The sequence below is a fragment of the Anolis carolinensis genome, unplaced genomic scaffold (assembly GCF_035594765.1).
Source record: "Anolis carolinensis isolate JA03-04 unplaced genomic scaffold, rAnoCar3.1.pri scaffold_9, whole genome shotgun sequence".
Classification (NCBI taxonomy): Eukaryota; Metazoa; Chordata; class Lepidosauria; order Squamata; family Dactyloidae; genus Anolis; species Anolis carolinensis.
This window is the reverse complement of record NW_026943820.1, coordinates 11,092,636-11,164,724: the sequence shown is the minus strand read 5'-3', so window position 1 is coordinate 11,164,724 and position 72,089 is coordinate 11,092,636. Positions and strand designations below refer to the sequence as shown.

The window sequence follows — 72,089 nt, the reverse complement described above, 5'->3', positions numbered from 1 at the left end:
GTTACAAGGTGCATCTTAAAAATGTGGTTACTGTAACACTTCACAGAAACTGTTAACACACAAATTGAGAACACTGTTAAGAAAAAGTTTTAATCCTTTCCCTCCTACTTCCTTGGCAGGAGTGTTGAAATTAGTAACATCCTTAAAAATAAGTGGAATGGCTCAACTTGATTGCTGTGCACACCAAATGAAATTTCCCCACCCTCGTTTCCCTTTTGGCTTTACGTTAATTAAAAACCACTTATTTTAGGAGAGGATAATCTCTTTTCTTATTTCCCCCTCCTTCCAACCAAAGGAATGCTAAAACATTTGCTCAAAAACAGGTTGGACAAGAGTCGAGAGCACATTGGCTCTTTCCCGAAAAGTTGCCTAGGAATGGCTGCCGAAAATTAAGAACAGGATGTCCTGACTTTTATTTTATTAAAAAAGTCTTAAATCAATATGTCTCTTGCTGAGTGATAGGCGCACTGGATATTTTGCCTTGAGAAGCAGGTGTAAAACTCAGAACGCTTACTCATCAGTCGCTTTCACTTCTCCAGGGAGTGGTTTCATTGCCTTTGATAACTGCTTCAGATTTGGAGGGTTTGCCCTTCAGCTTGGAATGGTTCCATGTGTTGGTTATGGCAAGTGAAAAAGACTTTGCACAAGACTCACGAAGAATGTCTCCCCTCATTCACGGATGTTGCTAGCTTAGGCTTTTGTTTGCTAAATCTTGGCAGTAGCAGGAAGAATGAGCAAAGATTAAATCCACAGGCATTTCTTTAGGAAATATTGGGCTGACGCTACTTTGAGCCAATCTCAGGTATTCTAGGACCTGCCCGCTCTTAGAATGGGTCCATGTCCTTCACCAATGGATTTAATTGTCAAGAAAACAGATCCAAGTTGAAAAGTATGAAGAACGTCCGCTCTACTGTTGAAAAGCCCTTATTGTCAGGAGGTTCCTACTAGTTTTTAACTATGAAAACTTGAAACCATGTAGATCAGAGGCGGTCCAACAATGAGGTGAATTCAGCAGTCGCCTGTGGCGCAAAACATACGGGGGCGTAGTCGAGACTGTTTTTTCTGTTGATTTGTTGTAAAACATGATGTTTTGGTGATTAGTTTGTAAAATCTCAATGTAATTTGATGTTTAATAGGCTTTCCCTTAATCCCTCCTTATTATCCAACATTTTCGCTTATCCAATGCTTTTATTTTTCAGTGATTGGTTGGGGGGCACCAAAATTCTGTTCGCCTACACTTGAAAATTACCTAGGGCCGGCTCTGATGTAGATGTATCTTGTACAATGAACTGGGAGATGGGATGGGAGAATTCAAAATGACTTCATTTTCTGATGGGTCTATGGACCGTAATAAATGTTGTTGTTGTAGTAGTTTTTTTGGTATAATATATTTTATTTTATAGTGAAAAGTAATACATTGAAAGTGGTGGAACAATATATCGATAGGAAAGTGGGGAAGTGTCGGAAGAGAGATAAATCATAGAAATAGATATGGGCAAAAAACAGGAAAAAGAGGAGAGAATAAATAAAATAAATAAAAAGGTGTAATTTGACTTCCCATCTTGGCTTTGGAGTTCTTCCTTTCGTTGACTATGTATTTGTGTTTTCCCTTTGTTTATTTTCATTTGGTCCATTTTATATGATAGACAGGTCTATCGTGAAGTCCATTCTTCTTTTTATCAGAAATTTTGTCAAATTTGTCCAATCTGTTTTATTTTTTCCCTCTCTTATTTTTTGTGTTAGTTTGTCCATTTGTACTATGTCCAATATCCTTATTATCAATTCCTTGGGAGTTGGAAGTCTTTTCCCTTTCTAGATCTTTTCTATTGCCACTGTGCTTATGTAGAAAAATATTCTATCTTCATTTTTAAAAAAAATTTGAGTTCATAAAACTTAATAAGTACATTTCCGGTTCTAATTTAAAATTGATTCCTACAATTTCCTGTGTCATTTGATGTACAATCTTCCAAAATTCTTTAATTTTCTCACAGGTCCACCACTGATGAAAAAAATGTCCCATTTCCCCCCCTCCCCCCACATTTCCAGCACATGTTAGATTTCTTTTTATTAAATGTTGATATTTTTTCTGGTGTATAATACCATCTGTATTGCATCTTGTAACAGTTTTCTCTAATATCAGTTGCAGCCATGTATTTTAATTTTTCTTTCCAAATTTTTCCCTCTGTTCCATTGTTGTTTTTTCCCATTGTTGTTGTAGTTTTTAACTTGGATCTCTTTTCTTGGCAATTCAATCCATTGGTTCATGACCTAGTCTCTGGGACACCAAAAAAGCAAACTTTTCCAGTCTTCTACATGGCATTATTTCAGATATTTAAAGATGGAGAGCCAATGTGGTGTCGTGGTGCAAGCATTGAACTATGACTCTGGAGACAAGGGATTGAGTTGTCTCCAGAGTCATAGTTCTCTCTCAGCCTCAGAGGCAGGCAAAGCAACCTCTCTCTGAACAATTTTTTACCAAGAAAGCCCCATGAAAAGATTGCTGTAGGGTTCATCTAAGTTGGAAATGTCCTGAAGGCACACAACAACAAACCTGTGGCTACGGGCCCTTCCACACAGTCATATAACCCAGAATATCAAGGTAGGTAATCCACAATATCTGCTTTGAACTGGATTATCTGAGTCCACACTGCCATATAACTCAGTTCAATGTGGATTTTATGCAGCTATGTGGAAGGGGCCTACATCTTCTAATCCAGGCTACCTCTTCTGAGAAAATGGTTACAGTCAGAATTGCTATGTGGATTCTTTGTAATTGTTATTTTTGTTGCAGGAAGCTGGTCTTGAAGTAATAATAATAATAATAATAATAATAATAATAATAATAATAATAATAATAAACTTTATTTATATACCGCCCTATCTCCTGAAGGCACTCAGGGCAGTTTCCAATACAACAGAGAACATATGACAAGTTAAAACCATACAGCAATTAGGACATACAGTAGAGTCTCACTTATCCAACATAAACGGGCTGGCAGAACGTTGGATAAGTGAATATGTTGGATAACAAGGAGAGATTAAGAAGAAGCCTATTAAACATCAAATTAGGTTATGATTTTACAAATTAAGTACCAAAACATTATGTTATATAACAAATTTGAAAAAGTAGTTCAATACACAATAATGCTATGTAGTAATTACTGTATTTACGAATTCAGCACCAAAATATCACAATGTATCACAATGTGAGTCTTGGATAAGTGAGATTCTACTGTAATACCACATGAACATAAATGTAAAAGGTAAAAGGTAAAGGTTTCCCCTGACGTTAAGTCCAGTCATGTCTGACTCTGGGGGTTGGTGCTCATCTCCATTTCTAAGCCGAAGAGCCGGCGTTGTCCGTAGACACCTCCAAGGTCATGTGGCCGGCATGACTTCATGGAGCGCCGTTACCTTCCCAACAGAGCGGTACCTATTGATCTACTCACATTGGCATGTTTTCGAACTGCTAGGTTGGCAGAAGCTGGAGCTAATAGCAGGCGCTCACTCCGCTTCCAGGATTTGAACCTGGGACCTTTCAGTCTGCAAATTCAGCAGCTCAGTGCTTTAACACACTTCGCCACCGGGGCTCCTATTATAAATGTATAAGACATATAATCAATTAACAAAGAATTAACCCTTAATAACAAAACTCAATCAGTAAACCCAGATACAATGTCCAGGATTCAACGTTGGAGGATTCAAGTAATTTATAGTTTCCAAATCACAACTTCCCTGAACCGCTGCAAGTTGGATAGCAAGTGTCCCAGAAGCAAGCAAGTCTTTTCACAGCAAAAACATGCTTTATCTTGTATATGAGCAGAGTCCAACTGCCAGCATCTGACCCTATCTCTACACTTTGTTTAGTAAACTCAAGGATTCAGGTTTTCACCCAAAATATCCGGAGGCTTTAATCTTCACATTTGCAATATATGTACAAACAGGACAAGCAGATCCACTTTCCTTGTACGTGCAAACAATCAGAGTAATCAGATAGTCACATACAACATAGGCAGATATTCACACTGAGTCGCACAGGAGAGAGAAAGATGGATTCTTTCATCCTCCTTATATAGCCACCTGCTGATAGGTCATCAGAAAGGGACACTGGCTGATGCAACCTTTGCAATAACCCTCACATGATTATTACTCAGACATTACCACACCCCTTTAGGTATTGCATAATGACATTCACAGCCATACCCAGGTGCTATCAATATACCACATGTACATCAAACAGTATTGTTTCAATGACTTGAAATGCTGTACCATTTCTATCTAACAACTTTGTATTAACAGGGGAAGCGATCTTGAATTACTTCTCTGCAAGACCAGTCATTTACACATTTTTGATCAATTCAACGAAAGGCTGGTCAAATCCAACATTCTGTTCACACAACAAGCAACCATATGCCCACACAGAGGACGAGAGTTCAATAGCAGCCTCCTGCATATGTTCTGGTTGATTAAGGAACATTCCATCTGGAAACTTTTTTTTCATGCACACATGCAAATTCCTTTTCAGGCACGGTTGTATTTCACTCACCATTGTCCAATAGACATATGCAGTTTATGCCTGCATAGGCAAGAGTCAATGTGGGCAGTGATTTGAGTGTTGGACTAGGACACTGAGAAACCAGGCTTTGAATGCCTGCTCAGCCATGGAAACCTACTGGATGAATTTTGGCAAGTTACATTATTTCACTCTCAGAGGAAGACAAGAACAACCCACCTCCGAACAAAGTCTACCAAGAAAATCTCATGATTGGTTCATTTTAGGATCACTATGACACTTGAGAAAACATAACAACATATAGGTAGTCTACAAATGTCATTATTTCACTTGGCCCTAAATCCTAATTTGATTCCAGTTATGGTAGACCCATTAAATCAATTGGATGCATTGGTTCATGGTTCAATAACACAATGAATGGGTCTACTCTAGTTGGGATTAACCAACAGGATCTCATCCATGCAGTTACATACTTTTGGATAGTGAATAACTATTTCTTTGAGCCTTGAACATATTGCTTTATTTACTCAGCTTGCGAAAGCAAATACTATGTAGCTTCCATTGCACAATGGTACAATAAAAGTAGGGGTATTGGCAGATACTTAACCAGTTACACAATGTCTGTATTAAGCAGAAAGGTGGTGGAACACAACTACCATGTAACAACATGAGTGTAGGTATACACTATGCAAGGTAAGTTCTTCGCCATTGGCTTTTATGCTGGGATTAATATAGTTAGTCCTCTACATCTGTACATTTGATTAATATGGTTCTTTCTAGGACTGTCTAGGTCCTCAGGAGTGATTCTGTGGTCAACCTCTCTTGAACGTTCATAGCTTTCAACAGAAGTTGACCATAGAATCATTCTGGAGGATCTAAATCAGAACTTCCCAACCTTTGGTCCTCCAGGTGTTTTGGATTTTAGCACCCACAATTCCTAACAGCTGGTAAATTGGCTGGGATTTCTGGGAGTTGAAGTCCAAAACACCTGGAGGACCAAAGGTTGGGAACCACTGATTTAGATATTTCTAGATAGGTGTTATTTTAGGTAAAAAGAAAAATATGTTTTTATTTGCCATTTCCTCACTTTTCTGGGGGTTCTGCACACCTAGTCTGCACAAAAGTGGAGGGCCTACTGTATACAGTCACCAAGACTGGTAGTTATTGACAGTGCTATCTTGAATGAACGTGTCTCCATTTATCTATTGTAACCATTTGCCTTGGGATGAGATACTCTGTTTCTAGCATGACTAAGGACGATATCAGATTAGAGTTCTAATGCGCAGGTCTACATTTCCCTAATAACCTGGTTTGCTCCTGCAGAATTCTGGGAAATGCAGTTAAGGGCAGAGCCTTTGGAATTATTACCCAGAGAGGTCATTGGCTTTCCTGAACTACATTTCCTAGAATTGTAGAAGGAGCAAATCAAACACCTGGAGAACAACGGAATGGAGAAGGGTAGCCCCACATAGAAACATAGGAAGCCGTCTTGTCCTGAGATAGATTATTGGTCCTTTTAACGTAGTGTTGTCAGCATTGACTGGCCATGGCTTTTTAGAGCCAGGAAGCATGCTTTCCTAACCCTATGTCTCCAAATGGAAAGGACGGGACCTATAGATTTTAGCTGATATGCAACATTATGCAGAACTGTGCAATGGCACCCCCAGGACTTACCATATCACTTTTCATACCACAGAAGTTTAGTGGCTGGTGGAGAGTAGATATGCATTGAAGAAATATCTGGCCATGTCCTCTCCACCAGATGCAAAATGGCAACATCATTTGTTGAGATCCACCAATATCATCTTGGGGGGGAGGAGAGTTGTGAATGATGTAATGATGTATGTCTAGCTATAGTGAGATAGCTAAATGTTTCTCCAGTATATCCCTCTATAGCCAGATGTTGGCCATGGAGGGCTCTCTCAATGAAACAAAGAGTCCTGGGAGGCATTGACCATTGTTTGTTGTTTATTCATTCAGTTGATTCGTCATCCCCAGCTCCTTCAAGGTCAAGCCAGGGGGACTCGGGGTGGCTTACAAGTACAAAACGAACATACAATAATGATACCATCCATCCATCTTGCCCTTGGTTGGCCCCTCTTCCTTTTTCCTTCCATTTCCCCCAGCATCATTGTCTTCTCCAAGGTCTTATCTCTTCTCATGATGTGGCCAATGTACTTCATTTTGGCCATTACAGATGAAAAAAGAATACCAATGTCCCCAAGAACCAAAACAAAATCATAGATAGACCTACACTGGATCTAGGCATCTGTACTTCACTAACAGAGTGGTGTTGACCTCCGTGTGCAAAATGTGAACATATACCACAGAGATCTGACCCTTGACCATGGTGTTCATGGATCACTAGCACTTTATCTTCCAGATTGCAATGCCTGCCCAAAGGCCAACAACTTTCCCACGCAAGCACTCCCACGTCTGAGAAATGCACGGTGTGTCATGGCCAATGGCATGGAGCAGCTCGGCATTTTCCCTCCATTGTTTAATGGCAACTTGTTTATTAGGCTGCATATTTTCGACAGCCAGCCGTAAAGAATGAAAAGCTGCTTTTGCTACAAGCTAGAAGGGGAGGGGAGAAGAGCGCCCCTCTCCCTTTGCCTGCCTTTGAAGAGCTCATTTTCACATTACTCAGGCTTCATTATGCTGAATCAATATTCGTTTAGTCACTGAGGTTATTGACATATTTTAAAATAAAAGTATACCCTTCAGCTACTGCAGTCATTACAGGTAATTTGTCTTGTCAGAGACCCAGGGAATATTATCCCCCGTCTTTCAGAAGCCGACAGCCCATGGAAATATATCCCCATGGTTACAACTGTAAATAATTTTAAGGTAAAAATATTGAAAAATCAATGGCTGTTTCCTACAATCTGTCACAAACAAATCAATCATCATTCCCACAGCCGCCAACGGAAGGATTTCGAAGGAGATGGGAAAGCAGGTGCATTTCTTGAAGGGAATCTCTCATTTCAAAACTTACTCCACATAATGGTGTCATCATTTAAACACTTAGCCACGGCCATCGTTCATCGCTCACGATTGGGTAAAAAGAAAAGGAAAGGAACAGAAGAAAAAGGCCACCACTCCCATGTAAACAATCCTCCTGCCTGAAATGCTTGCGGCATTAAGTAAATTTTCGCCAATCGAAAAAAATCGTCTCTTAAGTCCATCCAGGAGCTTGGAGCAAATCAATGCCTGCCCTTCCTCATAAAGATTCTCTATAAATTCACCTCCGAAGATGGATTATGCTCTAAAATGTAATCAAGCTTGCAATTTAGATATAGATACAGATACGCACACAAACTCTTCCATTTGTGTTGGGCCAATCTGAACTCTCAAGCATTTCACCTTCAGTTTGCTACACAGTTCCAGCTCCCAAAGGAAACCGGACAGCAAACAGACTCAAAACATTTAGAGAAAAGTCAGACAGAATAGAGGAAACAAGCAAGATGCATTAAAGCGGTTCTTCCATTGGGTCTTAGATTTTAGTATGATTTTATACCAGTTTTCCAATATCTGACATTAGCAAGGCTAGCTGTTGTAGGGCCCAGGTGGAGAGGAAACCTTGCCACATACAAAAAATTAAGGATGCAGACAAAACTAATAATAATAATAATAATAATAATAATAATAATAATAATAATAATAAAAACTTTATTTTTATACCCGGGGCGGCTTACATGTGGCCAAGCCCAGATAAATTACAATCATTGAAACAATAAAAACAGATCCAAAAATGCAATTAAACACATTACACATTAAAAACAGTAACATCAACTGGACTTAATCTAAAAACCAAAGCAAGAATTGTAGAAATGAACTGGGCCAAAGTGTTCAGAGTGTATAATGTAAACAAGAAAATGAAATGGGAAGCCAAAGTGCTGCAAGTTGGTAGGAGACTTGGGACGAAAATATTTGGAAAATCATTGAAAAACATATTTTTCTAGTGCTGAGATGAAATGACATGAATTTTCATACTTGTTCTGTGCAAAATGGATCATATTTTTGCATACGAAACAGAATTTCCTGTGCATTCCATAGCATTTTATGTAAAGAAAATAATATGTGTGTGTAGAAAATGGATGTACAATTCTGCTTTCTGTACACAAAACAGCATTTTCTGTGCGTTCGATGGCATTTTATGTAAAGAAAATCATATGTGATTGTAGAAAACGAATGTTTTCTGTACACAAAACAGCATTTTCTGTGCATTTGATGACATTTTATGTAAAGCAAATAATATGTATGTGTAGAAAATGGATGTACAATGCTGCTTTCTGTACACAAAACAGCATTTGTGGTGCATTAGATGACATTTTATGTAAAGAAAATAATATGTGTGTGTAGAAAATGGATGTACAATGCTGTTTTCTGTACACAAAACAGCATTTGTGGTGCATTTGATGACATTTTATGTAAAGAAAATAATATGTGTGTGTAGAAAATGGATGTACAATGCTGTTTTCTGTACACAAAACAGCATTTTCTGTGCATTCGATGACATTTTATGTAAAGAAAATAATATGTGTGTGTAGAAAATGGATGTACAATGCTGTTTTCTGTACACAAAACAGCATTTTCTGTGCATTCGATGACATTTTATGTAAAGAAAATAATATGTGAGTTTATAAAATGGATGTACAATGCTGTTTTCTGTACACAAAACAGCATTTTCTGTGTATTTGATGACATTTTATGTAAAGAAAATAATATGTGTGTGTAGAAAATGGATGTACAATGCTGTTTTCTGTACACACGCGAATGCTTGGAAATTTTGTACAGAATACATCTTGAACTGTGAATAGCCCTCCAAAACCACACAAGTTTTAAACACTTTTTGTAGTGTGAAAAATCATTTGTCTGTAAAATTAACAAAGAATTACATTCCTACAAAAAATCACTTTCTTTGTTAATTCTTACAATTTTCATGTAAAAGACCTGCCTGTATTTCTGCGTAGAATGATTTCCCGAAACACTTTGGGATGGGCAAATATCATGGGAGAATTGCCCAAAAGTACTTGTTTTCTTTGCAGCAGGGAGAAAATAGTTGTTTTATCCGGTTTTGGGAATGAAATAGTTGAAATATTAACATCGACAATGCTTATTAAACATTGATTTGTATACAATAATTTGTCAGCTTCTCATTTTCTGGCGTCTTTTCCTTTTTGACACCTAGCTTTGGTATTATTAGTATTTATTTGTTTTCAAAAGGTAAGTGATTGCCCTCCAGTTCTTCAAGGTAAATTATGACATAGTTTTTTCTTCTCACATCCGCTTTAATAGTATAAGACGGCTCTGTTCATTCATCCTCTCTCACTGTCCTGTCTGCTTAACTGAATTCTTTCTATTTTTCTCATGGAGGAAAGGCTGTGTTTCCCAGCTAGACCGACGTCCTTGGGCTGACGGCAACAGCTGGAGCGGCAGACCCCGTTCATAATTCAACAACAGTGGGAGCATTCCCCTCCTCTTCCTTTATTTACGGTGTGCACACATTTCATTTCCAGTGTGATTCAGTTTGCCTTCATTTGATCTTATCGCCACGTTGACCTGTCATATTTTATCTCGGTGTCCTTTTGGAAGGACCATATGCCACGTCCCTTCGTTACCTTGCTTGAAGGAAAACAGGAAGTAAATTATTCTTACAGTGGAAAAAATACACCTAAACAGACTGTTCCTCATCTTGGATGTTTGGAGTTCCAAAGGGATTGATGCCAGATATTACTTCACCTGATCTTTGGGGATCATATCTTGGTTTCCCCCCATATGATCTATCATTAGTCCAAGACATTAGTCCAAGAATGGTACAATGGGTTAAATCCTTGTGCTGGCTGGACTGCTGACCTGAAGGCTGGGTTGCTGATCTAAAGGTTGCCAATTTGAATCCGTGAAATGGGGTGAGCTCCGGTCTGTCAGCTTTAGCTTGTGGGGACATGAGAGAAATCTCCCAACAGGATGGTAACACATCTGAATGTTCCCTGGGCAACATCTCTGTAGACTCCCAATTCTCTCACACCAGAAGCGACTTGCAGTATGTTCTCAAGTCACTTCTGACATGATAAAAAAGTCCAAGAGTGCAAAGAATAAACACACACACACACACATATGATGGGTTTATATCCAAAACATTCTACACCAGCTATTTAATTCAATAACTTCTCCTAGGAAAACCTCTCAAATTTGACAGTAATATCATTACATTTTCTAATTTCCAGGAGCCTCCGGTGGCTCAGTGTGTTAAAGCTGAGCTGCTGAACTTGCAGACCGAAAGGTTCCAGGTTCAAATCTGGGAAGCAGAGTGAGCACTCGCTGTTTGCTCCAGCTTCTGCCAACCTAGCAGTTCGAAAACATGCCAATGTGAGTAGATCAATAGGTACCGCTCAGGTGGGAAGGTAACGGCGGTCCATGCAGTCATGCCAGCCACATGACCTTGGAGATGTCTACAGACAACGCCGGTTCTTCGGCTTAGAAATGGAGATGAGCACCAACCCCCAGAGTCAGACACGACTGGACTTAATGTCAGGGGAAACCTTTACCTTTACCTAATTTCCAACAGAATGGACCCCTTACTCCACATGTATCTGATGCATCTAAAGTAGGCTAGGAGTAAGGATTGTGGCAATAGCATCACAATTGTGATTGAGTAGTGATACTGAAAATTGAACAGGTAAAGTTTGGTAAATCTAGGTAACTGTTTGGTTGTATGTTGGAATACCAACAATTTCCTGGTTCCATACTTGCAGTGTATGGCATGGATCATTGGATCTTAATAAATCATTGATGATTATTACTTTTTTGTGGTGAGCTGAGTTGGTTTGTCCATGGACCAGCTAGTATCTCCAGCTGTTCTACCCTCTTAAGGAATTTCTGTATACTCTACCACAACCTTATGTTCAACTTTTGCTGCTGGGGGATTTACAAATGCCCAGGGAAGTGTTTTCTAGGACCGACACATATCTAGAGAAGTGTTTTGTAAAGGGATCTCTACATTCTCCAGTGCAACTTTATGCGCAACTTCTGGAGGATGAGGAGGAAAAGAAGATGACACAAGTATAATAAACTTTGCTGTCAGATTCAGAGTTTTTGTTGCCAATGGGTCTATTGGGGCCCCTGGTGGCACAGTGTGTTAAAGCGCTGAGCTGCTGAACTTTTGGACCAAAAAGGTCCCAGGTTCAAATCCTGGCAGCAGAATGAGCACCCGCTGTTAGCCCCAGCTCCTGCCAACCTAGCAGTTCAAAAACATGTAAATGTGAGTAGATCAATAGGTACTGCTCCAGCGGGAAGGTAACGGCGCTCCATGCAGTCATGCCGGCCACATGGCCTGGAGATGTCTATGAATAATGCCGGCTCTTCGGCTTAGAAATGGAGATGAGGACCAACCCCCAGAGTCAGTCACAACTGGACTTAGCGTCAGGTGAAACCTTTACCTTTACCTTTATGGGTCTATTAATAGGTAAAGGTAAAGGTTTTCCCCTGACATCTTCATTCCTAAGCTGAAAAGCTGGCATTGTCTGTTGACTAGTCACCTCCAAAGTCATGTGGCTGGCATGACTGCATGGAATGCCGTTATCTTTTTGCCGGAGCGGTACCTATTGATCTACTCACATTGGCATGTTTTTGAACTGCTAGGTTGGAAGAAGCTGGGGCTAACAACAGGAGCTCACATGCCCCCCGGATTCGAACCTATTGGTCAGCAAGTTCAGCAGCTCAGTGGATAGTTAACAATATTTCACTTTCTACCATGCAACTAGTTGTGGTTTAGATTTCATCCACGAAGAGCTAAAAGTTGGACATTCTTGTCCTTTGGGTCCACGAATCACTCAACCTGAATCTAGTGATTTGGTGATTTAATAGAAAAAGAATAGGTAGACATGACTGAGAACAACCTATGGTTCATGTCTGATTGTCTCCTTCCAGTGACGTGAAAGGAAGGTATTTGCTGAAGTTTGAGTCTTCCATTGCTACACACATGCTGTCTATTTTTAATCCCTGTCTTTCCAGAAAACAAGCTTTGAAATAGGTCTGCTCCTGCTGCTTAATCTTTGTGTGTTTCGAGGAAAGTACCATGTAGTTATCCTTAATTAAACCAGCACAACACTAGTCTTATGTGTTTCATATATATAGCATAAGGAAGGACTGCATTAGGTCAGCAACTCCAGCCGTCCCTCTGAGTGCACATAATGACCAGGCATTAAGAGTTTAAGGATTGAAGTGCTGTTTATTTAGCACTCAAGATAGAAAACAAATGTAATCTTGGAATAGACAGAATCCACGTTTTTATATACATATAAATACTCCAAATAATAGGTTGGTTTCAACCAGACTTCCTGACTCTACAATGATTGCTGTATTCTGTGTGAATATTTCGAGGTCCCAAGCATTTTCTACTTAGTTGTGTTTCTATGTGTCTATTTTCTCCACACACACACACACAAACTTACCAGAAATGTTTGGACAGAACCCACAATTTACCTTTTTAACCAAGACTATAAATTCCTTTTCGTCTCTGTTCTAATTTGGGCTGTTCTAATTTATACACTTAAGAATAGAGACAATTCTATATTATCTCTCTTCATTTTAAGCCAGTTTTCCCCATCCTGGTGGCCTCCAGATGTGTTGGAACCCAACTCCCATCATCCCCACCAGGCATGCTGGTATTTATGTCACAAGGACTGTCTTGTTGGAACAGATCAAAGCTTCTTCTAGCCTTGTGTGATTTCCTCCAGCAGGCAGCCACCTGGCTTTAGGATCTCAAACATTATGGCACAATGGTTGAAGTCCTCTACTGTTTATCCCCAACACTTGTTGTATAAAAGCATCTTGTTTTTATACTTTAAGATTTCATGTAGATTCTACCTACACATATTTTAATGTGCTCAGGCTTTAGGATCATCTTTAAAGGCCCTGGTTAAAAGCATATCATTAAGATCAACCAGGTTGGCAAGCTCTAGATCAAGGGTGCGGAACATGTGCTCCTCCAGATGCTGTTGGACTGCAACACTTTTCAATCCAAGTTAGCAAATCTAATGGTTCAGGCTTATTTATTTATTGGATTTCTACCCTATCTTTCTCCAAGAATGACATTTGCAAAGAAAATTAAGACTTATTTACACAAGTTTTAAAAAACAAACAAACCTGTACTCACTCTGAATTTGGCACTGGTAGTCTTCACAATGCATGGTGAAATCTGGTAATTGTCCAGAATATTTTGTACTAAGAAAAGTCAGAGAACACTCTAGAATTTGAAGGAAACTCAAATTCTATCTGTGGGATTTGCAACCATTGTGTTCACCGCCATCATCTCTCTTTCCATTTGCTAATCAGAGCAAGGAAGGGAATGGTCATCTGCATATCAATGCTTTTTTTTTCGTGTCAGGAGCAACTTGAGTCACTTCTGGAGTGAGAGAATTGGCCGTCAGCAAGGACGTTGCCCAGGGGATGCCTGGATGTTTTTACCATCCTTGTGGGAGGCTTCTCTCATGTCCCCGCATGGAGCTGGAGCTGATAGAGGGAGCTCATCCGCGCTCTCCCCGGATGGGATTCGAACCTAGAAGCCTTCAGGTCAGCAACCCAACCTTCAGGTCACGAGGCTTTAATCCACTACACCACCGAGAGCTCCTATATCAATGCTACCTCTCCTGCCATTCTTGGAGCTTTCAGCAAGCTCCTGGTCATTGTAGTTGTGTCTGCTGAGACACAATGGTATGCCCCATGAGCAAGAAGGAGCATTGGTGGCAACATGTGGACAAGAGCCCAATGTGGTCTCAGTCCAGCTTTACCTTCTGGGTACCAACATGGCACTGATTTGGTTCAATGCAAGTGGTTACCACCATGCTCAATCTGAAGTCAGTCCAGAGTTGGTTCCAGGATTGGATTTATAGAGACTCAAGTCCCAATTCATATAATATTAATATGGTGCCTCAAATAAAATAGTAAAACCAATATTTACTCTATCATCTATCTAACTATCATCTATCTATCTATCTATCTATCTATCTATCTATCTATCTATCATCTATCTATCTATCATCTATCTATCTATGAATCATGATGGGTTGAAACAGTGGATACAGAATACATGGTCCCAAAGGGCCAACAGTACAGTTGATAAAGAAGTTTCAGACAATTCCCATTTGTCTTCCATTTGTGTCTTGTTGTTGAATGTGCCTATCATAACTAGATTCTGGAGTTGTGTGATCTAATATTTTCTCTTCCCTTAAATTGGTCATACATTGGTACTTGAGGGAAGAAATTTGTTAAATTAGTTCCCAAGTGAAGGAAGTAATTAACAAACTGCACTATATTTCTTGAATCTCACAGACATGAGGATCTTCCATTAAGTCTGTGTATGTGAGCAGAATACTTTGGGGACTGACTGAGCTGTGAAGGACTGAATATGCTAAACATGTTTTTAGAGAACAATGGCTCCTTCTGAATCCTATGCAGTCCTATACAGAAGAATAGCCAGGCATAAATGGACAGACTGTGGAATCAGTATAGCTGAATCAGGGACAAGGTAAATAGTGTGTATGTGTATTCTTTGACATCCAAGAGGACTGGACGCAGCATTCTGCTACGGCTAAGGTAGTGGTTCTCAACCTGTGGGTCCCCAGATGTTTTGGCCTTCAACTCCCAGAAATCCTAACAGCTGGTTAACTGGTTGAGATTTCTGGGAGTTGTGGGCCAAAACATCTGGGAACCCACAGGTTGAGAACCACTGGGCTAAGGGAAGTTGTTTGCTGCTCAGGAAGACTGGAGGCAGCATTCAAATGCCCCTTGAAGAGGCACAGCCCATTATATACATAGTGAGGTCTGACCTTTGGGAATAACCGAAGAAATAGCTATTTAAAGATCATAACAAAATCAGTTCAGAACTGTAAGAACTCTGGTGTATATGAGTGTTGGAGTCAAACTACAACAGGAATGGGGAACCTTTAGCTTTCAAGAAGGACTGGGTATATTAGGAATATCAGTGCCTTTCAAAACCATTGGCTAAGACTTATCCACACTTGCAAAAATCCTTGCACTTATCGCCAATATAAGGTCCCAGGTTTAAGTCCCGGGAGCGGTGGGAGCGACCACTGTTAGCTCCAGCTCCTGCCAATCTAGCAGTTCGAAAACATGCCAATGTGAGTAGATGAATAGGTACCGCTCCAACAGGAAGGTAACGGTGTTCCATGCAGTCATGCCGGCCACATGACCTTGGAGGTGTCTATGGACAACGCCGGCTCTTCAGCTTAGAAATGGAGATGAGCACCAGCCCCCAGAGTCAGACATGACTGGACTTAACATCAGGGGAAAACCTTATCTATTGTTCTATTATTTGGGTGGAGACCACTAGGGGGTGCTAGAGAGAGAAGGGGGTGGAAAGTGGGTTCAAGGAGTGAAACCATTTCCCCCTGTTTTCATGTTATTTCCCCCACTCATGGCCCCGTCATGGAAACAATCCTCGTTTATGATATGGGAAGTGGAGAGTGGGAATAACCAGCTAAAATGGGGAAAATGTGAAGATAACTGATTTTAGTGTTTATGTATATTTATGGTTTATTTTACGCTCCGGCATTGAATATTTGCCGTATATATGTTGTGCTCCACCCTGAGTCCCCTTTGGGGTGAGAAGGGCGGAATATAAATGTTTTAAATAAATAAATAAATAATAAGATGGTTTTCCTCCTTCAGCTCTCTCTCTCTCTCTCCCCCCCCCCCCCCCCGTAAAGTAGACTATCCTTCTCTCTCTCACGCCCCCGAATGACTTCCACCCAGATAATGGAACAGTACTGAAGGCTCTCTTCACTGTTCACAGTTTTGGGACAAATCTTGAAATACTCCAAAGTTTGCAGTTGTACAAAGTTTTACTACTTTGTAGTATCCCACAGCTTTGGAGCAGTCTGGACAGTGGAATCAAGTCCAATTTGGGCTGATCCGCCTGTCCAGATTGCACGACAGCGCCATCACCATCACTCTTTCCCTATGCTCCTATTCATGCTTATCTATGTATGTGTGTTTTCAAGTCTCCTGTCAACTTTATGGCAACCCCACAAGTTTCATAGAGTTTTCTTAGGCAAGGAATTGTGCAATTGATTATGGAATGGCCTTAGACCTTGCCTTTGGATGACGTGTCTCAACATTGGTTTGTATCTTAACTATGTTTTTATGTATGTTCAATTTTGATTTAATCTTATTTCATGTTTCTATGTTTTAGGCACTACCCTGTTTCCCTGAAAATAAGACATCCTTTGAAAATAAGACCTAGTAGAGGTTTTGCTGAATTGCTAAATATAAGACCTCCCCGAAAGTAAGACCTAGCAAAGTTTGTGTTTGGAAGCATGCCCGCCAAACAGAATACCAGAGCATACAGAATTGGTAAATGTATGTACCATAGAGTGTTGGAGATGGAAATAATGGTAGTACAAAGAAATTCTTGATAGGATTCACAGTTTGTCTGGTTATGCTGGTTTGTGATGACAACTACTGTACAATATATAATAAATGTTATACAGATAACCAATGTTGGAAATGCAAGGCAAAAGAAGGATCGTTCTTCCACATGTGGTGGACCTGTGAAAAGACTAAGAATTATTGGAAAAGTATACATAAAGAATGCCAAAAAATTCTTAATAAGGACTTTTCTATGAAACCAGAATATTATTTACTTGGAATTTTGGATACAGAACTCTTTGCTGATTGTAACAAAGAAAAGTTGTTTACTTACTTCACCACAGCAGCAAGAATGGTTTTTGCAAAACGATGTAAAACAGATATAATACCAGAGGTGAAGGATTGGAGAATCAAACTTATGAAAATAGAGGATATGGACTCATTGACTTTTTTACTAAAAGAACATACTGGTAGAGGTTTGAAAAGGACTGATTGGTCAAGTTTTGAAGAGTATTTCAAAAAGATTGAAGAACATGAAAAGGAAATAAATAATTTTATATGGTTTTTTTATTACCATCTTTATTCTCAGAATGTAAAAAGAATGGAACAGAAGGAAGAAGAACAGAAGGTACAAACATTTTTTTCCTTACCTCCCCTTCCCCCTTCCCTTGATTTCCTTCCCTTATCCCATCTTCCCCTCTCCCCCTTTTATTTTTTCTTTAATCTCCTATTTTTCTACTATGTTGTTGTCATATCCTTGTTGTAAGCTGCCCCAAGTCCCCACGGGGAGATGGTGGCGGGGTATAAAGTTGTTGTTGTTGTTGTTGTTGTTGTTGTTCTTGTTATTATTATTATGATTATGATTATTATTATTATTATTATTACATTTCTTTATCCAATTGTTCTCCCACTATTTATGTAGTTAAAATTCTAATTTTTTGTTTTAATAAAAATTACTTAAAAAATAAATGTTCATTTTTTTGGTCAACAATAAATTTGAATTCGTCTTCATGGAAAAATAAGACATCCCCTGAAAATAAGACCTAGTGCATCTTTGGGAGCAAAAATTAATATAAGACACTGTCTTATTTTTGGGGAAACACGGTATGTAGTGCTGTTTATAAGCCGCCTTGGGTTCCTCCAGGGGTAGAGAAAGGGGGGTATAAACATGGTAAATAACTATATAAGGAATGCTCAGACATACTTTTGTCAGTTCTTCCCTCTGAAAGATAGCCTACAGCACCTTCTATTTGTAGATGGTATCCCATCCAAGTACTAATCAGACTACTAACTATCCAAGTACTAATGAGAGCTGACCTTGTTTAGCTTCCAGGATAAGATGGGATCTGGTGCCTTTGGGGTTTTAGGGCTCCATTTTCTGAAACTTAAGCAACACTTCTGAAGCACAGGTGGTAGGCAATGAGTGCTCTGCTGCTCCGGAGCAAAGCCTGGCTTTAATGGAAACCAGCGAACACACAACGTTGTCTTTGAGAGCCTTTTAGCATGTCACCGCAGGCTGACGCTTGCTTTGAGCATGCTCCCCAATTGCCTCTCTTCTCTGCTAATTAGGTTCTCGTAAACATTTGCGGTGTTTGAACACTTGTCCTACTTCTCCGCTTTCCTCCAACATCGCCAAGCGTACTGTGCCTGTAACTATTAGGTTATCGTGTTGATTCGACAGCCCTTTTAATTTAATAGAATAACAGGGAGCAGACTAGCATATCCGTTAATTTTCAAAACATTTTTATTCCACACAAATTAGCGCGGGTCCTGGAGGGCAAAATGACAAGAGGTTACTGGTAGACTATGTATTTAATTAATTGTAAAAAAAAAAGCTCAAATTGCTTTTACAGTTGTTATTAAAAAGTAGAATCAGTGTTGCCTCGGCACGACCATAATTAGCACCCGGGGGAATTAAATATTTAGCATTAGTAATATAACGGCGCGAAGGACACAAATTTCTATTTTTGTAATGAAAGCAACACAGTGTAAGTGCAAATGGTGGAGACGACAGCTGTCACAAGTGAAACGGCCTGGGATATTTCAATAAGACACCTCATTGGACAGCCAGTCTCGCCACATTATTGTTTGGAAAAGATCGGCGAGCTGAAATCCCACTAGAAGCCCATTACCTCGAGTATTTAGACTTCTAATTGCATGCTGTGAGAACAGTTGGGCAAATGTCGCACTGTAATGCGCTTGAAATGGAGAGTTTTCCCAAACGAATCTTTGCAAAAGTTCATACCTATTTCTTTCATAGGCTTTCTTTCTTTCTTTCCTTCCTTCCGGGGTTATGAATATGTGTGAGTGCATGGGCAAATGGAGAAACACACGAAGCAAGAAGGGGAGAGTTTTTGTTTCTTTTAAGTTTAATTACACTTTAAGCATAATTGCTTCTGGTGAAACAACATGAAAAAGTCAGAGCTGGGCCTTTAATGAGCTCTAGTTGGGAGATGGTTAGAAGGACCCTCAGGGATTCATTCACAAAATTAATGGGATAAAAGGTCTTGGTTTCAGCACAGTGTGATGGTCGAGCCAGGCTTAAACTCTAGTCAGAGCTGGGCTTTACTACAGACTTTAAAGTGTTATAACTGTTTAGCTTGTCAAAGACTATTATATTAGCATCTTATAGTGAATTCCAGTTCTTTTGGGAGGTGTAAGTTAAAAAAAAATCCATGCAGTCCTTAAAATCAAAAAGTAGTACTTTAATGAAAACTTTGATTTTGTCATTTTTAGAATGTTTATGGTCAGCTTCTGTCAGATGTTGATCACAGAGTCTCTCCGATTAATAAAACAAGTGGTTGTTTTTTTTAAATTTCAGAGGGGGTCATGAGCCCTATGCTTAAGTGGAGTTCCTCTTGCAGTACTTTCTTTTCTAAAACTCCTCTCTAAAGATTGAATAAACAAGTACATGCACCGAAAAAGATTAGCCTAAAGCAGCATTTCTCAACCTTGGGGTCAGGACGCACGAAGGGGATTCAGAGGGGTTGCCAAAGACCAGTATATTCTGGTCTGTATGGGAAGTTTGGCCCAATTCAATCATTGGTGGGGTTCAAGGGGTTCTTTGGTTGTAGATGAACTATAAATCCCAGCAATTACAACTCCCAAATATCAAGGTCTATTTTCCCCAAAACTCCACCAGTGTTCACATTTCAGCATGTTGCGTATTTGTGCCAAATTTGGCCCAGATCCATCATTGTTTGAGTCCACAGTGCTCTCTGGATGTAGGTGAACTACAACTCCCAAACTCAAGGTCAATGCCCACCAAACCCTTTCAGTATTTCCTGTTGGTCATGGGAGTTCTGTGTGCCAGGTTTGATTCAATTCCATCATTGGTGGAGTTCAGAATGTTCTTTGATTGTAGGTGAACTATAAATCCCAGCAACTACAACTCCCAAATGACAAAATCATTTCCCCCCCAACCCCACCAGTATTCAGATTTGGGCATATTGGGTATTTGTGCCACATTTGATCCAGTGAATGAAAATACAATGTGCATATCAGATATTTACATATTTACGATTCATAACAGTAGCAAAATGACAGTTATGAAGTAGCAACAATAATGAGGAACTTGATTAAGGGGTCACAGCATTAGGAAGGTTGAGAACCACTAGCCTAAAGGATGTAATTCTCCACTAATATTTTATTAAAAGAAAGCAATAAGTAATTTTAGACATTTTCTTCCCATGCATCATTTTTGAAAACTTTCTCACAGTGGAAAGAAAATGGCTAAATTTCTGATTTTGAATCCTATTTGCAAGTTGGGACTTTGATGTAAAATTCACATGGGGCTAATCAGATCTGTGTAGCTTTTGGGTACTATCACTGTTGTTTCATGAAAGCCAGTCTCTTTCGATTGGACTTGTGTCATCGGCTGGTATAAAATGTCAAAAATATTCTTGTGCAATGAGTTCATCGGTGAAATGAAAAATGGCAGGTCACAAATCAAATACACTGTACCTGCTTTATATATTGGGGGAGATGGTAGAAGCGAATAAGGAGGCTATAACTGAAGATACGATGATGCATCTTGTGGGGAAACAAACAGCACAGAAAAATGGGAAAGCAACCCGCGAGGTTGGCATTCATACCTGCACATCCCTCCAACAAAGCCACCAAATTGTTTTGGAGCAAGTGTCAGTTCTGGTTCACATGTGCCCAAGATTGTTTGACAGCCACCTTACAGGTCTGAACAAGGCCAGGAGTGGCTGGGCGAAACAAGTGAGGCGGCTCGTGACTCCACTGGTAATTTCTCAACTTCAGGAGCATAAAAGAGCAAAGGAACATACAATGCCACCTTAATCCTGGCTATCATCTCCGAGCAAAGCCCTTTCCAAGCAACCATCCTTGACGAGGCATACAGAAGCTTAAGCCTCCTTGATTCAAATGCAGGAGTTCGTTGGTCAGCAAAAAGAAAACCATGGTGATCGGAGCTACGGACGGTGTGCAAACATTTGTAGTAGTGTACTGTAGATTCTACCATTTGAAGCTTTCTTAAAAGCAGCTGATATTTGGTTTGACGACTCTCCATAGACTGTAAACAAGTGCTTCTCCTCCATGCTTTCCTTGACTTTTCCAATGCATTTTAATGCACAGAAATATTATTTTCTGCATAGGAAATATCCAGTCCAAACCAGTCCATACTCCAGGAAATAATGTGTGACTGCTCACTGGAGGGAAGAATATTAGAAGTGAAGATGAAGTACTTTGGGCACATAATGAGAAGGCAGGAAAGCTTGAAGAGGACGGTGATGCTGAGGAAAATAGAAGGAAGAAGAGGGTCCGACCAAGGGCAAGATGGATGGACGGTATCTTTGAAGTGACTGGCTTGACCTTGAAGGAACTGGGGGCAGCGACGGCCGACAGGGAGCTCTGGCGTGGACTGGTCCATGAGGTCACGAAGAGTCAGAAGTGACTAAATGAATAAACAACAAATAGGAAATATTGGCTGGAATTCACCACTGCAGTTATGAGTGAGGAATCTGGAGTTACACTTTCATAGCTGATTCATATTCACAATCTTCACTTATTCAATAGTGTGAGAAATATGTTGGAATTGCAAAGGTCCCTCAGCAGCTGCCAATAAGTCTGTTTTCCTATTGATCAGAACACAGCATATGGATATTTTACACCTATTTGTAATGTTCTTTTGTGCCATAGTCAGAAGCAGGATCACTGTCACAATTGCTCTTGACACTGGAGATGGTCCATAGGAAAGGGTTTTGAAACATTAGTTTTCCGGCGTGCTGATCAACTACAGAACCAAATAAAAAAATAACGGTGTCTTGGTTTTTAGGCCTTTTCCTAACGGGGTCATTTGTGACATCAGTTCAGAAAATTGCATTGGGTAAAGGTAAAGGTTTCCCCTGACGTTAAGTCCGGTCATGTCTGACTTTGGGGGTTGGTGCTCATCTCCATTTTTAAGCCGAAGAGCCGGCGTTGTCCATAGACACCTCCAAGGTCATGTGGCTGGCATGACTGTATGGAGTGCTGTTACCTTCCTGCCGGAGCAGTACTTATTGATCTACTCACATTGGCATGTTTTCAAACTGCTAGGTTGGCAGGAGCTGGAGCTTACAGCGGGCTCTCGCGCCACTCCTGGGGTTTGAACCTGGGACCTTTTGGTCTACAAGTTCAGTATTGGGTAGACTGCATCAAATCTAGTTTCTTAGATATGGTTGTCATGATTTTCTATGGGAAAACGGATGAAGACTAGTATATGGCATGTGTTCTGTATCTCAATAACTAGAGCGAAGAGGGGAAATCTGGTGCCATTTTTGGAATCAGCAAGTCAAATATACCCAGAAACAGATCTACCATTTCAGGCACCAAAATGTGTGTTGGCCAGTGCAAAAGAACAGACCCCCATCATGCATAGAAGCAGATGTCCGGTAAGTGAAGATTGGGGCAGGATCACATTATAACTTAGTTAAGTTAAATAAATAAGTAGCATAGACTTAGCTCCACTTTTGCTAGGTTTAGGGAGCACAGAACCTCCAGAAATGTGAAAAAAATACAAATTGAAAAAGCATGTTTCTTTTCACCAGCATGACTTCATAGTTAACATTGGATGGAAATTGACTACAGAGTTGCCCTGGAGGACCTAGACCAGTGGTTCTCAACCTGTGGGTCCCCTGATGTTTTGGCCTTCAATTCCCAGAAATCCTAACAGCTGATAAACTGGCTGAGATTTCTGGGAGTTGTAGGCCAAAACACCTGGGGACCCACAGGTTGAGAACTACTGACCTAGAGAGTCTTAGAGAGAATATTTTAATCAAATCTGTGAATAACTAGAGCCACTAATACCCAACCCACAAATGTGAAGGGTTAACTATATTAAGATCAAGATCAAGATCATCTGGGGAGGCCCTGCTCTTGGTTCTACTTCCCTCGCAGGTGCAATTGGTGTGGATGAGAGACAGGGCCTTCTCAGTGGTGGCCCCTCGGCTATGGAATTCCCTCCCCAGTGATATTAGATCAGCCCCTCCCTCCTATAGAAGAAAGATAAAAACTTGGCTGTGGGATCAGGCTTTTAGTGAACAGGGCAGTGCAATAACAGATCTGGAAATATGGAATTGACTCAGAAAGGCCTGGATTATTATTATGGATGGTGTAATTTTAATGTAATGTTTTTAAATGTTTGATACGTCTGTTTTAATCTAATCTAATTTTAATGTTTGTATTATATGTTTTTAAGGCATTGAATTATTGCCTCCATATAAGCTGCCTTGAGTCCTCTTTCGGGGTGGAGAAAGGTGGGGTAGAAATAAAACAAATAAATATGTAATATTTATTACAATATTATACAAGGAGAATGCTGTTTTCCATGTAGATGCCCCGTATGCATTTTTTTCATGCAGAATGAGTCCCAAATTGCAAAGATTGTCATGCCGCATAGATTCTCCTTGTCAGAATAATTTAACACTGAAAAGATAGATTTCAACCATTTTAAAAGGGCCGGGCTGTGGCGCAGCTGGCTAGTAACCAGCTGCAATAAATCACTACTGACCGAGAGGTCATGAGTTCGAAGCCCAAGTCGGGTTAAGCCCTCGACCATTAAATTCCCCAGCTTGCTGTTTACCTAAGCAGCCTGAAAGACAGTTGCATTTGTCAACTAGGAAATTTAGGTATGCTTTATGCGGGAGGCTAATTTAACTAATTTACAACACCATAAAACTGCCAGCAGCACGTGGAAAGAAATGAGGAAGTACAGCACTCGGTGTCACTAGTAGATAATCAAGCAACAGCTCCCCCTGTGGCCGGAATCGAGCATATCCTCATGAAGCTGGAAATGTTAAATTGCCTCTGTGTGTGTCTACACTGTATGTTGTTTGTCTGTTGGCACTGAATGTTTGCCATCCCCTTTGGGGTGAGAAGTGTGGAATATAAATACTGTAAATAAAATAAATAAATAAATAAATAAATAAATTATTTCTGAATATTCATTCAATCTCTCCCTAGAATAGGTTATGTATCACACAGTTCTTTGTCCTCCGTCAGAGATGTTGGAGAATTCTTGAGAAAAGCTGAAAAGCCTACACTATTGTTTTACCAGGATTTCACTACTGTTTCACTCCATCTATGGCTAAAGTTTCACACTACCTAATGACAGGGCCAACCCTGTTCTAGTGTAGCAAACATCCAATGGTGTTGTTCTCTTCAGTTCAAAGCATTAATATGTTTGCTGATTTTTTAAAAAAAGTTATCCTCTTGCCTCTTAAAAATGAAGAAACTTCAGTGGTTTAAGTGTACATAGCAATTTTCTTTAATGAAAGGCTTTGGACGAGAAAAGAGTATTTTAAGTGCATTTATTGAAGGACTGCTGCAATTTTTCCACGTCTGCAATTACTTAAAGTAATAGTCTTGGCTGTAAATGAGTAATTTTACAAGGAGCTGCTTGATAGTCTGGTATGTCTTTTTTAAAGCAGTGTCTTTATAAGTTCAGTGAGTTCTCAAGATTTTTCAGAGCAGATCTCTCCCAGGTTAAAGAGAGAGCAGAACGAAAAGCGAGATGACCAATCCTCATCTTCTTTTTGCTGGGTTGACTGAATTTATAGGCTAAATTCTTCCAGACAAATGTACCCTTTGGTCTGCTTGTGCTGGACCAAAGATAAGAACAGGATCCATTTGATGACTTGCAATTTTGTGGAGCAGTGAATCTGCTCTGGGGTTTAGTCTACCCTTTAAGGGAGCTCTCCAAGGGGCTGAACTTTTTGCAAAAGTGGAAAAAGCTTGAATAAAAATTCTATTTTTTTAACTGAAGGAAGATAAACTTTTGAGGAAACTCTAAGTCCTCCAGTGCAATTCTATGGCCAACTTTTTCCAGGGAGTAGCACTGGAATACCTAGGGATTCCTAGAGAGGATGGCAGCCCTGGATAGTACTTAGATGAGAGACAACCAATGAATAATAGATGCTGTAGGCTATATTTTAGAGCAGGAGTTCTCAAACTTTTTCAGTCGTGGAGCCCTTTTTGAAGCAACAGTTTCTCGTGGAGCCCCAGTAAATGTGTGTATCTTATCTTATCTTATCTTATCTTATCTTATCTTATCTTATCTTATCTTATCTTATCTTATCTTATCTTATCTTATCTTACCTTACCTTACCTTACCTTACCTTACCTTACCTTACCTTATCTTATCTTAACAGCAGTAACTTCAGGGGCCATCCAGTCCAATCCCCTTCTTCCATGCAAGAAAAGCACAATCAAAGCACCCCAACAAATGACTACCCAGACTTTGTAATAATAATAGTAGTATTGTTGAAGGCTTTCATGGCTGGAATCACTGGGTTGCTACCGTGTTTCCCCGAAAATAAGACAGTGTCTTATATTAATTTTTGCCCCCAAAGATGTGCTAGGTCTTATTTTCAGGGGATGTCTTATTTTTCCTTGAAGAAGAATTCAAATTTATTGTTGAACTAAAAAATGAACATTTATTATATACTGTACAGTAGTTGTCATCACAAACCAGCATAACCAGACAAACTGTGAATCCTATCAAGAATTTCTTGTTATTACCATTATTTCCATCTACAACTGGTATGTACATTTACCAATTCGGAATGCTCTGGAGTTCTGTTTGGCGGGCATGCTTCCAAACAAAACCTTTGCTAGGTCTTACTTTCGGGGGAGGCCTTATATTTAGCAATTCAGCAAAACTTCTACTAGGTCTTATTTTCCGGGGATGTCTTATTTTCGGGGAAACAGGGTATGAGTCTTTCTGAGGATGCCTGCCACAGATGTGGGTGAAATGTCAGAAGAGTTAGCTTCTGGAATATGGCCTTACAGCCTGAAAGACTCACAGCAACCCAATAATAATAATAATAATAATAATAATAATAATAATAATAACCAGTACAGGTGGTCCCAGTGGTGATCAGAACATTGGGTGCCGTGGCAAAAGATCTCAGCCAGCATTTGGAAACAATAGACATTGACAAAATTACGATCTGCCAACTGCAAAAGGCCACCCTACTGGGATCTGCACGCATCATCCAAAAATACATCACACAGTCCTAGACACTTGGAAAGTGTTCGAATTGTGATTTTGTGATATGAAATCCAGCAGATCTATCTTGTTTGCTGTGTCATAATAATAATAATAATAATAATAATAATAATAATAATAATAATAATATCGGAGCCCCTGGTGGTGCAGTGGACTAAACCGCTGAGCTGCTGAACTTGCTGAAAGTCTGTCAGTTCGAATCCAGGGATAAGGGTGAGCTCCTGCTGTTAGCCATAGCTTCTGCCAACCTAGCAGTTAGATAACATGCAAATGTGAGTAGATCAATAGGTACCACTCTGGCAGGAAGGTAACAGCGCTTCATGCAGTCATGCTGGCCACATGACCTTGGAGGCGTCTACGGACAATGTTGGCTCTTTGGCTTAGAAATTGAGATGAGCACCAACCCCCAGAGTCGGACATGACTAGACTTGACATCAAGGGAAACCTTTACCTTTACCTAATAATAATAATAATAATAATAATAATAATAATAAGTGTTCGACTTGTGATTTTGTGATATGAAATCCAGCATGTCTATCTTGTTTGCTGTGTCATAATAATAATAATAATAATAATAATAATAATAATAATAATAATAGCAACCCCAGGGACCATCCAGTCCAACCGATGGCCATCCAGCTTTAATAATAATAATAATAATAATAATAATAATAATAATAATAATAATAATAATAATGCAGCAACCCTAGGGGCCATCCAGCCCAATCCCCTTGTGCCATGCAGAGCACTTCAGTATGCTTTCTGGGGTCTCAAAGGCTCCAAGGAGCACACTTTGAGAACCACTGTTTTAGAGGAACAGATTGCTAAAAAATACCTCTGAGGGTTCCTTGCCTTAGAAAAGCCAATGAAATTCATGGAGTCACCATAAGTCAAGATGTGACTTGAAGGCGCACACATATGTACATACATGAAAACTGATCCTCTACTGAAGTTCAAGACCAATAAACCCATGGTGTGGAATAGTTTACCATGTTGCCTTATCCTGAATAAATATCCTAAGCAGCACACTTTAAAGGCTTGCCTTCTGAAGTTGATACGGGCTTAACCTTGTAGCAAGTTAACCACAATGGGAAATCCATGTTGACTGATCATTTGCAAGCCTGAAATGCTACTTTGCTAAATAACATGTAAGACATTCCCCTTTCTCCTCCCCACCCTCTGTGTCTCCTTCTTTTTCTTCTTCTTCTTCTTTTTGAAGCCTTGTATATGATCGTTAATTAGACAACATTTAATTTGGCTTAACATTTTTGTGTCAGTTTTGTGAAAGGGAGACTATAATTAGGGAATACAGATCAAGTTTCTGTCAGACTTATAACCTCTCACTCTAATTTAATGCGCACTTCCACACTGCAATGTCACATGCCGTGCGAAGAATTCCCCTCCTTCTCCGCACTGTCTTTTACGCATGGCTAGTAACCAAGTTGCCCATATTACACAACTGACAGCAAAATGGAATCGCTCCCATCGATGTGAGGGCAGACGCTTTGCAACAAACGGGCCCATCAGACAGATCTACTTGGAGACAACATGTATGGATCTAGAAGAATAATATAAGGAGGACAACATTTCTTTTGAAAAAAATGTCTGGGTGAAATTTTGGTTAGGCGATCCTTGACAGTTGATAATTAGAGTATTAAAATCATCTTAGTATATATTTAAAACAACAAAGGTCTATTAGAGAGTAATAACTTCATGACAGCATCCATTATACAGCCTCCCCAATACTGGTACAGTAGAGTCTCACTTATCCAAGATTGCTTATCCAAGGTTCTGGATTATCCAATGCATTTTTGTAATCAATGTTTTCAATATACAGTAGAGTCTCACTTATCCAAGACTCGCTTATCCAAGGTTCTGGATTATCCAACGCATATTTGTAGTCAATGTTTTCAATACATCGTGATATTTTGGTGCTAAATTCGTACATACAGTAAATACTACATTACAGTACCCTGTATTGAACTGCTTTTTCTGTCAAATTTGTTGTCAAACATGATGTTTTGGTGCTTAATTTGTAAAATCATAATGTAATTTGATGTTTAATAGGCGTTTCCTTAATCCCTCCTTATTATCCAACATATTCGCTTATCCAACATTCTGCCGGCCCGTTTATGTTGGATAAGTGAGATTCTACTGTATCGTGATATTTTGGTGCTAAATTTGTAAATACAGTAATTACAACATAACATTACTGCGTATTGAACTACTTTTTCTGCCAAATTTGTTGTATAACATGGTTTTGGTGCTTAATTTGTAAAATCATAACCTAATTTGATATTTAGTAGGCTTTTCCATAATCCCTCCTTATTATTCAAGATATTCGCTTATCCAAGGTTCTGCTGGCCTGTTTAGCTTGGATAAGTGAGACTCTACTGTATCTCGATTTTTAGATATGTTCTTGGGATTATTTGGGCACTGATTCAGAAAAGTACATTGGATAGACTGCATCCACTCTAGTTCCTTAGGTATATTTATCATGGTTTTCTATAGATAAGCAAATGAAGACTGGTATATGGCATATGTTCGGTATCTCAAAAACAAGAGCCAATAGGAAAAAAAACTGGTGCCATTTTTGGAATCAGCAGGTCAAATATACCCAGATACCGGTCTATTTTTTGAGGCACCAAAATGTGTGTTGGCTGATTCAGTCACCATCCATCAATGACTGTTGGAAATCAAGGTTCAAATTCCTATTAAGAAACCCTAGATCAGTGGTTCTCAGCCTGTGTTTTGGCCTTCAACTTTTAGAAACCCAAACAGCTGGTAAAACAGCTTTTAGAAACCCAAACAGCTGGGATTTCTGGGAGCAGTAGGCCAAAACATCTGGGGACCCACAAGTTGAGAACCACTGCTCTAGATGATTTAGAGTAAGGCACAATTAGCCTCAGAGAAAAGCAAGAAAACTGTGTGATAGATTCACCATAGGGCGGATTTGAGTTGGAAATGACTTGAAGGCACACAATATCAAGTCATCCCAAGTCTCCTATCAACTTGCAGCACTTTAGCTTCCTATTTCATTCTCTTGTTTACATTATATACTCCGCACACTTTGGCTGTTTGTTTTTTTTTATAATTTTTGCTTTGCTTTTTAGATTATGTCAAGTTGATATTACTGTTTTTAATGTTTAATGCGTATAACTGTATTTTGTGATCTGTTTTTTATTGTTTCAATGATTGTAATTATCTGGGCTTGTCCCCATGTAAGCTGCTCCGAGTCCCCTTGGGGAGATGGAGGTGGGGTATAAAAATAAAGTTGTTGTTGTTGTTGTTGTTGTTGTTGTTGTTGTTGTTATTATTATTATTATTATTATTATTATTATTATTATTATTATTATTAATGATGCTTTGACCCCTTTGGGAGGAGGATTCTTTGAAGTCCACCTGGCATTAGATCGAGTTGATTTATAGCAGAAATTTTCAACCTGTGGGTCCCCAGATGTTTTGGCCTTCAACTCTCAGAAATCCTGAATTGGCTGGCATTTCTGGGAGCAGAGGCGGTTCACCGGCGAGGCCATTTAGGTGGTCGCCTATGGCGCAATCATTCCGGGGCTGCAGTTGAGGACCCCAGGAGGAAGGTGCCACCCCCATCTCCTTCTTCGGACCTTCTTCGGGCCTTGCGGGTCTTCTTTGGGCGCCTGGCTCACTGGAAGGCCCAACGCGTTCTCCGGAAGGCCCAGAGCAGGTTCTGGAAGCCTGTGTCGGGCCTTCCGGTGGGCCGGACGGGTCTTCTGGAGCCCGCGCTGGGCCTTCTGGAGCCCATGCTGGACCTTCCGGAGCCCACGTCGGGCACTCCGGAGCCCGCTGCCATTTGTTGGAAGCAAGGCAAGTGGGTTTTATTTGTCTGTGGAATAATGTCCAGGGTGGGAGAAAGAGGTCTTGTCTGTTGGGAGGCAGATGTGGATGTTGTAATTAATCACCTTGATTAGCATTTAATGGCCCTGTGGCTTCAAGGCCTGGCTTCCTCTTGCCTGGGAGAATCTTTTTTCGGGAGGTGTTAGCTGTCCCTGATTGCTTCCTGTGTGGATTTCCCCTGTTTTCAGAGTGTTGTTCTTTATTTAGGCTTTTCCTTAATCCCTCCTTATCCAACATTTTCACTTAGCCAACTTTTTTATTTTTCAGTGATTGGTTGGGGGGGGGGGTGCCAAAATTTCTGTTCACCTATACTTGAAAATTACCTCGGACCTGCTCTAACTGGGAGTCATAGGCCAAAACCTCTGGGGACCTACAGGTAGAGAACCACTGATTTATAGGGTTGTCATAAGTTGATAGACAACTTGAAGGCACATTCCTTCACAAATACCAACAAAACAGAGGAGGCTTTGATAGTGAGATGGTTTTTTTTCGTTTCAGGAGCAACCGGAGTTGCTTCTGGAGTGAGAGAATTGGCCATCTGCAAGGACATTGCCCAGAGGACACCCGGATATTTTGATGTTTTACCATCCTTGTGGGAGGCTTCTCTCATGTCCCTGCATGGAGCTGGAGCTGAAAGAGGGAGCTCATCCGTGCTCTCCCCGGGTGGGATTTGAACCTGGCAGCTTTCAGGTCAGCAACCCAACCTTCAAGTCATGAGGCTTTTATCCCCTAGGCCACCGAAGGCTCCTAGTGAGATGGTAAAGGCAATGAGTAGGCTATGGCAAGTAAAGTGAGAGCATGATATTGGTCATCCTTAAGGAAGAGGAAATCACCAACAATGGATCTTCTTTACTGATAAATAATGACAACAAAAGACAAGAACCTACAAGTCAGAAGGTAGGAGTTTCTAGATGGTCAAAGAAGTATAATAGAAAGCACTTCTTACTTACTGAGCCAAATCTTTGATGCATAATGTATAATCCACATTACCTGACAGTTTGTGATGCTATAAAAAGTCTTTGTGTCCTATCTGAAGGGAGTCTTTTACAGTGTGTCCTCTTCTTTGTTCATGTAAGAACAAAGTTTGTCATCCCGAGTCTGCGAAGACCTTTGATGAGGTTGAGGTACTTTCTGAAAGAAAAAGGGTGAAAAAATACGGCATGAACAGAACAGGCGAAGCCTTGTCAGCTTTGAGTCATCTTGTCAGCGCTGGCTTTCCAGGATATTGGAATCGTATTGTTAAAACATGCTGGAGTGGAATCCTTCAGTTTCAGCCCATTGATAGAAACATGCTGATGAAGCAGCAGATGAAACAGGGACGGTTACTGTAGTCCGGATACGGTGGACATCACAGCAGTTGAGACAAATAATATTTGCTCTACAATGCTTTTTCTTCTGAAGCAATTTTGTAACCCAGAGTCATGTGTGCTGTGTCATTTTGAATTTGTTCTGTAATTTCTCTTTAGTACGCACATGAAACTGCACCAAACACCATCACGTCTTTCATGTTCCCTCTGCCAGCAGTAAAATCATTACAGTAGACTTGCTTTAATCCCCAGCAATCTTTTAAGTGAAAATCTTATTATATGGTCCTTCTGAAAAGTGTGCATCACCCCCTCCCACTGCTGTATGATGGTGTGCAAATTTCCATAAATTAACTTTAGCCATGGTTATTTTGCCAACCATAATTAATGTGCCTTAAGCATGATCACAAACTAAAATCTTGCGTTTCATTTTTCTAAACAATGGGGGAGGGGAATACTTGGAGGGAGAAAGAAACCCTTACCTCTTGAAAACTCTCTCAAAGAATAAAATAGGCCATTTTCCTTTCAAACATTCTCCTAATTCACCTAAATGCCATATGATCCAACAAGTCAAAGGCAGATCTCAAGTAACTCAGTATTGTGACCTATCATAGCAGGAATTCTTTTGGTATCATTGTTTGTTGTTGTTTATTCATTCAATTGCTTCCGACTCTTCATGATCTCATGGACTAGCCCATGCCAAAGCTCCCTGTCGACTGTCGCCATGCCCAGCTCCTTCAAGGACAAGCCAATCACTTCAAGGATACCATCCATCCATCTTGTCCTTGTTCGGCCCCTCTTCCTTTTTCCTTCCATTTTTCCCAGCATCATTCACTTCTCTAAGCTTTCCTGTCTTCTCATTATAAGGCCAGAGTCCTTCATCTTTGCCTCTAATATCCTTCCCTCCAGTGAGCAGCCGGGCATTATTTCCTGGAGTATGAACTGGTTGGATCTTCTTGCAGTCCAAGGCACTTTCAGAATTTTCCTCCAACAGCGTCTCTTCCTTCGCTCAGCCTTCCTTATGGTCCAGCTCTTGCATCCATAAGTTACTACAGGAATACATTTGCTTTAACTATGCGGTCTCTCGTTGCCAGTGTAATGTCTATTTTATCGGGATTGGTCATTGCTCTCTTCCCAAGAAGTAAATGTCTTCTGATTTCTTGGCTACAGTCTATGTCTGCAAATATAGAGTTCCATGTGTAGCACCATTGTGGAGTGTTGCACATTGTGTTTAGGTACACAAGCATGCGGCAAATGTTTTCAGGTTTGATTGTGAATTGTCACAGCTCACATAATGTCATGAACAAAAATTACATTCAATCTCCACCATATTTGGTTTTGAGCTTTTGCTCAGAGATTTGGCCAGGTGATGATGATGAAATGTGTTTCGGACTTTTCATCGCAGTCCCAAAGTCCTTGGTATTGAAGCTGTAGGACCAGATGAGTAGGAAGATTCTTAAACCAACAGCTGGAAAGCTCTGGAGTCTGAGAGTAGAGGCGGTCAACCCATAGAATATACACTGAACACAAGTTGTTGCCTCTGTGCCTACTCGGGTGGTATGGAATTGGTGTCCTGACTGGTGAGAGAGAACCTGGCTGGAGAATGAATCCCAAGAAGGGCAACCAGTCACTTCAAGGATACCGTCCATTCATCTCGCCCTTGGTTGGCCTCTCTTCCTTTTTCCTTCCATTTTCCCCAGCATCATTCTCTTCTCCAAGATTTCCTGTCTTCTCATGATGTGGCCAAAATACTTCATCTTTGCCTCTAATATCCTTCCCTCCAGTGTGCAGCCAGGCATTATTTCCTGGAGGATGGACTGGTTGGATCTTCTCGCGGTCCAAGGCACTCTCAGGATTTTCCTCCAGCGCCAGAGTTCAAAAGCGTCTATCTTCCTTCACTCAGCCTTCCTTATGGTCCAGCTCTCACATCCATAGGTTACTATGGAGAATACCACTGCTTTGACTATGCAGATATATTCTCTCACTTGAGCTAAATTCCCAGAAAACTGGAGAGTTTGCTCCCTTATTATCTGCCTTTATCTGTCCCACAAAACTACTGTGAGATCTGACAACCCTTCAAAGGAAGAGGTGAAGACATTTGTTGAGCACCGATTGACCAATTTAGGAGGGCAAGAGATGAAGTTGTTCTCTTCCCATGCTATTCTGTATATTTGCATCTTCTGTAGGTAAAATTGCCAATGGAATTCTGTTCAAAATCCATCTAGGAAAGACTGAATTTGTTGGATCTTGAACTTTTTCTGTTGGGTCCACAGTTGCATGGAATAAAAGAACAATCTATCAACATGTACCCAGTGAACAGAATGAAATGGCAGCCGACATCTGTCTAGTTAAACAGGGCAACTCAATAAAGATGTATCCTACCTTGTTTTACTTATCTTGTTGGTTTGGAAACCAATGTGACTTTAAACTTTTATTCGTCTCCATCTGTCACCCTAATGAACCACGAATTTGATTTAATATTTGCTGTTAGATCAAACGGCACTACGGCCAATGAGTTTTGTATGTTACAATAAAGGAGATTCTTATGTACAGACTTCTTTTGAAATGACATATGGGTACCAGAAGTAGATCCAGCTTGGCAGGAAATGATGTTACATTGTACATGTGGCAAAGGAATATAACCTTTTGCTGATTTGGGCAGCTAAATTGTGTTTTACATATGCCTGGATTCTCTATGTATTTTCATTTCTCATGAAGAAACTGAGCCATTGCAATAATAAATTGCCAGGACCTCAACACCACATTTGAACTTCTGGAGTTGCATCTTCTATAATGGCAAACAATTGTCCTTCCCAAATAAGTGTCTGAATGATTCACTGTTGTGTATTGACAAAATAGTAAAGGACAAAGTTTTGGAAAATTTAGAACTAGATTGGAATCTTATTAAAAATAATGGTGAAGCAACATATGCATAATGCTAATTGATGCAATTGCTCTAGTTGGGATTTTCAATGAGTTTTAGGGCAGTGGTTCTGAACCTATGGGTCTCCAGATGTTTTAGCCTTCAACTCCCAGAAATCCTAACAACTGGTAAACTGCCTGGGATTTCTGGGAGTAGGCCAAAACATCTGGGGATCCTCAGGTTGAGAACCACTGTGTTAGGGCTTGGAAGAAAGCAACATTATTTGGTTGATCCAGATACATTCAGCTGATGAGTACAAAATCTACTATCAGGAGAAAGGCAACACACTAAATCAATCAATAGATCCGGAAAAGTGAACTCCACAGTTGAGTCCATACATAAAGTTGAAAGACACCTCATGATCCTGCAGAAAGGGAATTTCTACCCTGTTTTCCCAAAAATAAGACATCTCCTGAAAATAAGACCTTATAGAGGTTTTGCTGAATTGCTAAATATAAGGCCTTCCCTGAAAGTAAGACCTAGCAAAGTTTGTGTTTGGAAGCATGCCTGCCAAACAGAACAACAGAGCATGCTGGATTGGTATCATAGATTGTTGTACATGGAAATAATGACAGTAACAAGAAATTATTGATAGGATTCACAGTTTATCTGGTTATGCTGGTTTGTGATGACAACTACTGTACAGTATATAATTAATATACTTTCATTCTTTCATTCAACAATAAATATGAATTCTTCTTCATGGAAAAATAAGGCACCCCCTGAAAATAAGACCTAGTGCATCTTTGGGAGCAAAAATTAATATAAGACACTGTCCTATTTTCTGGGAAACACGGTAGGAGTAGAATATTCTGTCATGTCTTTTAAGGACTTAGTAGGACTATCACTGGCCCGTTTGGTGACAATCCACACACACAGTCTTGATTGACACACAATAACAAAATCAATCCATATTGCATAGCACTATGTGTATCCTGTTGCTGGTCTGCTTCCTCCTCATGGTCTATTGCCATGATCAGTAATCGTATGACTGTTGTGGAATAGCAGTTCTGTGTGATAAAGTCCTAAGACAGGAAAAAATCTTGGATGGATCCACTTTGAAGGAGATCATTCCCATTGCAGGCCTCTAGTCTAAGCGTTCTCCCACCGAATGATACATAAACCATTGGTCCTCACCATCCCAGTGGGACTCACAAAGGAATCTCAGTCCTTTCAGCTATTCTTCTTTAGCTGCCCTCCCTAGTCATTATATGGAAGACAAACTAACCTCTGGATGAATGTCATCTAGGCAGCTTGCCAGGCTTGGTTAGACAGTCTTATATGGGTAATGGCAGTCTTATATGAAGACCGAAATAGGTGTCATTTTGTCCTTCGGGTAGGGTTGATCCAAGATTATCCTTGGCATTTGTCTTCCTGAGCCAGAACTAGACTGGCAGATGGATATCTTCAACACTAATGACAAAACTGGATTTTCCACTATACCTGAAGGCAGCAGGCTAAGCTTCAAGGGACAGGTGAGTCTTCTGGCAAACATCTTTATTACCTTGCTACCACTTGTCAACATCTGCCACTCAAGGCAGGGAACTCATTGCTTAATAGTAGGACCAGCCCTTCTTCTAAGACTGCCAGGCAATTAGCCTTATTTGTACATTTGTTTTTGAGGGATGCTTGAAGGACAAATACTGGTTTAAGCATTTGCTGTGCAAGCATCCATCCACAGCCACAATTTGCTCCTTATCCCATTCCGCTTGGATGCTGGGCAATTGAGACAGGCTCACTGCTGCTCTCAGCTGTGTCTTTCTCTTATCTAAACCCAGCTTTTAAACAGTTTGATTTCTAAATCCATTGGAGGTCCCCCCTCCCCCTTTTATTTTAAAAAAATCTTTTTGATGTATGTGGTGCGGATTATCCAACAACATTTTAACATGCCCTTAACAACACAATCATCAGATACATGAAACAAGCGAGTTAATAATGTAAATGCCCACTATCTTTCTTCTTTTCTCCCCACTGCTTCTCTCTCTCTCTCTTTTCCCCTCAAAAAGAAAACCAGTCTTAATTTAATCCATATACTAAGTGTGCTTTCCAGTTACAAAAAAATTTATGATATGTATCGGGCAGAAGTGAAATGGTGATACGAAATTGTGACTGATGTAAAACAGACATACAAAATGAGAGGCATTAGGACGCTGGCTTTGAAGTTGGCTAAAGCCAGGAAAGCGATATTCACTTTAAATTAAACCTGCTGTTACAGATACCTACTGGGTGCGGAGAGAGAGTTTTTTTTTTTTTTAAGAAAAAACCTTCATCTTTCTCATTCTTTGTACATTGCTTTGTCGTTTGCTGTAAAGTTTGGGAAACGCGGTCTTGGGGAAGGAGAAGAAATCTGGATTTGAAATGGCTACGAGTCAAGAGAGAAGATGAAGTGCAAGGTTAGGGAGACTTTTTGTCCATTTGAGAAAAAAATTGCCTTTTGTCCATATCTGGGTGGAAAAATGAATGAAATCTTTACCTGCTATTGTTTGGAACAATATCAATTACAAAAGTGAACTTGGCATATGAAAAACAATCCCTTCTTCCTGGATCCTAGAATAAATTCTGGCCTATTACCTGAATGAATTTGATGAAGCAAAGGCATACCTGTGTCAGAATGGTGCATCCTGAAATACAGTTACCTATTATCCCGATCCCATAGCAACATACCCCAAGCAGGGTTCTGTCACTCAAAAATGTAGGTATCAGCACTGCCAACAAACCAGTTGTATCACTTTTCATTTCTACCAGGAATAGGTCATTTGTAAAGCTCGTGGGACTCAATTGCCTGTTCAAGTTCAAGGCACTCCAAAACATTTTGGAAATAATAATTATAGCTCATAATAATGCACCAGTGCTGGGAATATTCAGCTTCACATTACCCATATGAGGTGGTGTCAAGAACCCTTCCAATGAAAGAGTCCTGCTACTGATTCTGATCAGATTTTGGTCCATTATTTCAATGGTTGCAGCTAAGTGGTACTCTTTTACTTGGTTTCTATGCCTCCAACTTATGGAATTCTGTTATTTATAGTTTGTAAAGTACTCAGAGAGCTTCCGGTGGCTCAGTGTGTTAAAGCGCTGAGCTGCTTAACTTGCAGTCTGAAAGGTCCCAGGTTCAAACCCGGGGAGCGTGTTGAGTTCCCACTGTTAGCCCCAGCTTCTGCCAACCTAGCAGTTCGAAAACATGCAAATGTGAGTAGATCAATAGGTACCGCTCCGGCGGGTAGGTAACGGTGTTCCATGCAGTCATGCTGGTCACATGACCTTGGAGGTGTCTACAGACAACACCGGCTCTTCAACTTAGAAATGGAAATGAGCACCAACCCAGAGTCGGACACGACTGGACTTAACGTCAGGGGAAACCTTTACCTTTTACTAAAATACCCAGAATCCCTTGCTACAGAGATCTCTGGTAATGCACTGGGATTCTTTAGTAGGGGGGGTCTAAGGCTGGATTTACGTTGCCATATAATGTAGTTTGGAACTACATTACATGGTCAGTATAGACTCATATAATGCAGTTTATCATTAGACTGCATTATATGAGTCCACACTGACCATATAATGCAGTGTAGATCCAACCTAAGTACCTTACCACAATCTTACTGCAAATCTAGTACTCCATGGGATCTGTAGGATATTGGGACCTACTAAGTATTAGGCTTGGGCCCGTATCAGTTGGACAGAAAATGTTTTGTAATATTTGGTGGTCCATTTTGTGTAATCCCCCGAAAACAGAACGAGTAGGATGGAACCTAAAAGCTGGGCAAAACCGATCAAGAAAGATGGATTTATCAGCTACTGTAGAGGATGGAGTTAAGTTTGCATTATACCTGAGGTAGGGGTCTGCCACAGTGCTCCCGGAGAAGATCTTGCAGCATCTTTTTTCCCTCCCCGGCAGCAGAAAATTTCCCCAGGCTCCGTCTCTAGATAGGGCCTTGCTGGGAACTCACTTTCCCAGGAGCACTTGCACGGGGCAGGCATTAAAAAGTCTCTCTTGGAGCATGATGGGAGTTGAAGATTTTTCTCTCTCTGTTTCTCAGCCAATAAAAGGCCTGCTTGTGTCCATGCTCTGATTGGCTGAGAATGGACACAACTGGCGACAACAATTCCCAGAACCCTCTCTTGCTGTTTGTCTTATTTTTAAAAATGTTATGGTAAAAACTTAAAATAATTCTAAATAATCAGTAGATGGGTGAATTGTTTTGAAACTTGGCAAGCCTGTAGTTGTAAATGGGGTCTAAAACTGAGGTTGGTTTCATGCAGATAGGCCTTAAAATGGCTGAGGATTGAGCCTTTAAAGTTTCCCATTGTAGCTAATGGGCCAAATCTTTGCCAAATTAAATCAGTAACACTCCTCCCAAGTTGAGTAACTTCCCAGTAAACAGAATGAGGGGTCAGCCGAAAATGGACCTCGAAACGGCATGCTTTTTGGCCAAATTGCACAAGTCAAATAAGTATCCAACAAAAATATAAACCCCAGGTTTTCCATAGGATTGCTATGACTGGGAAGGGCAGAGTCTATTCTCTCATCCTTTATAGTTTCAGGGTCCGCCACCACCACCCCAGTTGATTTTTGGCATACACTGCTGAGATACTGATTTCTCACCCACCAATGTTGTTAAACAATGACTAATAATCTGGTTAGTGAAACAATCTTTTTTTTAATGCCTTGTTGGAGACTGACATCTGCAAAATTGTCTGGTTTTAGCAAAACGGGTTTCCTTTATTGGTTTTGTGATTCAATGAACGTCATAAGCTATTCTCTCTCCATAGGCATTTGTGTAGCAAATTGGCATTTTTATCATGAATTCATCAGCAAATAGATGGGGAAGAGAGTCGATCCTCGAGCCCAAGGAGTATTTCCCTAGAAATTTGGCAAAATAGCTATCATTATGGCATATCATTCTCATCTAACTCCACCAGTATTCCTAAGGCATCCATAATTACTGCGACAATCACACAACATTGGATAAGTGGAAGCCGAGTGAGAAAGCAGGAGCGAGCTGGCATGAATACGGCAAAAAAGCCCCCCTGGGCATTTATGCAAACTTAACTGTGGATTTGCTTCAGCTGCTCTTTCCCGTCTGTGAATGTTGGAGAGTTTTATTCAAATAATGGCAATTGTAGATTGAATTTCAGCTCCGACACATTCCCAGGTTCTTACTGTCAGGATGGCACGTTCTTTAGACAGGTCAGACTCAAAATGCCCCAAAAGAGCATTAAAAGCCATTAAAACCAGCACATTGCCAACTAGGACCATATCCATGGCTGCAACGAAGAAACGAAACACCAAAAGTGTGAGTTATAGTCTGCCCTGCCCTGATACACCTTGCTTGTTCGGCCAGAAAGAAGGAAATATGCTAACACTTATCTAACTGCTTGAAAGACAGCTCAAGAGTAAAGGATTACATCCAACTGTCAAGATCATTTCTCAAGGCTTGGCTTAATGTTGACTGGAAAAAGGAAGGCTTCCTTATTCTTTGGGCTGATGAGTTGTCTGTCTTAAAAGGAAATGGTGATGGTATATTAAGGAGATTTTGCAGGAGCCCGTCTTGATTTTAAGGACATTAAACTATAAACATTCGTGTTCTGAGTCATTGACACAGTCAGCCAGAGTCATTTTTCAAGTCTTCTTGGATAAGATATCAGGTTGATGTCAGTGGTGTTAAATATGAATATTCTGCCTGGGGCGATTTGCTTCCGAGGATATCTCTCTCACGCTCTATGTGAGTGTGTGTTTGTGTTTGCATGTGCAAGGTCTAATATTTCAGCTATTCCCAAGCGACAACGTCTCAGGGATCCATGGCATTCTTTATGGTGCTCAACCAACAAATGTTTTGAAGGATTTAATACAATATTATTTGAAATGTTGCTGTTCTATCCATTGGACCAACACTGTTGGTCTGTTTGAAGATTGGAATCACTACTGTGCAAAGTGTTTGTGGGGCTTTGGACTCAAGATATGCACAATGGGATACAACATTTTTTTTTAATTTTACATCATTTTTACCCCGCCCTTTTCACCCGTAGGGACTCAGGGCGGCTTACAACAGTTGGCAAAATTCCATTTCCCCAAAACACGTTCAATAAAACAGTAACAAAATCAATAAAACAATAAACAATACCAAGTCAATTAAAAACTCTATTAAACTCTACTAAAACACAAATTATAAAGTGTTAAAATGCATATGTAGTTAGATTCATCCACTGACACCTTTCGCATATGCCTTGATTCAAGCCATATCTCCATATCATATTTATTCCTCGAACGCTTGAGCATCAGTGCTTTGTGACTTGGGATATGTTGTGTATTAGGATTATAGTGGCCCAGCCATACGATATTATTATTATTTATTTATTTACAGTATTTATATTCCGCCCTTCTCACCCCGAAGGGGACTCAGGATGGATCACATTGTACACATATAAGGCAAACATTCAATGCCATATAAACATAGAACAGAGACAGAAACAGACGCAGAGGCAATTTAAACCTTCTCTAGCTTCCAGCTTCCTGAGGTTATGCTTGATTCCGGCCACAGGGGGAGCAGCTGCTTCATCATCCACTGCGACGGCAACTTCCTCATTCCAACAGCGGCTGGGTGATTTTTATGGTGTCGTAAATTAGCCTCCCCACATATAAGTGGTACCTAAATCTCCTACTTGATAGATGCAACTATCTTTCGGGTTGCTTAGGTCAACAACGAGCAGGGGCTATATTTTTATTTTAATTGTCGGGTGCTCAACCCAACACGGGCTGGCCTCGAACTCATGACCTCTTGCTCAGAGTAATTTATTGCAGCTGGCTGCTAACCAGCCTGCGCCACAGCCCGATATATGTGTTTATGCAATAGCTATGTCTGTGCTTTCTTAGTGAAAATCCCATCTTTGTGCAATGATACCATCCAACTTTATGCAATCTTAAATTAGGTTCCAATGATGCGACTTGATTTCAAGATCTTAGCCTCTCCCATTTTCTCTTGTTCTCTCCCCCCCCCCCCTCTATATGAAATCTATACACATACAGACATCACAGACATATACTGGATTTCAGCTGCATGATTACAAAAAAAACCAAAAAACAAAAAAAAAACCCATAAAGCCAAAGAGGGAGTACATAGGATTTGAATGTGGGCTGGGCTTATACGCTAATGTAAGCTGGCCACATTTCTCCAAACAGATTTTCTTGAAGTTGACAGCTATGAAATTATATGTTCATGAATAGCTAAAGCAGCCTGCTCCTCTGACCTATGAGCAAAAGTGGGAGAAGGTTTATCTCTCTAGCCTTGGAGTACAAGTCTTTTGGCAACTGAAAGAGCACGCCGGATCCAACCACATTGACCGGCTAATTTCATGTCCCAGAAATATAATAAAAAATAATGTGTCTACAAATATCCAAGACATTTCTCAGTGCAAAATTGATATGCTGTAATGCATCCAACAAAATACAGTTTGATCTCCGTATCTGCAGGAGATACGTTTCTGGACTTTGCGTGGATACGTGAAATCATGAATCATGGTGAACACTTTTATTTGCAATGGGTTGAAGAATGAAGGCACCAAAACCCAGGATATAGCTTGAACAAGAGGTCCTAAGTGAGTAACTGAATGTGTGAAATTGTGGATAAGTGAAACTGTATGTTGCTTAACCAATATGGGGGTCATATTGTAATGGTAACTAATGAAGCCTCTACTTTGTATGACACAGGAAACCATTCTGAAGGCCCATCCCGACAGACCCTTAAACCGAGGCCTGCCTGTCTCAGTTTTACCAGAGGGGTCCAAATGACGCCTCCAGTAAAACCAAATTAATTAGGATCTAACCAGGGTTTCATCTTAATTCATGAACATTCTGAAGTCATTTACTATTCAGTGATTCTGCAGAACAAAACTGCAATTCTTCCGTAGTTCTAGAGACTCAATTCCAGATTTTCAAGCTCCTTTAGAAGGACAGCTTCTTTCTGAATCTTCTCTAACTGGTTTTCCTCTAGTTGTTCCCCTGGTTTGATCTGAATTAATTGGATACCCCATTAGAACTGAGCCTTCCTGAAAGGCCTGGGTCTAATGTGGTATTGGGCCATAGAAAGGCTTGTTTTGGAGCCTTCGAAGTGGCTGGGTGCCATCCCGGTAGTTACCAAGATGATATCTAGACACATAAACACCGGGAAAGCTATGATGAGATCCACACCAAAGCAGGTTTTTAAACTCATTTTGGCATAGATTTTGGTACTGTCTGGAAGCGCCCTGAGTATTACATCATCAACAATGGTAAGATTTTGCTGAACCAAACAAAGTATTAAATCTTTCTTAAAAAATACTGAAGCAAGGACATTTTCTGTATGTTGCTAAGTATAGTGTCATCTATACTATAAATTGAATTTTTAACGCTATAAAATCCATTTGGCTGATCAAGAATAATCAAATTTGGTGAGTTACTTAATGGGACCAAGGCTACTATCATAATGAGGTTTTCAACCTGATCTGTTAATTGCTTACTCTTTGGGAGGCTTTTGTTCTCAAATGCATGAAAATCAGTGATTCTAAACTTAACCTAAAACAATATATAAACCTAGTTTGAACAAATTTGATATTTATTATTGGATTGATATCCTGAACATTTTTGTTCATGTTTGGAAGCTGCCAGCAAACTTTCCCTTTTGAGAGGTAGATTGCTGAATTTCACCAATTTAGTATAAAATGAGATGTAAAACAAATTTAAGGGATTATGGGTGCTACCAATCAAACTTTGATTTCATTCAAATCATAAGTGAAATGATTACATCAGCCCAACCAGTGAATTCACCCAGCCCAACTGGGTGAATTTCCTGGTAGAACATAAATCTATCTTGCCTACTCTAAGTAAAAAAGCATTATTTTTGCTCTTACATATTAAATTTTTATATATGCACTGTTCGAAATTCCATTTTTTTTTAAAAAAGGAAGGGAATGGATCATTACTATGCAGATGGCAATCCCTTTCATTTCCATGTAGGCTCCATTATTATTTCATTATCCTTCCCCGCCTCCATTTGTTTTCGCTAAGTCTGCTGTTCATCTAGCTACATTAATGGGACTTGAAATGTGCAAATGTCCAGTAATAAGACTTACAGAGGCCTAACTATGCCGCTTTGGTGGAATAAGGGACAACACAAGCCTCCGAATGGTGTTCAGAGATAACTATAAGTAAGAGGGGGCTTGATTATCTTTTGGTACTTTTTACATAATTAATATCTTGAAAGCAATTCAGAGAGGGGGGGGGGATCAAGCTAATGCAAGTGGACAGCTAGCCTTTATAATATTACTGTTGATGTTGACATCTGATGGAGTTATGAGGACTTCTCAATTCTATGTTATGGCTCAGATCCTATATTATCAGAACCTATAAGATGATGGAGCAATCTAAGTATTTACATGCTGGAATGGTGGGTGAAACCTTAGGCTCTATGGATGTTTTGGAGTTTAATTCCTAGAAATCATAAACAACTTGATCAATGATCAAGGAACTAAAATCCAAAACATATGGAGGGCTAAAGGTTAAGAAGAATTACTTTTGACTGATGATACATCTCATAATCATGTGGACTAAAGGACAATTTATGTCCAGTTCAGCTTATTGTGAGGTGTGGAGAAAATCAACTTTGGTTACTGACTTTTTATATCCAGATGAGGAAAGATTGTCCACAAGCATGCTCGTATGTGTAAACTCATGTTAATGGACTACCCTACCACATACACGATGCATTAGGTTGCATAGTTTTGCATAATTTTGAGCTTACTTTGCTGAATTTTGTATACATTCATCTTATTTACACATTGTGTCTTTGAGAGTGAGTTTCAGACACAGTCAAGGTATTGGAACCAACAGTATGGTGATAACTCTCAGGACCATTCTCCACATCTTATGGAGGGATCTCAGGATGAGAGCACTGCCTTGAAAGATGTGTCCACATACAAATGCATATGTGCATATATTTACTATCATATATAACCAGTGTTGCTTGGATGTCAGAGGGGCTGCCACATGGCTGCTTTCTCCCTTCTCCACCTCACTTCCATGTTTGCCTAGCTCTCTGAAAAGGCCTCCCTCACAATATCTCCACAGCAATGCTCTGGTCCTCCGAGTGAATCCTAGAGAACGTCCCTGGTGATACTCCAGAGCTTTTCTATTTATTACTTTCCCCTCTGAAATAGCCTTTATGCTGCCTTCTTGTGGTTGTTTTCGAACACTGTATAAATCTTTAGTTAGTTTGGGGGGACCTGCTGCCTAAAAGGGCTGATTTTGTAGTTGAAACCCTTCCATTAATTTAAGTTGGGTAATGAAAGGTATGTGGGCCAAGTTTGTGGTCCAGCTCTATCAAGCCATATAGGAGCTTTTGTGGTCCAAACAAACAAAACAACTTTGACTTTTATATTTATAGAAGACTAGCTGTGCCCAGCCACGCGTTGCTGTGGTGTATGGGAATTCTTTGTTGGCCAGGTGGAATAGCAATGAATAGCCTTGCAGTCTCAAAGCCTGACTCTTATGGGAGTCCTTGTTTGGTGAGCTGGAATACAGTGGAATAGGCTTGCTGCTTGGAAGCATGGGTACTTGCATTCTAGGGAAATGGTTTTTTATTTTTGCGGATTTTTCTGGCCTTGTTTTTGTTTTCTTTTTGGATTTTTTTATGGTCTCTCCAACAGGGTCACTTCCTGTGACAAAGAGTAGACCTAGGTTTCAGGCTTTGTTTCAGAAATTTCAAGTCTTGGATAGTCCTGATCTGAATCACAACCACAGTAGAGTCAATAGGTAAAGTGATTAAACTGCTCCAGATATCAGTTTATTGGTCATCATGACAGAAGACCAAATTGATAGCGATTTAACTTGTGATTACTATATATTTAATGCTAGGAAATAGAACAGTCAGAAATTTACAAGCACTGATAATATTGACACTGTATCCTAAAAACGTTGCATGGTCAAGGTATGGGTGCTTGTGTTGGGTTATACTACCTTACAATTTAAATATCCACCTCTCTTTAGGATGCTGGCAGCGTCGTAAGGTGAGATTATTTGTCCAGGGTGAGAGTCAATTGTTATTTTTATTTTATTTTTTGCTTGACCAAAAGCCAATTACACAGGTTGCTTCGAGTCCCTTGTTAGAAGAATGCCTCCACCTCCCCACTTCCTTCGGCATTAATTTTAATGCTTAAATAGCATGTGCATTTTCCTAAGGCTGCATAAAGATATGTTTTAAGTAGAAGGTTAGCCTGGTTGGAAAGATTCAATGCTCAGTGAAGCCTTTCGCATATATAGAATACTGAATATCTAAACCGTTACTTAGCATCAAAATCAGTTATGGTTGTCTGGCTGATGGACAATTTTTGCTTGACCCAGTCTCTTTGTAAGTGACCTATACTGTCTAGACAGTTGCATGTTATTTATACATTCATTTCAGACTCTTATGGACTTCTTTTTAACTAAACTTGAGGATGCAAAGTTTTCTATTGGCTTCATTTTCTGATAAGGTGTGAGCACATACGCCAAATAACGCATGCATGCTTTCCATATACATATTTTGACATGCCGATCCATCCTTGCTGGTTTATCATTTAACCTCAGCGTTGAGGTTGTTCTTTTCTTTAGGGGAGACTATGTTTGATTTTTGTACTGGGTCAACCAACAAGTAAGTTACTTTACAACTTGCTAATTTCAAAGAGGAGCAATCAATTCTTCTTGATCCTTTTGGGACGGCAAGGGAATTCCGGAAGCCGGTTTCTAGCTTCCGAGCATCTCAGTGCTGAAAAATGCCAGAAGGCTTAAAAATGAAAGATCCTGTCCTCTCTCTCCCTCCCTCGGCTGGCAAGCAATTTCCGACAGTGTAAAAAAAAGGAGGTCATGTTGAAACAACCCTGAAACTACTTGGTACGAGAAAAACTTGCACAGAGGTAAGCCGCCATAGACCTTGATAACAGGAGACTTTCTCCCCAGAATCATGATCAAGAAATTCAGGGGAGAGGGCATGAAGGAACAAGGACTCGAGATGTTCAGGGAAGATCTCCTTAATGCCCTGTAGCTGATCAGTTCATAGATTTCTCTCGCTCTTTTTTGTGTGCAAAAGACACGGTTACCGTTATGTGTCAGTTGCTTTAAAGGTTGCGACGAGAGAGAGAAAAAGATAAAATCTACCTAGGGTCTTAGGTATTCACATCTGGCCTTTATTAAGGTGGCTGCTGTTTGCAATTTTTAAAAAAAGAATAGACAGTTGCATTTGATATTTTTTAATGGAAAACATGCCGCTGGTTGATACGAGTAGCTAGGGTTCTGTGACAAAGAAAAAACACAGAGGTCTGTACAGTTCACAGGTACTTTTTTTGAACAGCAATACCCAGAATCGTTCAGTTCTGTTTCCATATCCCTGAATTGAATGGAATTGTTCCACATTGGATAAGAATTTCTAACTACATTTATGAGGAAGCATATACAACAGTTTGGGTATGTGTGTCTTCAAATTATCTGTTTCTTATGGTGACCCCATGAATTTCATAGGATTTTTTAAGAACTGATTTTTGACAGTAACTTCCTTTGAAATATAGCCCACAACACCTGGGATTCATTGATGGTCTCCCATTAAAGTACAGTCAGCACAAATTTGTTTGTTTGGTTGCATACTGCAAATTGCTTCTGGTGTGAGAGAATCAGCCATCTACAAAGACATTGCTCAGGGGATGCCCGAATGTGTTACTATCCTACGGAGAGGCTTCTGTCATGTCCCCTGGTAAAAACCCGGAACCCAAATCTCTGGCTGATACCACATGAAAAAACTCCCCTCTGGGCACACAGAAGACTTGGAAGGCGTTGAACAGACTGTGCTTTGGCACCACGAGATGCACAGCCAATCGTACAAAATGGGGATACAAAGTGGAGTCCACGGCATGCGAGTGTGAAGAGCAAACCCCAGACCACTTACTACAATGCAACCTGTGTTCTTGGACTCCAGTTTCCACCATCTCCTTCCAGTATGACATTGATCAGGGATGTTGATTGGTACTCATGTTATGTTGAAGGATAAAAGTTGCATGTCTTGAAGACATTGGACCAGGCATAGGTAAACTTCAGCCCTCCAGGTGTTTGGGAGTTCATCCAAAACTGCTGGAGGGCTGAAGTTTGCCCATGCCTGCATTAGACTGATTGAACACTGGCTGCCACTTTGTGTTGCAGTTACAGCTTTATAATCTAGAACTCCAGATCCAAAAGTATTCCACATCCATATTATGGCACTTTATTTCCACAATTTTAAATGCTTAGCCTGAAACCTACATCCGTATCCAGCAACCACTCTGAACTCTGGTCTGTTCTCTTAGAGATTGGAAGTTTCCAGCCCCCTACTTCCAATGGTTCCTCGTGCAATGAAGAGTTGCAATATGGCTCATGAAATATGGTGGAAGAGGCTTGGAAATGTCATCCTGCTGCACTCTGACTGCTAGTAGAACTGACTTCCATTGCTCAAGGTGGCTGCTGTCTCTTTGGGGAGGTTTGGGCTGGTTGGGTCTAGGAATGCATTTGTAATAAGCAGAAGATGAATGCATCTCCACCGAAGAATGAATGCAGTTTGAGCCCACTTTAGCTGCCATGGCTTGATATGATGGAAATCTGGAATTTGTAGATGGGTGAGGCACCAGCACTCTTTGTCAGAGAAGGCTAAAGGTCTTGTAAAACTGCAACTCCCATGAGTCCGAGGCGGTTAAAGTGGTGTCATTCATTCTACAGCATAGATGCACCCAATGCAAAATTTCAACTACAGTAGAGTCTCACTTATCCAACATAAACGGGTCGGTGGAATGTTGGATAAAATGTTGGATAATAAGGAGGGATTAGGGAAAAGCCTATTAAATGTCAAATTACTTTATGATTTTACAAATTAAGTACCAAAGAACATCATGTTTTACAACAAATCGTCAGAAAAGGCAGTTCAATATACGGTAACGTTATATAGTAACTACTGTATTCATGAATTTAACACCAAAACTTTGCAATATATTGAAAACATTGACTACAAAAACATTGGCTACTAACAAATAGACTACAAATAAAGATAGAATAGCATAAAATGAACTTACAGTAGCAACATTGTCGGAAATTAAATCCATAAAAAGTTAAATCCTTGCTGCCTAAAGAAACAGCTGTGGATCGGGGCGGGATAGAAACTGTGTTGGATAATCCAGAATGTTGGATAAATGAATGTTAGATAAGTGAGATTCTATTGTATTATTAAGTTTTTTATGGATATGGTAAGATTTTTTTTTTCAATTTCTAGACTGCAACCCATCACAAAAAACAGAGGCAAAACAATATTTCCCTGGACATATTTTCCAGATCTTGTATGTGGGGAAAAAAAGTCAACATGGGCGCCTGAGAGCTTGTCCCTTCCCATCCGGCGAATCTTTCTATTTTGCTAATATGGCAGAAGATTAATTTCTCACACTGCACACAAGCCCTGACTTTGGGTGCTCATGTTTAGTGATGTGTGCAACCGTCCAATAAGTTTAGTGCTCCTTTTTCCATCCACCGTTGGGAAGTATATTTAAAAGCAATTGCCTTTTATAGATTTAAATTACAAAAGTCCTGATATCATGTAAAAAGCCCCAGCAAGTCATGCAAGCATACAAATGTGGAAATCTTAAGGGGACCCAGAAAGATACTTGGGACTAATATGAATGTAAATAGGATTAGCTGCCTGCATTAGTGTCTGGAATGCAATTTAAAGTGCTTTGCTTTCTGGTTGCTCTTCAGATATAGTTGGAAATATATATATTTTTACCAGCACTCAGATGTACCGCTAATTATTGATTTAAAAACCCACCCCTCCCCATTCCAATTTGTGCTTAAAAAAAGAGAGTCTGCATTACAAAGTTGTTATTATTTATTGACAACTCTGTTACTAAGAGATTTTCCTTCCTCCTTTTATAGTAAGGGAAATTGCCATTGCTTTAAAATTGGCTGTCAAAGGATATTTGAAACCATAGTGGTCGAGCAGAGAACAAAGGCATTGTCAAAGGTATACATACATACACAGAGAGGATGAGATTTAGACATACAGCTCGCCTTGCATTGACACGCTTAGGAAAGACACACTCGGCAACTCCATCTCTGAGCTCAGTGGCAAAAACTGGGGGGATGTGATAAACATATTAAAAAGAAGACCCAGATTTATTTATTTTTCTTAATACAAATACACAGAAGTAAGATCAGTTCTCTCTTGCTGAAAAGAAGGGAGACAATCATTCTTGACAGACTAAGGCTTGGCCTGATATCTGAATGTTGTGAGATTTATAGCCGTAGAGGTGGTTCATAAAAAGTTTGATGGCAGAGGGAAATTAAAATCTGCAATACCGCTTCCTCTTCTTGTTATGTATATAAGCTCTGGAAATGTCCAGCTTGCAGGTCTTCTGGCTAAGTCCTAATGTTTCTGTTTTCAGGGTAAGAGATACCACCAGCTTGAATTGCTATCACAATGGTTCTCAACCTTTGCCATGCCAGATGTTTGAGACTTCAGAGCCCATTATGCTTGACCTTCCTGATAGAGGCTTCTGGGAAAGGATGTATGAAGGAATGAATTCTGTGAAGCATTGTACAAGTGTGTCTTTGTATCCACTACGGCTCCAGGACCTACTGTGGATATGCATAAGGTAAAGGTAAAGGTTTTCCTCTGATGTTAAGTCCAGTCATGTCTGACTCTGGGGGTTGGTGCTCATCTCAATTTCTAAGCCCGGGCTGTGGCACAGGCGGGAGAGCAAGCCAGCTGCAATTAACTGCAATGAATCACTCTGACCAGGAGGTCATGAGTTCGAGGCCCACTCGGAGCCTATGTTTGTCTTGTCTTTGTTCTATGTTAAAAGGCATTGAATGTGTAATGTGATCCGCCCTGAGTCCCCTTCGGGGTGAGAAGGGCGGAATATAAATGCTGTAAATAAAAATAAGCCGAAGAGCCGGCGTTGTCCGTAGACACCTCCAAGGTCATGTGGCCGGCATGACTGCATGGAGCGCCATTACCTTCCCGCTGGAGCGGTACCTATTGATACTCACATTGGCATGTTTTCGAACTGCTAGGTTGGCAGAAGCTGGAGCTAACAGTGGGCGCTCACTCCGCTCCTGGGGTTTGAACCTGGGACCTTTCAGTTTGGTAGTTCAGCAGCTCAGTGCTTTAACACACTTCGCCACTGGGGTGAATCCCATTATATCAATGGTATAGTAAAACAGCAACCCTTATCTATAAAGGAATGCTCAAGGTTTGATTTTTGGAACATTTACAAATATTTTCAAGCTATGGGTGTTTGAACCCATGGATAAAAAAATCCATGGATGCAGAGGATTGATTGTAGAATTTAACAGTTCATGACATCAGCAAGTAGGGTTGTGCACGGATTTCGTTTTCTACATTTCATTTGTTTCCTTCAGTACCTTCAGTACTTTGGGAGCACATAACAGTAAGAGTCCTCCCAGTATGAAAACCTCTTGACACGAAAGCAAGTGGGAACCGATCTCGACTCCTCTCCTATTTGGATTTTTTAAATTTTCCTTTATTTTCCTGATTATTTTTATTTAGTGGGATTCACTGGGAATTGGGGACCTGAGGGACGGTGGATTGGGTGCACACGTCTGCATTTGGGGGCTTGGAGACAGAGAGCCACCCTTTTACCTTCCTTTTCTCCTTCCCTTCCTCTCCTTCAGAAACTACTTCTAAAAGATAATACTTATGATTAACAATAGTAATCCCAGCAAACAAAAAGCAAAGCCTACCTCTCCTCTAGAGTAGATGTAGAAACAGCTTTAAGGAAGCCAAACTGGAAAGCAGAAAGGAGACTGCAGGCACTGAAAACAGGAGATTTTTAAGGAAGTCCAAGGAGGACAGCTCTACTGAGCTACAAGTGATAGCTCTCCCTTCCCCGGGGCCTCCTTAAAATGCCTCTTGGAAAGCTACTTGGTGTGCTGCTGGTGCTGTTGAGAGAAAGCACATGGGTCTGCCTCTCTTGCAGCCAAGTTCCTCTCCTCTAGAGTAGAAAAAACAGCTTTAAACAAGAAGCCTCCTTAAAGTGTATGCCTGCCTGAAGCTGAGCACCTCTCCTCTAGAGTAGAAACAAACAGCTTAAATTTCTAAAATGATGGGAAGGGGAGCCTGGGTATCCTCCCCTTCTATAATGGACCAATAGAAAATGGATCTTTTGGCTCTTCCAGAGTGAAAACAAATATCTTGCCCTCCTGTATTCCGGAGACTCCCAAAAAACAGATTGGGGCCCCCATCGAACGCCAGGACACGAAATGGCTTGTAGTTTACCTGAATTGCACAACTATAGCAGGAAGCTTTTCTCTCTCTCTTTAATCCTGTGAAAGATGTAGTTTTCCCTGGCTAGTGGAACTGGCATGATTCTATTTAGTGTATTGATTGGTTGCACAACAGCTTAATAATTACAAAATTATAGCACTAACCTCCATGGAAGCATCATATGGGATTATTGCCTCAAGAGGTACTAGAGAACCAAATGCCCCTCTCTAGACTTGTGCTCTAGGATTTCATATGATGTTTGCCATAGAAAGTAAGGTGTCCAGAGGACTTTCTTCTCTAGTCCTCAGGGTGCGGAGGAAAAATCTCAACATGAGAGCACTGTTTTGAAATTGTGTGTGCAGTTTTACAATAGCATCCATAGGGTTGTGTTTACTGATACAGTAACTCATAGAGTCACCCCCATGTGTGTCCTCTTGTACATACCACAATATGATAGGTAAAATATCAGAAAAATTGACAAAAACTGGTAACTATTAAATCCAGTGAAAAGAAAAATTTTGTGCTTGTAGCATGTGCAGCCCAAACTGCATGATTCAAAACATCATTATAACTGACTGGACACATTAGAAGGTACAAAAAGTAACTGGCCCATAAAGGGAGTTTTGTTACTAGTTTTATTTTTTATTCTTTGGATTGTATGTTGTGTATTTATGTTTACCATTTGTATTATTTTAAATTGTTGTATGGTTCTGTTTATTATGTGTATTGTATTGTATTATTTTTATCATGTTGGAAACCGCTCTGAGTCCCCTGAGGAGATAGGACGGTATATAAATAAATCATCATCATCATCATCATCATCATTATTATTATTATTATTATTATTATTATTATTATTATTATTATTATTAAAAAGTAAATTAGCATAGAGCTTTAGCCTTGAAGGTATATTGATACTTGGGCTTGCAAAAATATTTTTATTTTTATTTTAAAATAATATATTTCTGCAGAAACACTACAACAAAGTGTTCATGACATGTTGGTGTCACCTCACTATGGTAGCAGTCTGCATCCTCTGCACTCTATTTTTAGATCATCTTTAGCTCAACTAGTTATTTGAATTATATTTGCCGAGCAAATGTGATGGTGCTTAATGTACTACAATACCACAAGGGTTTCTGTACTGTTACCACGGCACATCTCTTGGTCTTTATTATTCATTGTTAGAGCCTAGAATGGTCCTAAAATGTCATCCTTACAAGTAGTAGTGGCAACATTAGGCCATAACATTCATCTTTCACATCATTAAAAGCTTTCTTCCTTCTGTCACCAATATCTACAATGTGTTAGAGAGGCATCAACAAGAAACTAGACATATCTACCCTACCGTACCTTGAAGAATGGTTCACAACTTCTTCAGCCTTTGAAGAAGGGTTAATTGTGCACAAATTAAAAATGAGCACAAATGCAAATACAACTCAGAAGTATTTACAGAAATAAGAATAAATGAGTGTTCATAGGTTTATTTATTTTTTTCCAAAAAAAAAGAAAAGATTTTAAATATTTTTCCCAACTGTTCAGGTTGAATTAATGCAAGCAACATGAATATGTATAGGGAGTGTTAATTCTTTGGGGTTTTGAAAATTCTTACAACCACATAATTAAATGAGTGCCTTTAGAAATACTGATAAAACCCATTGCCATTCAAATATCCATACAAGACAACAGGGGCTGTAAGCTCTAGGCTTCGGAGATTACTTTGGCCACCAGCCAGTATTTATCACATTTCCATCTCGGAAGATAAAATTTAATCATTTTTATTTAAATATAAATCAAAATTAATGCAGCTTCTTAAAAAGAGATGGCATAAACTAATCACAATATCTTTATTTTAAGAGATGCTTTGGTTCCATTGTCTTCATTCAACGCGGAAATGCCAGCCTTTGTTGTCCTTAGTTCTTCTTTTTTTCCTTTCCCCCCTCCTCCATCTTTGGGTTCTTCCCTCCCAATTTTTTTTCAGGGTGCACGAGGAAAGGAGATGTGACCCAAATTCAGCTCTATCTTCTAATTTTGCCAAGATCAAAAGCATTTCTAATGCTTTGACGTGTTGACTTCCTAGCTGGTGACGACACCTAGTAATAATGTACTGAGGATTTCTCTCTTCACTGAGTAGGCATCACCAAATTGTTATCTATTTAGGTAAATTATTATTATTATTATTATTATTATTATTATTATTATTATTATTTATATCCTGCCTTTTTCCCCATTAGGACTCAAGGTAGCTAACATCTATCCACAGTAAACAGTTTAAAAAGAGAAATACAAAAGTTAAAAACAAATAATAACAGTGTGGTAAAAACAAAATTAAAATACAGCAAATGCATTAAAATGGCTTTTAAAACTCATATCCCCCCCAGTCCCATCCACACTCCCCAGAGCCCCCCCTTATCCTTCTCCAAAAGCCTGTTGGCAAGTCTTGAAGATAAGTTATTATTTGAAAACAGGATTGTATCAAAATGTTCACATATTTCTGCTGTCCAAATGTAATTCATTCCCAATATGGAAATAAGTGTGACCACAATACAATTCCTTGGAATGTTACATTGTCAGTGGAGTGTAGTGAGGGTAGAGCTAGGAAAATGTACTGAGTATGAATGAGAAACTACTTGCGTAAGTATGTACTGGATATCTTTTTAATGCAAATTTACAAATAACACAACTGCTAATACAGGTTGATCATCCCTATATTGGAATTCTGAAACTGAAAATAATCCAAAATTTCCCACACAGTGTGTCTCAGGTAGTGATATCGTTGCTTTCTGATGATTCAATGTACACTGATTTTATTTCATGCACGGAAAATGTATCGTATTACCTTGAGGCTATATATATAAAGTAGGGGTGTGTGCCTTGGCAAAAAACTACGCTGTTTTCAGTCCTTTTTTTCTGTTGCCCTCCTGTTCCATTGACCGGGAAGTTCCCAAAATCAGGAGGGGGGTTCTGTTTTCATTCCGGTAAGATTCGGTACATTGACACCAATGGGGAAACTGTAGAGGCTAATTTCTCTGCCATTTTTTTAGGCCTATTAGCATGAAACTTGTCTTACCTGTGGGCCACATTTACAACTGCAAGCCTGCTATGTTTCGGAACCTTTCACTAATCCATTGATTTTTGGGAAAAAATTTTTTTACAATAACTTAAAAAAAAACATGAGTGGGTTCAGGGAACTGAAGTCCAAAGTACACATCACAAGAGGGGAAAAGAATAAACACAGTCAACCAAGCCTCTGATTGGCTGAGAAAGAAAGTGATAAACACAAGAGAGAAAAACCTAAACTCCCATCATGCCTCGAGAGCAGAGCCGGCCCTAGGTATTTTTCAACTGCTGCAAACACACTTTTGGCACCCCCCCCCAAACCAATCACTGAAAAATAAAAGCATTGGATAAGCGAAAATGTTGGATAATAAGGAGAGATTAAGGAAAAGTCTATTAAACATCAAATTACATTAAGATTTTACAAATTAAGCACTAAAACATCATGTTTTACAACAAATCAACAGAAAAAGCAGTCTCGACTGCATCCCTGTATGTTTTGCGCCCAAAGCGACCGCTTAATTTGCCTCATTGTTGGACCGGCTCTGCTCAAGAGGGCGCACAGAGGCTCCTTCAATGTTTGCGTCACAAAAAGTGCTGCTGGGAAAGCGAATTCCCATTTGCCTCAAGTATGCACTCAGGCTTTGGGAAGGGATGAAGGAGGCTGCCGGGGAAGAAAGAAGAGGAGGAGCCACAGATGCCAGATGCCACTTCTGCCTCGGTCCCCTTAAACCCCATTAGCCAAAAATATTTGTTTGCTGTGATCCGTATCAGCTAAGGCTTCAGCTGCCCTCTGCCAGTCCCATTTTCAGCTTTTCGGCAACCAAATCACCCAAATCCTCTGAATCTGATATACTAAAATGATATCATGCACACTCCTAATATAAAGTGTAAATGAAACATATGTCAGGGCCTATCTCAAAGATATCTCAGTATGTAGGTATACACAAGTGCAAATATTCCAAAATCTGACAAAAATCTGACATCCAAAATAATTCTGGTCCAAACATTTTGGATAAGGGATACTCAACCAGCATGGTGTAGTGCTTTGAGTGTTAGGACTATGACTCTGGAGACCAGCGTTCAAATACCCGCTCAGTTATGAAAACCCACTGGGTGAACCTGAGCAAGTCATACTCTCATTATCAGAGGAAAGACAGGCAAAACTCCTCTGAATAATACTAAGAAAACCCATGATAGATTTGCATTAGTGTCACCATAAATTGGAAACAACTTGAAGGGACACAACAACGAAAGCAACAATGAACACTGCCTTGCAAGGAGTTTCTTTAAAAAAAAAAAAGGATTTCTGCATATGATGTGGAGGGGGGAGAAGTGGCTGGTGGTTTTGCTTTGAAAATGTTTTGGAGTTGATGAATGGTAGAGTATGTTATACTTATTTATTCGGTACAGGTTGCCATTTGAATACGGATCTGGACACGTTCCATTGTTTTTAATGTATATTTTCTTATTGTATATTGGATTGTTTGTGTCAAATAATTAATGAACACTAAACACAACTAAAATACAATAATAAGGTTCTCAACTCATTCCATGTTTATAATGTCAACGAAAGGAAAATGTGCCTAATCACATGTTGAAAAACAATGAGGCTACAACCCATGATGTTATGTTGCTAAAAATAACGTTCTTACCCCATCGTCATCTCCCCCAAGTGTCGTGTTACAGTCAACGTCACGACTTGTAACCCGCCACTGCCAAGCTCAGTTCCTGCCAAATCCACTTAGAAAGCTGTCATTGAATGGCATTCTCTGTCAACCACGTTGATCCTTCTAATCTAATTGGACGAAGACTGAAGCTGACGCCTTTACCATGTAGATGGCAAGTAACAATCAAAGTCAGCGCGAGAATCACCTTTGACATGTCCTATATCATCTGCTTGGGGATTCAGATTAGTAAACTGGGTGCTATTTTGATGCTAGTCAAATACACATTAAATTGTATTTGCATATTTCTTCATTATATGCTAGCATTATATATCCTTTCCTTTCTTCCTTTCCTCTTTGCAAAATTATACACCCAACAAAGGCAGTGTCTCGATTTCCCTTTCTTTATTTGTTTGTTTCATTTCCAGCAAGACTACTAACTCGCATACTAACAGGCAATCTCAGAGCTCATGCTTTTTGACCCCAGGCAATGTTGGTATTAGCTGCTCTAACCCTTTAGCTATTCAGAGTAAGTGGGGCAGTTCATTAGTTTCTCTGCTAAAGGCAACCGTAAGAAGAAGAACATTTGTTTAAACGCATAGGTCTTAATGTCCTGGTTTATTCAAGATTCCTATATCATGCAGCTGCCTTCATATTGCCTCTTTAGAAAAAACAAAGTGTTTATTCCAGGTGTTACGCAAAGTAGTGATTAAATTCTAAGCACCGCTTCCTCATGCAATAATCTGATTATATATGGGTGTGTATGTGTAGAAGGAAAAAAGAGGTGGGGGGAAGAGATATTAATTAAGCAGATTAATTTTTCATGGAAGCTCTTTGAACCAAATGATACGAAGAATAACATTTGTTTATCTGATGTCAGCAAATGCTGTCAATATGCTACATTAATGAGGCTATCTATTAGATCTTTTGCAGGAGTGTAAACATGGGGCAAAATGTGGGTGTTGCCCATCCCTAAGTGAGAACTATGTCCCGTCTCAATACATTTTTCTGACTCCCCATTTAGAAATTTGGTAGCTTTTCAACTTTCCGCTAAAGTGGAAACAATTTCAAAATACTATCTTTTTAAAAATCCGAGAAAATACTTTTCTAGAGCTCTCTAGATCTTCCATGGCAACACTATAGATGCCTTCTATAAACTAAGGCTGCATCTACACCAGTGGTTCTCAACCTGTGGTCCGTGGTCCAGCAGTGAACCACGCGAGAACAAAAATCTGGTCCGTGAACTTCCTTCCTTTTTATTGATTTTATTTTATTAATTTTATTTCCACACCTTTCCACAGAGCTGACCATTGGATTGGATAGACCACATCAGCTCTAGGTTATTTTCTGTGAGCGAGCAGACAGCGACTACTGGATGGCATACGATCTGTATCAGAAACTAGAGCCGATGTGGTCTATCCAATACAATTTTCTGAGTCAGCACCCCAAATAACAACACTGAATTGAAAGTTGACCAAAAACTGATTTGTAACCCTTTTTGTACTAATGTTGGAGCGTGGTCCCTGGTCAAAGTGGTTTCTGTTCAAGTGGGCTCTGGTCAAAGTGGGCCCTGGTCAGAAAAACGTTGGGAACCACTGATCTACACTGTTGAATTAATGAGGATTGGCACCACTTTTACTGTCATGGCTCAATGCTATGGAATCTAGGGATTTGTAGTTTGGTGAGGCACCAGCACTCTTTGGCAGAGAAGATAAAACATATTGCAAAATGACAACACCCATGGATTTTAAAATGAGAGCCAACAAAGTGCAATGCTTTGAGCATTGGTTTTCAGATCTGGAGCTTGAATCACTGCTCAGCCATGCAAATCCACTGGATAACCTTGGGCAAGTGACACTCTTTCAACCTCAGAGGAAAGTAAAGGAAAACCCCTTCTGAGCAAGTCTTGCCAAGAAAATTCCACGGTAAGTATCTCCTTAGGGTTGCCATAAGACTAGAAGTGGCATAATAACAATAACTTCTACTAGCATTGTCATTTTTTAAACAAAATCTTCACCGTATTCCTCGCTAGCTTACCATCTACACCTTAGAAGGTCATAAGCCCTGATATCAGGATATCTGTAGAGGTCAACATTAAGAGATTGCCGATTCCCATTTTAGGCTTCTTTGGCTGAGCTGATATCATATACGCTCTTCGGCGCGCAATGCAAATTGCATTCCAACAAGCTAATTATAGGATAAATGCCGTCACTTAACTAGGCAGCAAGCATGTCCTCTCAGCATGGAGCTATCATATTATATACATTTGCTGTCTGCAGTGTAATTAACAGGATGAAAATATTACTGCCAGACACCATAAAAAAATTAACACATTATCTTAATTGTCTTTTCAGCTCAGGTAGCGCCTATTACCATTTCAAAAAAGGGGCCCTGTCTAATACACTAGATCTTTCCCCTTTTTTTCTTTCATTCTTTCTGTCTGTCTTTTTTTCCCCTGCTGAAGATGCTGTTAATCCCCTTTTCACCCTTTGATCAGTTCTTTTGATACTGTTGGACACTGACTTCTCCGTTTTCCCTTTTGAACTCTTCTTAAAAACTGTTACTGAGATCTGTGGACTTGGAACTCAGGTCTGCAGCAAATGTACTTGATGCTACGTTCTGTAATTTCCTTTTATGTGTGTGTGTGAAACATTGAATGATGGTACAATGGTTATGGAACTGATATTGCTTAAACAATAACCAAATAATTTGCATACCTTCTGACATTTTGAAAATTAAGACCAAGGCTCATGGAGCCAAGTAACATGTAATGTGATTAATACTTAAATATCCAGCTGTCCCAATTTGGCAAGGACAGTCCTGATTAAGCATCTGCCATCCCATTTTCAAGGTGATTTAAAAATGTCCCGGTTCCTCTAAACTTCCTCTCACTTTCTTCCTTGGTCCTTAGCTTATATCATTTGCTTCAAACTGAGCTCAAAATCCAAAATAAGTTTGGACTCAAACAATTAAGGGACAGGAGAGAAGATGAGATGGGAGAATCTTGACCTTTCCTATAGACCACACGTGCCAAACTTAAGACCCATCGCGGCATTTTATGTGGCCCACAAGGCTTTCAATACTAGGGCAATATAGTTAAATTTGTACAGTCTTACAATTACAAATGACACTTTGAAGGCAACCATAAGGCTGATTTGGCCCCTGGTGAAAATGGGTTTGACACCCGTGCTATAGACCAGTGGTTCTCAACCTGTGGGTCCCCAAGTGTTTTGACCTACAACTCCCAGAAATCCCAGCCAATTTACCAGTGGTTAGGATTTCTGGGAGTTGAAGGCCAAAACATCTGAGGACCCACAGGTTGAGAACCACTGCTGTAGATGAAGTCAAAAGCAAGTTGCTGTAGCCTTTCCTTGCTTGATTGTTCTTCCTCATGAATAACCGTTGCCACCTTGGCCACTCTCTGATATTGTTTGTCCACATGTGTTCCAGTTTTCTTTTGTGGCATATATGCAAGTCTGTTAGTGGTAGCAGCAAAAGACTTTATCCACCTCCTACCCCCGTTTCCCCGAAAATAAGACATCCCCTGAAAATAAGACCTAGTAGAGATTTTGCTGAATTGCTAAATATAAGGTCTCCCCAGAATGTAAGACCTAGCAAGGTTTTTGTTTGGAAGCATGCCCGCCAAACAGAACTCCAAAGCATGCAGGATCGGTAAATGTACGTAGTACGTACCATAGATTGTTGTACATGAAAATAATGGTAATAGCAAGAAACTCTCGATGGGATTCCAGTTTGTCTGGTTATGCTGGTTTGTGATGGCAACTACTGCATAGTATATAATAAATGTTCATTTTTTGTTCAATAATAAATGTAAATTCTTCTTCATGGAAAAATAAGACATCCCCTGAAAATAAGACCTAGTGTATCTTTGGGAGCAAAAATTAATGTATTTTTGGGGAAACGCGGTATACCCACAAATCTGAAAATCAATTCAAGGAACCTATCGCTCCAGAAACTTTCATGAATGGCATTGAAGTATCAGCATGGACACCAGGTTATTTGTCAACTTTACATTCAAAAGTTTTCAGGATTTTGAAAGATGCCCCAGAAGGCCATCAATGTTCTACCATACCTTCAGAAGGTGACAGTGCTGTGCCGGGATGAAGCAAACATTGAAGATGTCATCATTTCTAGTATGTCTTCATCATCTCTATACTGTGGGAAGAAAATTCAACATAATAACGCATTTTAGATGCCTGGAGCAGTGAAACAGCATTTCTGTTGAAGCCTAGAAACCTGGGATTGTGAACATTTTCATATGAAATCTAGGAGCATGCAGACGTGGAAAGAATGCCATTCCTAATCAATTCTAGACCCAGCATTTTATTTTGTTTTGAAGTTGTTCTACAGGAAGATATAAAATAGAACAATTATTATGTTTGACAAACTTGCATGCCATGATCTCTGAGTTATCATTTTGGTTTTCATGTGTATGTCATATGGACCACTCAATTTACAGTCAACAGAGAAAACTAAGATTGAAAAACAAGAACATGTCTGTCCTAGTTCTTTGGCAGAGAAAGCAGATTTGGGTTATTTACTTAACAGATGACAGTGGGACCAACACACATGGTTAACAGATTTTCCACATGTTTTCCTCTCCGGAAGCCATCTTCCACGCCCATCAGGAGTTTGAAGTCCGATCACAAAGCTTGTTGAGTGATTGCTTTGAGACTAGGAGATGTGGTGAAAACACCAGGATGACAACCGGCATCAATATCCTCAAGCAAGAACTTCTCTCAATTGGATCTGAAATTCAGTTTGGTGGGGCAGCAGATGTTTGTGACAATTTTTAAAAAAATTGAGTCTTCTTCTTTCCCAACCATTCCAGATGGGAAAAAATATTCTGAATTATCTTGTAAATGCAAATTGTGGAAAATTGATACAAGCTAAGCAGTTAGAACAAAATATTGACTCTATCTTGATCTATCTATGAAGGTATCTATCACAGAAGTTTGAGAGCACTTAGGCATAGAAAGAGGAAGGTAAGGTAAAGGTTTCCCCGACGTTAAGTGACCGACTCTGGGGGTTGGCGCTCATCTCCATTTCTATGCTGAAGAGCCGGCGTTGTCCATAGACACCTCCAAGGTCATGTGGCCAGCATGACTGCATTGAGCGCTGTTGCCTTCCCACCGGAGTGGTACCTATTGATCTACTCACATTTGCATGTTTTCGAACTGCTAGGTTGGCAGGAGCTGGGGCTAACAGCGGGTGCTCATTCCGCTCCCGGGATTTGAACCTGGGACCTTTTGGTCTGCAAGTTCAGCAGTTCAGCGCTTTAACACACTGTGCCACCAGGGGCCCCATAGAAAGAGGAAAACATCTATTAAATAAACTGTTTGGATTTTCTTTTCTTTATCAAAGGATATATCCATATCAGCACAAGACCACTTTGTACATCCACTTGAAAATGCAGGTATATACAAGGCCAGCATATCCTATACCTGATGTTTTTCTCCAGCCTCTGGGGAATGACTGTCTCATACTGACAGAGTTATTCAAGAAGTTCCTTAAGGGTTTTTTTTGAGCTGGAATAATATTTCTCTTCTGATTACATTTGAACCTGTTGGAGTAAAATGCTCTGAAACATAACTTGTGACAGGCCTTGGCTTTGAAGATCTATCAGTCACATTGACTGTTCTGTGGGCATGTCAAGCCGTTAGAGAGAGGGAGCCCATCAATCACATTTGAAAGAGTACAGGCCCTTGTTGAAGGAGTGCTTGCCTCCATCTCCCTGTCTGCTTCCATTGCAGCTTGTGTAGAAGACAAATGGAGGGAAGAGTCAACAGGAGTGTTCTCACATGCAATTCTTCCTAATTGCTTTGGGGAAAGGCCATCACTCAGTGGTAGGATACATGCTCCGAGACCTATCCCTGGTACCTCCAGTGAAATGGACATATGGGAAGAAATGGGAATGCTCTTTCAAAAAAGGGCATCAAAAATTATTTGGGTGTTTTTTGCTTTCCTGTACTATTTTCATCCCATAAAAGGCCTTTTCCACAACAGAACAGGATGTGGAAATTGACTTCTGGGTCAGCGATGGTTGGAAAGAACCCAGAATGGATAGGAAAAGGGCTTACCTTATGGTAAAATTGGCTCCATCCCTGATAGGATATCTTGGAAAGTATTTAAAGGCAATAATATATTCATTGTATTTCTGCCTCCATTCTTTGCAAGGTGGATGTAGAAATCAACACATTTCTCATAGATTGTAGGCTTTAGTTTTTCATGAAACAGAGTCTAGATTACACTTGTAACATGATTTTTGTTTCTGAGTTATAAATGTCATTTCCTAATTGGTTCTGTCATAAAACATGGGAAATTTTTTATTAAAATTCAAAAGCTTTGTTTTTGTAGAAGGGACATCTTGCTATAGTTTTTCAATGAATATCTCATAGAGACTCAATATAGTTTATGGTAGCCTCAAAAATGAAGTTTCTGGAGTATAACAGCTACTTTCAGAGTAAGTACCACACAACTAAATAGGAAATTACACTTTCAAATTAGGAACCGAATTTCTTTCAAATGTTGTCACATAATGTTATTTGTATAAAGTATTGCTGTGTCCTGGTGTCCTGAAGCATCAGAGATTAATTTTTGGAAAGGATGATCTTTATCTTTTGGATTCAGCAAAGGCATCTACTTGATGGAGGTTCTAAACAAGGCATGGAGAAATATCACCCTCAGCATAGCTTTCGTTCAGCAAAATTCCTGAGGAACAATGCCACTTGGGGATAGTGGAAAGCTAGACCAGTTGTTCTCTAGCTCAGTGGTTCTCAAGATGTGGGTCCCCAGATGTTTTGGCCTACAACTCCCAGAAATCCTAACAGCTGGTAAACTGGCTGGGATTTCTGGGACTTGTAAGCCAAAACATCTGGGGACCCACATCTTGAGAACCACTGAGCTAGACCTATTGAGAGATGGGGATTATTGATACTGTTTTGAGGAAGAATGTTCAAATACTTGGAGCCCACACTATCCCAAAACATCTGCAATCCATGGTTAACAATAGCCTGCCATGACAAGTGTGCAGAAGTTTAGTGTTAAGTTCTCGTCTTTTGGATATGTGATACTGGAGTCCAATGGAGCATTCTTCTTCAGGATTGAGAGCCTATGATTCTCTCTGAATAGTCTGTTCAAGGATCCAAACTAATCTCTGTGGTTTTTTCAACCCATATCATAGCAGAATAATTGCCCAATTATAAGAGGCTGGCATACGGAGCATCTGTCTTCGGCAGTTTCATTTTTCTGACCATAAATCCATTTTTATTAAAATAAACGTTTCCTCTGTGGACTGCTGAAACACTTGACCTTCTAAGAGGGAAGAAGCAAGGGGTTTGCCCAGGACTCTCGTATCTATAAAAATCTTTATGAATAGAAAGGGATCTTAATCCTAAAAGCTTCCCGACCCTAATATGGTATGGGAAATCAGTGATGGGAAAAAAAATAAGAGGAACTGCTTGTGAGAACTGCGATCATCTCCAGTGATGCATTCTGTGCCAGAGTTTGCCTGGTACTGTCAATAGACAGGGATCTAAAAATGCTGGAGATATGAAGGGAGGCACCTGCTTTTGTAAGGATGAAGGTAGTATGATTCAGAATCTGATCTGGTTTTTAAGGACAGAGTATCAGAATTTCTGCACAGAGACCTGCCTTCAAATTAGGAAAGCCCATCATCCCTTAAGATGGCTTCTTGGGTCCATTTCCTTGGGCCATTTGGAACTACTGCTTCAGTGTGGTTGTGTTTTCTGAAAGATTCTGGCAGTTTAGTTCCAAAAACAACATTTCCTCTCTCAGATACTTGCCTATATGTTTGATTGAAAAGCCAAGCAAAGGTCTCCCTTATTAAGAGTACCACTTATACCATTAGTTGTCCAAACTATTTCAACCATTGGAAGCATTCTCTTTTCTAATACAAGTGGCCATCTTTCTTTAGGTTTTGAAATGGAGAAAAAAAGCATCAAAGATCTAGAACAGAGCCAAGGACTGGAAGAAGGTAGGCAAGCTGGGCCCTGTTTCTGCTGATTCCAAAAATGGCATCAATTTCCCCCTACCAGTTCCAATTGTGGAGATACAGAAAATATGCCATATGACTATCTGCTCACCCATAGAACACTATGATGACCATGTCTAAGAAACTAGAGCTGATGTGATCCATCCAATGCAGTTTTCTGAATCAGTTCCCCAAATATCCTTTGGAATAAGCCTAAAAACAAGACACCAAGATATTTTTGTTTGTTTGTTGGGTTGTGTAGGAGATGATGGAAAAATGTCTCTTTTTCTAAGATCCTGGAAAGCTTCTGAAAACAAGAGGGTGAAATACTAGGCCAAATGGATCAAGGGTCTGAATAAAGTGTTTTATACCTTCCTATATTACATTACATTACATTATATTATGATATTATAATATAGTATAGTATACTATAGTATAATATAATATTAGAGCCCTCGATGGTGCAGCAGGTTAAACCACTGAGCTGCTGAACTTGCTGACCGAAAGGTCGGCGGTTCAAATCCGGGGAGCGTGTTGAGTTCCCACTGTTAGCCCCAGCTTCTGCCAATCTAGCAGTTCAAAAACATGCAAATGTGAGTAGATCAATAGCTACCACTCCAGTGGGAAAGTAACGGCGCTCCAAGCAGTCATGCTGGCCACATGACCTAGGAGGCATCTATGGAAGCTCTACAGCTTAGAAATGGAGATGAGCATCAACCCCCAGAGTCGGACACGACTAGACTTAATATCAAGGGGAAACCTTTACCTTATATTATATATGTTCCACCAGGGATTAGTTTAATCTTTTCCACATAGACCTCTGTACACCAGTCTCTTACATGACAATATTGAAGCACTTGGTTGAGGGAAGGTGCCAGAATAGCTCTCAAGGAAAGTGAGCTACCTTTCCAAGCCACCCCCTTTCACTCACACGGCCACCCAAGGGACATTGGACCTTCAAGGTGCCTCCTGGAGTCACAATGAGCTCCTGTCCTTCATTAAAGCCAGGTAACATCTGCTTGAGCCGGTGGGAATCGGTGACCCAAAGGCCTCGCCTCAGGAACTCAAGTGGAAAGCGAGAGGATCGCTGTGCTGAGTTTTTCAGAAGTGAGGATAAAGGAAGCAGCTTCCTACGAAGGCGGCTTGCTCCTTGGAGAACTCCCCGAGGGTCGCTCTAAATGTATAGCCTCTTTTGTGTGCTTATTTTTTTGCTTTGCGAGCCTTGTTTGAATAAACAGCCTGGAGAACAGGGTGACTTTCATGTAAGGGGCCTTTACTTTGTGTTAGATTTCTAAAATAAATAACCGACCCCCTTCCCTCCCTTTATTTTTTTTGAAAAAAAATAAGGTTTCATTATTTTTCCTTTAGCCTGGAGTCTCCTGTTGTTTGTGCAAAACACTTTGAAACTGGGATAAGCCACAGTTCCAAACACATCAGTGACCCTTCGAATCCATTGAGATTTTGTCTCTCTTCCTTTCTGTTCAAAATATGCACTGTAGACTTTGAGAAGGTTGTTGGTTGGGGTTCTGGGTCATAAGAAGAATGCGGCTCAAGTTATAGTCTTTTGTCAGATGCAGTTTAAAGTTTTTTAAAAATATATAATTATGACAAAACATTTGCAAAAGTACTGTTTTGCAATATTGACTTGACAAATACAAACACTATTATTAAGGGACCAAATCAAAACTTGGTTAGTCATCAAATCCTTGAAGGTCTTCACAGCTAAAAGACTTCTTCATTTTCCATAACTTTTTAATTCTTGTTGCAACTTTTAATGTTGTTTCAGTTTTTGTTGGTGTTTGCAGATGTGATTATTCTCTACTTTCTTTGTCCTCTTTCTTCTTTTTTAAAATCACCAATGCTGCAGTATATGGTACTGTCTTTTTATTATAGTGCTGCATTCTTCATTTGGTTATTTTTATTCCACAAACCACCTAGAAAACCTTTATTTTTCATCTTATTGGTCAGTCCATATGGAACATAAACAAACACCTTTCCATGCATAGCATAAATAACTCCTTTCCTCTCATGCAGGAGTGTATCACATATTTCTCTGGATGATTGGACATTTCGGATTCATATTGGTTGTGGTTTCTGCACAAACACATCTCTTTTGATCCAAGGGAACATTTGAGATTCTGGGGCGTTGTGTTGGATCTGAGGCTGTGCATGCAAGCTGTGTTCCTGTAAATGTTTCCAATTTTGGTGATCAAAGCCCTGCGGCAAACAGGCTCACTTACTTCCAGGGAAGCATCTGGATCAAAGGTTAACATTTTATCTATGGAATATTCATTTCGAGCATCGGTTTAGCACCCTGCACACAATGTATTCGAGAGCAATGGCTCAAAGGTATGTTATCAGATATACATATTTCTGAAAGACGCCTTATTTCCAAATGCATTGTAGAAAGAGCAGAAGATTCTTGACCACGTTCAAGAGGAAAATGGCTGGAGGAACAGAAAACATAATTGAACAATGAAGGTAGGTAATAAAGATGGGCTTTTGGGACTTACCTTGTTCTGTTTCGTGTCCCGGCTTTCGTCGAGGCCCTGATCCATTTTGTTTGACTTCCTGAAATTGGGAGGTCAGACATTTGTTTTGTTATTGTTCTGTTTTTGAGTTTTTTTGTTTTGTTTTTGGAGTGGGGGGAGAAGGCCCCATTCCATCCATCAGTGGTGATGTTTGTAATACAGTAGAGTCTCACTTATCCAACACTCGCTTATCCATTGTACTGGATTATCCAACGCATTTTTGTAGTCAATGTTTTCAATATATCATGATATTTTGGTGCTAAATTCGTAAATACAGTAACTACTACATAGCATTACTGCCTATTGAGCTACTTTTTCTGTCAAATTTGTTGTATAACATGATACTTTGGTGCTTAATTCGTAAAATCATAACCTAATTTGATGTTTCATAGGCTTTTCCTTAATGCCTCCTTATTATCCAACATATTGCCAGCCCGTTTATGTTGGATAAGTGAGACTTTACTGTATATTGTATTTTGTATTTTACCTGCTATTGAATTATTTAATTGTTTATTTTATCGATTGTTGTGTTGACACTGTTTTTAGTTACTGATACTTGTTTTAACTTGTTATGTTTTGTTTCTGTTTTGGGCTTGACCCCATGTTAGCCGCTCCGAGTCCCTTCAGGGGGATGGTGGTGGGATAGAAAAATAAATTATTATTATTATTATTATTTTATTATGACACAGCAAACAAGATAGGTATGCTGGATTTCATATCACAAAATCACAAGTCGAACACTTCCCAAGTGTCTAGGACTGTGTGATGTATTTTCGGATGATGCACGCAGATCCCAGTAGGGTGGCCTTTTGCAGTTGGCAGATCGTGATTTTGTCAATGTCTAGTGTGCCGATCACCACCGGGACCACCTGCACTGGTTTCTGCCAGAGTCTTTGAAGTTCAATCTTGAGGGCCTGATAGTGGCTGAGTTTTTCAATAATAATAATAATTATTATTATTATTATTTTTAAGGTGCTGGCCAAAGCCACAGCACTAGCCGGCACCACTCAAATGCCCGGTAAGGAGCAGACAAAGGGAGGGGGAACTGAAGGATGGCCAAACTACCCCCAACTTCTCCCACCCCCCACCAGGCCTGTGCATGTAGACCCAAAGCTTGCACCCATAGGCCCGAGCACCCAGGCTTACGAGTGCACCCTTTGGGACCTGCCTAGCTGGGCCTTGCAGCTTTTACTGATTTTTAACTTTAAGATCCCTCTTTGCTTTGAGAATTATTTGCCTTGACTTGGGTGACTTAAAGGGCTCAGTTACTTCTCTGTCTCAGGCAGTAAATAGTTGTGGCTTACCTTGGATAATTCCTTTAAAGTCTAGTATAAAGTCCAAACCAAGCCTCCTACACCACAGATGTAGGGTGTTTTGTGAAGGTTTGTAAAGACACCATTATGGAAGGGTTAACTGGAAAAGTAGGAGTCCCGGTGGTGAAGCGTGTTAAAGCACTGAGCTGCTGAACTTGCAGACCGAAAGGTTGCAGGTTCAAATCCCGGAAGCGGAGTGAGCGCCTGCTGTTAGCTCCAGCTTCTCCCAACCTAGCAGTTCAAAAACATGCAGTTCAAAAACGGGCTGTGGCGCAAGCTGGAAAGCAAGCCAGCTGCAACAAATCAACAAATCACTCTGACCAAGAGGTCATGAGTTCGAGGCCAGCCCGGTGTCTCTGTTCTATGTCATGGCATTGAATGTTTGCCTTTATGTGTGCAATGTGATCTGCCCTGAGTCCCCTTCGGGGTGAGAAGGGCGGAATATAAATGCTGTAAATAAATAAATAAATAAATGTGAGTAGATCAATAGGTACCGCTCCGGCAAGAAGGTAACGGTGCTCCATACAGTCATGCCGGCCACATGACCTTGGAGGTGTCTACGGACAATGCTGGCTCTTCGGCTTAGGAATGGAGATGAGCACCAACCCTCATAGTCAGACATGACTGGGCTTAACGTCAGGGGAAACAATTACTTTAACTAACTGGAAAAGTACGTGTAAGAAGCTGATTGGCTGAGCCTGTGAACAGCTAGGAATCTGATTGGTCAATTTCTTTGCCATCCTATTGAGGAACCAGTTTGAGCAGGTTTTTACCTCAGAGTGAGTGTGTGTATGCTGACTCTGCTGGCTCTCAGAGGCCCTCTTATTTCTAAGGCACTGAGGCAATTCTATGAACTTTAAAAGGACATTTTATTCCTACTGTTCTCTGTAAGCAATCAGAGAGACTATTGTAAATATTATTGCTCTGTTTGATCATTTTGAAGTCAGTAAAGTTCTTGTTAATTGTTCTACAAAGCTGAGTGGTACATTATTACCCTGCAGGGTGACTTTGGTTCACAGGTGGACATAAGAGCTGTTTTATTTTGTTATATTGTATGGTGTCTGGGCATGGCCCCATGTAAGCCGCCCCGAGTCCCCACTGGGGAGATGGTGGCGGGGTATAAATAAAGTTTTATTATTATTATTATTATTATTATTATTATTATTATTATTATTATTGTTATTATTATTATTATTTAACATCATATACAATCCTTAACATGTTTCTACACCAGTGGTTTCAACCTGTGGATCCCCAGGTGTTACGGTCTACAAGTCCCAGCAGTCCCAGCCAGTTTACCAGCTGTTAGGATTTCTGGGAGTTGAAGGCCAAAACATCTGGAGACCCACAGGTTGAGAACCATGGCTCTACACCATAGAATCAGGGCAGATTGACACCACTTTAACTGCCATGGCCAAATGTTATGGAATCCTGGATTTGTAGTTTGATGGAGCACCACCACTCTTTGGCAGTGGGGTTTTAAAACTCCCGTGATTCCACACATCAATTCTATATTGTAGATGCCTGTATTGAAACCATTGCATATCCATCAGAAGTATCAGAATCCCGTCATCAGAATGGGTCAAATATCTTTGGAAGCCAAGCAACTTATTAGTCCCCATCAGGATTTTACCTCCCTCTGTCTTCCTTAGTCCTTATTCCCCTTCTGTAGACAGGTCTTGGATTTAGCTGTATGCTAGGAATTTGGTTTCTTCCCCATCAACATTATATCATACCTTCAGTTTCAGAATTCAGGATGGAGTCATCTTCTAACATCGCAGCCTTCCAGCCTGAACTGATTCCATTTCCTTTCTGTTTTTCCAAGCAATTCAAAGATTAGTAACACTGTAAAACATCTAAAAGGACGCTGGAAGTTTCCTGCTGCGTCAAGTGTTGTGTTATGTTATCTTTGGAATAATTTTCTGGTCCCACTGGTGTATGATAGCGAGTTATTATGTCATGGAGCTTATTAGTATGCCTATGGGAAACATTAATTCTTCCTGACATCATGCTACAGTTTCTAATAAATCAAGTTACTTTTTAATGTAAGGAATCCGATGAAAGTAAAAAAAAAAAAGGATCAGGTTATATTTGCACATGCTACATGGGCATGAGTCTTGAGCAGTCAAAAGAAGGCCATTGAGTCTTGATTTCCAACATCATTGGATTCTTCAATGTTATAGGGATATAAAAATACAGATTGAGTATCCTGTATCAAAAAATCCAAGATCCAAAACCACCTGGGATCATGACTTCGCTTTCCAATGGTTCAATGTATGTTCACTGCGCCTAGAAGACTATTGGTTACTGTGAATATTTTTATAGTATTTTATATGCCTTTGATTTTGTATATTTATATGTTTTAAATGTACCTTGTTGTTGTATTTTGTGGTGTATTTTGGGCTTGGTTCCCATGTGAGTTGCCCCGAGTCCCTTCGGGGAGATGGGGCGGGATACAAGAATAAGGTATTATTATTATATTATTATTATTATTATTATTATTATTATTATTATTATTATTATTATTATTTTATTATGACACAGCAAAATCATATCACAAAATCACAAGTCGAACACTTCCCAAGTGTCTAGGAGTGTGTGATGTATTTTCGGATGATGCGTGCAGATCCCAGCAGGGTGGTCTTTTGCAGCTGGCAGATCGTAATTTTGTCAATGTCTATTGTTTCCAAATGCTGGCTGAGATCTTTTGGCACGGCACCCAGTGTGCCGATCACCACCGGGACCACCTGCACTGGTTTCTGCCAGAGTCTTTGAAGTTCCATCTTGAGGTCCTGATAGTGGCTGAGTTTTCCTGTTGTTTTTCGTCAATGCAACTGTCACTTGGGATGACAACATTAATGATCCAAACCTTTTTCTTTTCCACAACTGTGATGTCTGTTGTGTTGTGTTCCAGAACTTTGTCAGTCTGGATTCAGAAGTCCCACAGTATCTTTGTGTGCTCATTTTCCAATACTTTTGCAGGTTTGTGATCCTACCAGTTCTTTGCTGCTGGAAGGTGGTACTTGAGGCATATTATTATTATTATTATTATTATTATTATTATTATTATTATTATTATGTACACAGACTTAGTTTCATGCACATTATTAAAACTATTTTGTATAACACTACCTTCAGGCTATATAAGGTATACATAAGGTATATATGAAACATTACAGGAATGAAGTGTTTACATTTGGTCTCACTCAGGTTATGATCAAGATAGGTTCTGTAGGCTTGCTCTTAAGTTGAATTTACATGTAAGTCATAACAGGTGCTTTGGATAGCATAGGGAAGGGTTAACTGCCCTGTGAGATTTCTTTTCCTGTCCGTGCCCCTATTCAGGAGATATTTCCTTACTTTCTGTTCCTGTAAAATTTGGTTTGTTGTGGAAACAAGGATTGGTGATAAAACTTCAGTGGAGACCCCTTATCCCCAAGAGAATAACTCCTCCAGGAATGAATTTCCCTTCTGAAGGATAGATTTTTCTCACTTTCTGTTTTCTTGCCCCTGTTCTTAACTATGAGTCATTTGTTTGTAACTCGGGGACTGCTATATCTCATTATGTAAGGTAAAGATAAAGTTTTCCCCGGACATTAAGTCTAGTCGTGTCCAACTCTGGGGGTTGCTGCTCATCTCCATTTCTAAGCCGAAGAGTCGCCGTTGTCCGTAGACACCTCCAAGGTCACG

At 40.0% G+C, this 72,089-nt stretch overlaps 1 long non-coding RNA gene across 1 annotated transcript; it reads right to left on the bottom strand.

The window, feature by feature from the left end:
• Positions 1–31,128: 31,128 nt before the first annotated feature.
• Positions 31,129–68,602, bottom strand: LOC134293648 (uncharacterized). The gene is made up of 4 exons (XR_010000591.1): positions 68,391–68,602; positions 67,069–67,126; positions 60,635–60,717; positions 31,129–31,421 (listed from the first exon to the last, which is right to left on the bottom strand). It is a non-coding gene; the product is annotated as an uncharacterized LOC134293648 (long non-coding RNA).
• Between the last annotated feature and the right edge of the window lie 3,487 nt (positions 68,603–72,089).